Source organism: Papaver somniferum, unplaced genomic scaffold (genome assembly GCF_003573695.1).
Source record: "Papaver somniferum cultivar HN1 unplaced genomic scaffold, ASM357369v1 unplaced-scaffold_31, whole genome shotgun sequence".
Classification (NCBI taxonomy): Eukaryota; Viridiplantae; Streptophyta; class Magnoliopsida; order Ranunculales; family Papaveraceae; genus Papaver; species Papaver somniferum.
Genome location: NW_020642151.1, coordinates 1,055,850 through 1,127,938, shown reverse-complemented (window position 1 = coordinate 1,127,938; position 72,089 = coordinate 1,055,850). Strand labels below are relative to the sequence as shown.

General features: G+C 36.2%; 1 protein-coding gene, 1 long non-coding RNA gene and 3 pseudogenes across 2 annotated transcripts; 4 read left to right on the top strand and 1 right to left on the bottom strand.

Moving 5' to 3' along the window:
* The first annotated feature begins 4,555 nt into the window (after nt 1-4,555).
* On the top strand, nt 4,556-20,589 carry LOC113341764 (annotated as a pseudogene).
* LOC113341806 lies at nt 9,003-12,541 on the bottom strand (annotated as a pseudogene).
* A 22,965-nt stretch (nt 20,590-43,554) lies between the features above and the next one.
* LOC113341777 lies at nt 43,555-50,442 on the top strand (annotated as a pseudogene).
* Nucleotides 50,443-52,140: 1,698 nt separating this feature from the next.
* Nucleotides 52,141-52,896, top strand: LOC113341762 (protein DOG1-like 3). The gene has a single exon (XM_026586518.1). The coding sequence runs from the start codon at nt 52,141-52,143 to the stop codon at nt 52,894-52,896; it is 756 nt and encodes a 251-aa protein (XP_026442303.1).
* A 6,183-nt stretch (nt 52,897-59,079) lies between these two features.
* On the top strand, nt 59,080-60,533 carry LOC113341717. The gene is made up of 2 exons (XR_003356104.1): nt 59,080-60,084; nt 60,233-60,533. It is a non-coding gene; the product is annotated as an uncharacterized LOC113341717 (long non-coding RNA).
* The last annotated feature ends 11,556 nt before the right edge of the window (nt 60,534-72,089 follow it).

The following is a 72,089-nucleotide window of genomic DNA, read 5'->3' as shown; positions in this document are numbered from 1 at the left end:
CTAACCGTTTCCCATTGGGCCAAGAAAAACCCAGCCTGAAAGCCATCAGGCCCAGGAGAATTCCAACTCGGCATACTCCTTAAAACACTGAAAACTTCCTCTTATGTCGGCATCGCAATTGATGCACTGTTTTCTTGATTGGTAATGATTGTGTTAATAATATCAAAGGTATTTTCTGAGAAAACAGGGTTAGTTGTTGTAGTTATAGAAGAGAAATGTTTTGTATGGAGGTTTTGGAGGTCATTGTGGGAATGCAACCAGGCTCCATTCTCATCTCTCAAAGCAGAGATGCGGTTTCCAGATTTCCTTCTGTTTGCAAGAGTGTGAAAATACGCTGTGTTATTATCATCATCTTTTATCCAATTATCTCCGGACTTTTGGTGCCAGAAGTCAGCCTCAACTTTCCTCCAGTGATTCAACCTTAAGATAGTGTGATGTATCTTCTGAGATATGTCTTCACTATATGGTTGAGCTTGGATAAAATCAAGTTGGTATTTCAAGTGCCTAACATGAAAATTTATCCTTCCAAAAAATTCTTTGTTCCATTTAGACAGTTTACGTCTAGTTTGAGAGAGTTTTTGGGTAAGATCCAGATTATTTGATAGTTTCCATGCATTTGATGTTATGCCAGACACATTTGAATCCTTGAGCCAGCATCTATAAAATTTCCACACATTTCTAGGTTTAACAGAAATCGAATCGGTAAGTAACAACAGTGGACAATGATCAGAACCTAGGAAATAAAGATTAATAACTTTTGAATCTGGGTAATCCCTAATACAATTCAAGTTATGCAAGGCTAAGTCAATGCGTGCTCTTTTGTAACCTTTACCATTAACTCTATTTTTCCATGTGTGTTTGGATCCCGTAAAGCCCATATCCATCAGCCCTGCACTATCTATTATATGGCATATCCAATTACCCAGGGTATCTACACTAGTTGAAGCATCTTCCTGAGAAATATGTACATTGAGATCTCCTAGAATCACCCAAGATTGAAAAACATTTTCACTGAGATCTTTTAAAAAATCCCATTGTTGTTTTTTCATATCAGTTTGATTTGATCCGTAGACACATGAGAGCAGCCATTCTTGTTTTGGAGAGTCTGATGTAATCATAACATGTATCATGTTATCTTTACTACATATGATATCACAAGGAAACCCATATTTCCAAAGCAAAATCAACTCTCTAGACAAGCTAATAGAACTAACAAAATGTGAGTTTGAGTAATTTAGAAATTGTGTTAAAAATTTTGCTCTATTTTCCCCACATTTTGTTTCCATAAGGAATATGATATCAGGGTCTTGTACTCTAGTAATATCCATAAGATGCTCCCTAGTTTCTTTCCTAGCTAAACCTTGGACATTCCAAGACACTATCTTCATTGTAAAAGTAATTAAAGACCAATGAGATGATTCAGGATGAAAATTTAAAAAAAAGTGACAGTGATAGAGATAATTAAAAGATAGAACTCGAACTTGATTAAAAGCACTTGGTAAGTAAAAGAATCGAAAGGGAAGTACCTGTCCATCAGTGCATGAAGCTACTGCTCTACGTCTCTTGGAGTGGTTTTGCTCTGAAACGGTTCCATGGAGTGGTGGATGTGAATTAGGAGATGGAGGGAATTCATCCAGACTAACACGTTCATTACCAGAGCCTTCAACATTATAGCTAGATGAGTGATAGTTAGATAAGTTTTCATCAATTTGATTCACAAGGTCATGAAGTGGTTCCTTATAAAGGTTTTCTGGAAAACATGAAGCTGGATCTAAATTGCTAAGATTTTAGTCATCCAGTGATACATCAAAAACCCCCAAAGCCATATAAGATTTAAGAATCTCCAAATTAGTCCTGTATCCAACACCATGACCCATAGAGGAATTAAATGTTCTCAGGTTCAGGTCCACTCACTTTCAGATATGGTTCCTAGAATATTATTGTTTTCAAGATTGTGGTCCAAATTTGTGTAAGAAAACTTGGTATTACTGGGACCACCATCTTCAAGTCTTATTCTTTTACCCTGTCTATGACTCAATTGACCTGTCTGTTTGTTATTATTAGTAAAAACCTCTATCATACCTTGAGAGTTGCATCCAACAACTGTTACTGGATGAGAAGATGACAAAGGAATATTTCTGATACTGTTGTCCGCATCCTATTCTTTTAGAGTGACTGCATCTCTAGATATATCCACATTAAATTACGGCGGGAGATTGTTTTTTGGATTTGCATGCATGCTTGAAGAACCAACTACCATGGTCTGATCACCCATTACCTGAACAGAATCCCCTTGGTCATTATTGGAGAGTTGATCCAATGGTTCCACCGATACTTATTTTTTTGATCTGTTGTCCTTGTTAGTCCATGATGGTGGATCAAGGATTGATGCAGAAGAAAGATATCCTCTTTGTTGATAAAGTAAGAAGGATGCAATTGTTTCACACTCCATCTCTTTGTGATCAATTGTATAACAATATCCACAAAGATTGAAAGGCTGCTTCTGATAAAATAATCGGATCCACACTTCTTCTCCTGCTGCATTTTTAATCCAAAAACCCCTCCTAAGTGGATCACGGACATCTAATAAAACAAGTGCTTTTTGAACTTTTCCTTTTGGGACGACACAATCCGGTGGATCAAGTTCTCTCACCTCACCCATTGCAGAAACTATACCTTTCACAATGTTGGGGTATGCAAAACCTGGCTGCATGTTGTATATACGAAGCCACAAGAGTACTTTAGTTAAATCCACTAGACTTTTTGGAATCTTTGGGTTCCAAGGCTCCAGTACAAACAAATCACCTTCTAGAAACCAAGGCTTGAACTTGATAACAATATCATATTCATCTGCAATATGAAACTTTATCAGGTAGCAGTCATTTTCTTCTTTTTTGATAAAGATGTCTTTCCTTTTTGGACAAAGCTTTTTCAATTCTTTATCAAGTTCACTAATAGTGTATACTTTTGAACTGTAAACCTTTCCTAGTAGACTAAACTTAAACTGCACTGCTCCCTGTAAAAGATCTTCTGTTGAAATCTCAGGTTCCCTTAAAGCCCTCAATCTATCAGTTATCGAAGTACCTTCCATCTTATTTTGGACTTGAGCTATTTCTGTGTCCATTGAAAGAGAACAGCAGAAATAAGAAAAGAATTGGGAGGAGACAACGAGGTGAAGAGTTAGAATAAATAAACCATTGCCTCTTTTTCCAACTGTGAATGTATTATACTTGGAACGAAAGCTCTTAACACTCCATAAATAAAACTTGAAGATAATTAGAAAGCTGCAAACGTGTTTCGAGACCCTAAAGGAGACCCACGAGTAGATAATACCAAAGATAATTAAGACAACATGCAGATTTTTTAACCAAAGGGGTATTAATTGAAAGAACGCCTGGCTTGAGTTGATCAAAAGGTGGGCCATACGAACCGCGAGTGATGTGCTTGTATGAAAATTAGGCAAAACCACTCCAATTTTCAAGCAACTCTTTCGCATCGATACCAGTACTAGAAAGTGACAATTAAATCCATTAGAGATAGAATTAATAATGATAGGGAGAATAAAAAATATTAATTATGACATATAGAAGGAAAGAAAAGTGATCAAAAGCTGGAAATTCGAGTTTGATGAAGACGAGTCACGCCGATTCATTTACTGAGTAGTCCCCGATTCGTTTAAGTGTGTATAAAGATACACCTCTGAGCGTCAGATCGTGTTTTTCGCTTTTCAAATAATACACATGAGAGCTGCTGGAATTCTTCTCCAAAGATGTTTACCAGGAGTAGAAATGCGGTGGCGATTCCATACAGTCATCATAAACCATGTTCCCATCTAATTACCTACCCTATAAATTGGGTCCCTAGACTGTACTTCCAGAAATTTTCCGCTAGACCCTATTCAGATCGAATAACTTAACTGAGAACCTTTGCAACCCTAGCTTAAATGAGCGTGCATGTTTGGTAGTTCTCGGGGCAGACAACCACATAGCATATCGGCTAATGAAGTTATGACCGCAACATGGCTACAAATAATTTTCTATGGAAAGCTGTACGTGTTATACACGCATTTATGGTCACACACGTGACTCATAACCGTGAAAAGTACGTTTTTCCCGGCCATTTTTCAAATTTAATTAGGTGCAAACTACTAGTAATATTTTAATCTACAAAATCAAATCTTAATGAGACATGAGATTTGATTGTGTAGGGCACGTTCTGAACCCGCAAATCTGAAATACAGCCATGAGGAAATCGTACATGTCAACCAAAACTGCTCTACTGTATTTTTTTAACAAACCTAATCTTTTGTTGGTGCAGTCGATGGATATGTGTATCTAATAATGGAGATACAGGATGATATCACAAATCACACAACTAGCAGACTTTATGATCTGTATTCAACTAGGGTGGGTGTACTCCTAGGTGGTTTCCCGCATACGAAGTGCCAAGTTTTTTATTAAGAGTGAAAAGAGAGATAAAACGGAGCAATACTAATTGGTCTCTTTACTCTGTTTTTGTTCCTGTTTTGTGAGTGTCTAAAATGAAAAGAGAAACAATGAGTGATTCTAAGACTGAAACACCTTTCGCTAAAGCTGGTTTCCTTAGTACATTATCCTTTTGGTGGTTAAATCCGTTGATAAGAAAAGGAAAACACAAACATCTTGAAGATGATGATATACCCAAGTTAAGAAATTCAGATAGAGCAAGCGCTTGTTACATGTCATTCATGCAACAACAACAGCAGCAACAACAACAATCAATTTTGTGGGCAATTATTCATTGTTATTGGAAAGAGATCGTCATATCGGGTTTATGCGCATTACTCAAGACCATCACTCTATCTTCTGGTCCATTGTTTCTGAGTGCTTTCATTAAAGTTGCAGACGGTAAAGAAGATTTTAAATATGAAGGTTATGTTTTAGCTACACTATTGTTGTTCTCCAAATTGTTAGAATCATTATCGCAACGGCAATGGTATTTTCGTAGTAGAATAACGGGTATTCGGGTAAGATTATTACTCTCAGCAGCTATCTATAAGAAGCAATTGAAACTTTCTAGTTCTGCAAAAACAGCGAATTCAGCGAGTGAGATAATTAGTTATGTCACGGTTGATGCATATAGAATTGGTGAGTTTCCTTACTGGTTCCATCAGATATGGGCACTGGTCCTCCAAATTTGTCTAAGCTTAGCGACTCTTGTTTATACTGTGGGTCTTGCGACGCTTGCGGCTTTATTTGTCATAGTATTTACTGTGTTAGTGAACATTCCTCTAGGGAAACTACATACTAAATATCAGAGAAAGCTTATGGGGGTACGAGATAGGAATGATATGTGAAGCTTTGATGAACATGAAAATCTTGAAGTTGTATGCTTTGGAAATTCATTTCAAAAATGTCATCGAAAAATTGAGAAGTGAGGAATACAAATGGTTGTCACGTATGCTGTGTCAGAAAGCTTTCAGCGGTTTATTCTTTTGGGCATCACCTATCATGGTGGCTGCTGCCACCTTTTGGGCTTGTTACTTTCTCAAGGTTCCTTTGAATCCTAGTAATGTGATCACGTTTATAGCAACGTTACGTATTGTGCAAGACCCTATTAGATTCATTCCTGATGCTATTGGAATTGTAATTCAAGCAAAAGTTTCATTTGAAAGGATCGAAACCTTTCTTGTAGCACCGGAATTGGAGAGTGAGAAGGTCAGGAACAAGGGAAGTAATAAAGAGCAACTTAAGCATTCCATATTTATCGAATCGGGTAATTTCTCATGGGAAGAGAGTCCTTTAAAATACACTTCGAGAAATACAAATTTAGAGGTTAAACCTGGTGACAAAATGGCTATATGTGGAGAGGTTGGCGCAGGTAAATCAACACTTCTAGCAGCAATTCTTGGGGAGGTGCCGAACATAAAAGGAAAGGCAAGTCCTTATCCCACGGGAACCTCATTTATTTCATTTTTTTATAACAATAAGTTCAAACCTTAAGGTGTCGAATTTCCAAATTCATTGCGTAGATTCAAGTTTATGGAATGTTTCTCAAACGGCATGGATACAGTCAGGAAGTATACAAGAAAATATTTTATTTGGGTGCACCTTGGATAAGAAAAGGTACCGAGACGTATTAGTAAAGTGTTCACTGCTTAAGGATCTTGAAATGCTACCTTATGGCGATCTCACTGAAATAGGAGAACGAGGAATTAACCTGAGTGGTGGTCAGAAGCAACGTATTCAACTAGCTCGCGCGCTTTATCAGGATGCTGATATATATCTCTTGGACGATCCATTCAGTGCCGTTGACGCCCATACTGCTACAAGCTTATTTAATGTACGGGAGATCATAAATCTCTTTCTGCTGCAAATTATTTTGCTCGTTCTGTATTTTTATCCTCTTGATGATTGCTAAATTGATTTCCGCAGGAATGTGTTATGGGAGCTCTTTCAGGAAAGACGGTGTTACTTGTGACTCACCAAGTTGATTTTCTTCCTGCATTCGATTGTATTCTGGTCAGTTCGAAACTAAAATCCCATGAAACTGCTACCTAGTTTATGAACCTTTTCTTAGTATAAACTAGATCACAATAATGAATCTTACGTCTTTCTTCGCTATATGACTGAAAGTTTGTTGAATTCTACCGTCTTATTTGCTTGATAGCTGTTGTCAGACGGGGAGATGCATGAACATGCATCTCCATACAATGCGCTACTAGCCTCAAGTTCTGTATTTTATGACCTTTTCAATGCACATAAAGATACAACTGGATGTGAAACGCTCACGAAGGTTGATTACCCCCAAAGAAATGGAGTTTCTGCTACAGATGCCGGTAACATTTATAGAGACAAGGAGATTCAAGATCCTGCAGGACATCAGTTGATTAAGAAAGAAGAAAAAGAAACTGGAAACACCGGCTGGAAGCCGTACCTGCAATATCTGCATCAAAAGAAAGGCTTCTTTTACTTATCTTTAGCAACTCTTCCACAGCTCTTTTTTTTTGGTGGCCAAATACTACAAAACTATTGGATGGCTTCTAACCTTCAGAACTCTGGTGTCAGCAAATTGCGGCTAGTAGTAGTGTACTTGGCAATTGGATGCATCTCGATATTCTTTTTACTTGTTAGAAGTCTTTTCGTGGTCCCTTTGACAATGCATTCATCGAAGTCTTTATTCTCTCAATTACTGGACTCTCTTTTCCGTGCACCAATTTCTTTTTATGAGTCGACTCCTCTGGGAAGATTACTAAGCCGGGTAAGTGTACTCAGTACTTGTTATAGCAGTAAATGAATAATAGATTTTTTATTCAGAATTGACCAAGGCTAACATTTCTTTTGTAGGTCTCCTCGGATCTAAGTATAGTAGATATCGATCTCGCATACAACCTCATATTTGTTATCATGATTACTGTTAATACTTACATTACTCTTGGAGTACTGATTGTCATTACCTGGCAACTCGTGTTTGTTTGCATACCGATGGTACTCTCGGTGATATACTTACAGGTAAAGTACAAAGGTTTTTATTACTACTTGTAGTATTTGTACATTCGTCCTCTTTGAATAAAATTCTCTCTTCTGATCAAAAGGGTGAAGTACAAAGGTTTTCTTCCTAAGTAATCCTGTAAGGAATAAATGGATGATTTGAAAATGTACTTCTACTCAACAGCGATATTATTCCGCTTCTGCAAAGGAGTTCACGCGAATCAGTGGAACAACCAATTCGATGGTAGCAAATCATCTTGGGGAGTCCATAGCAGGAGCAATGACAATTAGAGCTTTTCAAAACGAAGAGCGATTCTTTCTTCGAAATCTCGAGCTCATTGAAAAAAATGCTAGCCCTTCTTTTTACATTTATTCTGCAAATGAGTGGTTCATTCAACGTTTGGAAACACTATCGGTCATTGTTCTTTGTTCCTCAGCCCTACTACTGGTTTTGCTTCCTCGGGGAACTTTTAGTTCAGGTAAGAATATAATGAAACTCTATCAATCATGTTCCTTTGGATTGACCAAACGGAATTTATGATTACCAACTTTATGATATGGCAGGGGTCGTTGGAATGGCGTTGTCATATGGTCTCTCATTGAATATGTCTCTTGTATTCTCAACTCAAAACCAGTGTACATTAGCAAATAACATCATTTCACTGGAAAGGCTAAGCCAGTACATGAACATTCCTGGTGAAGCTCCAGAAGTCATAGAAGGAAATCGGCCAGTACCAAGTTGGCCTTCTGTGGGAAGAGTTGAGCTGCAAAATTTAAAGGTAAACTATGCCAAGTTTGTATATAACTGTGCTAGAGTCTTGTTTGAAGAAGATTAATATACTAAGATATTTGATGATTCGAACAGATACGTTATAGGGCTGATACTCCACTTGTTCTTCAAGGGATTACTTGCACATTTGAAGGAGGCCACAAGATTGGAATTGTTGGCAGAACTGGTAGTGGGAAGACAACTCTGATAAGTGCTTTCACTACAAGAAAACTTGGTTTGAGCAACCAAAATCTTAGCAAGAGCCCAAAATTTTGGTCGCTTTAACAGTCAAGCAACCAAAATTCCGACTACCATAAGTTTTAGCGGTTGCTAACCTGTTACCGCTACTTACGTTAGTAGCTATTTACGTCAAGCGACCACAGACTAGCAAGTCAAAATAAATTTTGGTCGGTCAAACCTGTCTCAGCAACCAAGTTTAGAATCACCAAATCAGAAGAGATCACGAGCATGTAGCTAGCTTAGCTCATTGGTTGGACAGTTTACTAATCATCCTGCATAAGGGTTCGAAAAAAACAATGAATTTAATCCAATAGATATACACCCAATCGTAATTCAAATTCTCCCCTAAACAATTGTTCGTGTCAAGTTACACTTAATCCAACTTACAGCTGAATTCAATCGACACTTATGTTCAAAATCCGAGAAACACTAATAAAAACTCAAAATTCACACTTGTACAAGTCATTTATTCTATCACTCAACACACTGCCAGATTTGTGTAGATAATGACTTGCTTGCAAGCATTATTGCTTCTCCCCACTTTCTTCTCCTCCAACAGCTTTTTGTAGCTCCGTTTGAAACTGCTCATATTAATGCAAAACAGAACGACAAGGGTCATTACGCATACATCAAGTTAAAATATGAAAATAAATAAATAACAGAAGCAGAAATAAGAACTAGAAGAGAGTGACAGACCTCAAGTTGGTCGGAAGGCTTTTTTTAAGCTCTCGCTGCAATTGAATTACTTCTGATTCAGGTCCAGACCTTTAAGCAGAAATGAATACTAGTTATGCCTTGTGAGTATATACAGATTATGCAAGATGGTGACTATAGCAAGATTCGTAAAATGGGTATGCGCATATACTAGTGACAAGCAAGGTGCTGAGAAGACCGCAGGTTTTGCCAATCAAGAAAGAAAATAAAAAGAAAAAAAATGTCGGTCTGCAGAAATGATCTAGCAGAACCAATCTTCGAACTTTTGTAAAGACCCGACATTAGATTCATGGTTCACGGCAACTAGGTGAATACATAACACTTATGATTTAACTCCTTGTCTTGTTAAATAGGTTGTATTTTAAAGATGAATCAATATGAGTATTTGCCCTGAACTGAAGTTACACATGTTCTTATGAGTTCCCCGTTAGTCACCAAATTGATATTCCTGAATAACTAACCAAACAATCATTATGCAAGGTTAAAAGATATATGCATGACTTACTTCTTTGATGGCTTGATTTGTTTTTCAGGTGTTGCGTTCGTGTTTGTAAACTCTGAAATGAAGGACCTTTTATCTGCAGAATTATAAGAAAGCAGTGACTACTCATGAGGGACAAACTATGATAAAAAAAAACATAAAGGGGAATTGCCTAAGTAAATGTCAAGATAGGTGTAAAATTATCATGGCTATTGCTTCGAATGGCACAGGTCACATCAGCTTACATAGTACATGTACAAAGAAAGTACAAACTGATATACCTATATAAGAATTTGTACAATTCAATTGTATACTCTGAAGCACTCTAAATGGACATTTGTACACATCTCAAAGGTAGGACTTACATGGATATTGACTGAGATGAACCTAGCAGGTAATGCATGTGTAACTCAAACCCGTAAAACAGAAGTTTTCTTACCGTTCCAATGGAGGGCTTCTCCTTGATATCCTCTGTTAGAAGTAACCCACCAGCAGTTTCCTTCTCGGCCTCCTCAACCTGAACACGGTCATGTGTAAGAACCACTATTAAATAGGCAATCACTCAAATATGTAATCACAAATTATACTACAACCAAAATAATGCAACGAGTAACAATCTCAATCTAAAATATTGCCTGCTTAGGTAAAAGAAACCATGTTCACATGAACCCAATACTACTATGGTGCCTCATAGTGCAAGGTCCAACCATCCCCTGTAAAATTTACGTGCAATTGTTTTTCCAATTTATTACTCTCCCAAGACATTCTTTACTTATATCGACACCTTAAATTTCTCTAGATTTATGAAGAATCTGACTATGTAAAGTGGGAACAGACGTTAATTAACACGCGTTCTCTCAGGGGCTTAAAATCCTTGACATCTTAGGTCTCGAGAATACCAACAATGCCATCGTCATTCAATAAAAATGGCTTACTCCATTCAAGTCCACTTCAGTTCCGGCATATTTGGAGTAAATGATTTGAGCACCAGTCTACCAACAAATCAGCTTACAATTGTTAATGTCAATTCAAAACCATAGAGACACAGAAGATAAATACCCTTAGCTGAGTTAATCATTACCTTCACACTAACATCGACTTGGGCCTTTCCGACGGTCTTACCCTTCTCAATAGCAAGGATCTCACTTCCTTGTGGCTTAGTCTGAGCGTTAGAAGGCGACTGAATAGCACCTGTGGTCTTCTGCTCTGATGTCTTGGTTACAACAAGCACCTTGTCTACCAAGGGCTTGTGTCTCCCAACGGCTTGAGGGCAGTGTACAGTAAAAAAAATAGAGCAAGGTCAATTATAATAAAAAGATTCCAACTAGAAACAAGTGAGTAAAGGTAGGATCCCTGAAAAAACAGTTGACAGTCATGGTACTTCATTATCACATACAAATGAAGATGAACCGGCAACTGAATCCAATGGATTCGCATAGAAATGATATAGTTCACAAATGTTATCCCATACCTAAACAGGCTTCAAATAAACACATTGAGAAAAAAAATCTACCAAAGCATAATGCCTAATGGTGAGCATAAGAATGAGCCTTTTCTTTCACAAACCCTCTAATATCTCAATTATGACTCAAACAACATAAACGCTTGTCACTTGTCAGCATAATATTAGGCATCACAATCATCCTTCACTTTGACAAACTCTCTCGTATTGCAACAGAAAGCAAATCAGACTACTGTTACCCACATGGCTGCCTGACTGGAAAAACATAAGTCACATATTTGTTAAATAAAAATATCTTCTAATCAGAACCCAAAGCAGCGATTCATAAGACAATGACTAAGCAATCACAACCAAAAAATCAATACCCAAACGATTAAAATTCACAGGGATTTTAATTTGGGTAGTAACAAATTTGTAATACACAGAAAGCCCAATTTGTTAAGCTCAACTCCATCACTACCCACTTCTAAAAATCTCAAATTTCCCCTATTACATGAACAGACAATTCTAAAAACTCAACCCACATTTCAATTGAATGAAATCCCACTTTGAAGAAAATCAATTTTGTTCCTTAATTCAATGAAAGTCTATCTAAGAAAAGTAAAATAAACAAAGAAAACATCTAATAGAGAAAGATACAAGCCTGTATAAAAACTAAATAAAACGAGCACGCCCAAAGATATTTAAGTAAACAGATGAAATATCTAGCTTACTAAATCTTGATAAATTCTTGGTAAAAGAAACAATTTTCACTGAAAAAAATTGAATCAATCAATTGTCAACAGTAACCGGACAAAATCGAAGTAATAAATTGATTAAAACCCCAAAATTAAATGAACCGCTCAAGAAATCCAAAAATCAAACAAATCCCATACTGATAAAACCCTGGATCTGAACAATATATAGCATCAAAACTTTCTCAAGGGAATAAAAAGAGAACTCAGAACAAACCTAAAACTGTAACGGCCGCGTCATTCCCTTTCAATTTCTGAGAGAGAAACGAGGGATTCGAGTTCCTTTCAAACTGTGAACTAGAGATGTTACGGATTTGAGGTTTAATTCCGGAAACAAGTTTTAATTTTTGTTTTACTTCATAAGATATGTGATGGAATATTCTTACTTTAATGAAATAGATACAGAAAAGGCATTATCATGAAAGATAATATCCGATATCCGTTAAAGAATGCATATGCAGATTTTTTAAATTTTATTTGAATAATATATTTAGTTGTTAACTTGGTAATTTATGAAGACGTAGAAATAAAAATATTATGGAAGAACAAAAACATAACTAGTTTTAAGTCACCGGATTATTTGTTGCACATATTTCGGTAAGGCTAACTTGGTCATTTTCACAATTACCTGAATGTTTGTTGTGCCTTTTCTGGCAAGGGTGATTTGGTCATTTTTAAAGTAACCGATTATTTGTTGCACATATCTCGCAAGGGTAATTTGGTCATTTTTGAAAATGTATGATTATTTGTTTCACATTTTTCGGCAAGGGTGATTTGATCATTTTCACAATCATCGAACTATTTATTGCACATATTCCGGCAAGTGTAATTTGGCCATTTTCGAAGTCACCGAATTATTTGTTGTGTCCAACAAGGGTATAACAGTCAATTTTAAATAAATGACTGGCAAAGGGTAAAATGATCATTCTATAGATATTCCTTGGGAATTATGATGGAGACAGGCTCAAATTCGACGAATGAGGAGGGATTGATTCGATCCGATCGATCTAGAAAGAGTTTATCCGGCCAGGCGTGGCGTGACCTGTTCCTCATGGGAATTTCCAATGGAATTACGGTTTTCATTAACCATACAAAACCCAAGGAATCAAAGAAAAACCAAGTGAGCTCGAGTGATATATTGGATAGAAATTAGTAGATAATAAGTGAAATTGACCAAAGTCAACTAAAATTAAGTTAAAATTATAGATAACTGGAAAAAACGATGAAAAACGATTGAAAATGACCGATGCGACCAAAATTGGAAAGATAGACGAGTAACAATGAAAATCAAGTGAGGTCGAGTTTTATTTGATAAGATTAGTATATAAAAAATGAAATTGACTAAGGTTGATGGATATTCGGTTAAGATGATGGATAACAAGAGAAAACGATAGAATTTGAGAGAAATTGAGTGAGACGACCGACATACGAAAAAATTGACGGGTAACAAACTAAACTAAGTAAACCAGATGGAAATCCGGACTGAATTAATAGGTAAATACGAGTTCACATTGTAGTGAGCTGGAAGAAATTGGAAAAACAACCTTTTTAAATTGAGGCGATTGCGTCAAATTAAACAAGTGTAATCAGAATTCGATACTTCAATTGTAAATCTAAAATTTGATAGTTGAACTTAAGGAATTCAGATAAAACTTAAGGTATATGAATCTTAATTTGTAAATAAAATTTTGAGTTTCAATTTCTCTGCACAAAGTTTGTGACGTCAGAAGGTTGTTTTTCATCCTATATAAGGCGGTCGGCCGAAAATCATTAGGATTCTTTATAGGAAATTTGGACGGTGAATAATGCATAGTCATATGAATATACAATGTAATTTTTTGGGCAGCGGATATTTAATTTCGGGTTTTCATACGGATTAAGCGGATAAAATTGAGACCGAAGAAATAGAACTAAGCGCACAAAATTGACCGATATCGAGTCTTTCATAAGTTTCTGAGAAAAATTCTCCGAAACCTTAAACAAATCATTTTTTGGCAACTTCGAGAAAGAAAGTGGCTCCGAGTTCGAAACCTGGGAGGGAGTGGACTACTATAAGTCGGAAACTTTGTAAGAACGATGAATCCACCCATTTACAAGTAAGATTCCATCGAAAAATTCTCTGAAACCTTAAACAAACCATTTTATGGCAACTTCGAGAAAGAAAGTGGCTCCGAGTTCGAAACCTGGGAGGGAGTGGACTACTATAAGTCAGAAACTTTGTAAGAACGGTGAATTCACCCATTTACAAGTAAGATTCCATCGAAAAATTAGATGAAACCTTAAACAAACCATTTTCTGGTAACTTCGAGAAATAAACTCGCTCTGAGATATAATTCATTCCGCTAGTACTCGATTTCTCACCAGCATTGCTAAATCATGCTTATCTTGACTAATTATCCATGAACTCACTCCAAGTTAACTCAGTTTTACTGGTTGCTCGCCTGATTCCATCTAATCCATTCCACTAGTGCTCAGTTTCCCACCAACATTTCTAAATCATGCTTATCGACTAATTATCCACGAACTCACTTTTACTAGTTTGTTTGTCGTTATACAGAATTTGAAGTTCAAATCGATGCTGAGCTTCATATTTATCGATTTCGATGATGTGTCATGCTAAGTTTGAAGTCAGAATCCTCTCATAGCTTCGTGGTTCATAGATTGTATGCCATTATACCGAATTTGAAGTTAGAATTGACATCGAGCTTCATAATTATCGATTTTGATGATGTATCATCCTATGCTTGAAGTCAGAACCCTCTCAGAGCTTCTTGGTTCATAGTTTGTAAGTCGTTATACCGAATTAGAAGTTCGAATAGACACTGAGCTTCATATTTATCAATTTCGATGATGCATCGTGATAAATTTGAAGTCAGAATCCTCTCGGAGCTTCTTGGTTCATAGTTTGTATGTTGTTATACCACATTTGAATTTCGAATCAACACAAAGCTTCATATTTATCGATTTCGATGATGTATCATGCTAAGTTTGAAGTCAAAACCCCCCGGAGCTTCTTGGTTCACAGTTTTTATGTTGTTATACCAATTTGAAGTTCCAATCAACATTGAGCTTCATATTTTTAAATTTTGATGATGTATCCAGCCAAGTTTGAAGTCAGAAACATCCTGAATTTTGTGGTCCATCTCTAGTAATCTTATAACCTGAGCTTACCAGTGTGAACCAAAGCTACTTCATTACCTGTATGACTTGTCAAAATTACTTCATGACCTATGTGACTAGTCGAAATTCAAACCGGAAGCACTAAGAGAAAGCACAAAAACACAAAGAGAAAGCACAAAGAAACACACCAATTATCGAATTCATTTTTCATTTTCCCGATTCATTCTTATACATTTTTTGGATTTTTTTTATATCAGAACGTCGATAACAATGTCCTAAATTTATTAATATTTTTTTTGGATTTTTTTTCATGTCGAAGATTGATAATTAAAACGAAAATATGAGTTCGTATTAACACAAAGAGAAAGCACAAATAAAACACACTTTCCTTGATCCGTATGACACTCTTAACATAAATATATATCGTCCAAATATTTTCATAATCCGTATGACCCCATCCTACCACATCTTAGCCGTTCAAATTCTTTTAGATAAAAAGATTTTTTTTTCTCTCACTTATCTTCATTCACTCACTTTTCTCTCGTCTCTCATCTTCCCCTCCCTCAGAAAAAAAAAACCCTAACTCCAATTCTACATCTGAACAAACGAAACCAAATCTCACATCGATTAATTGATGATGAATGGATTGGAAATGAAGATTGAGATGCAGTCGCAGATATCGGTAGATAGGTGAAGAAATTCTTAGGTTCTAGTGAACACCCTAAATCTATCTCTCTGCCTCCTTTCTCTATCCCATCTCCATTTCCTCTTCTCCTGCATCTTTTGCTAAACTAGATCCCATTTCTCACACTAACAACTCACCCACCTACATGTCTTTCTCTCTCTTTCAACCCAACCAGTAATACGAAATCACTCTTTTTAACTCTCTTCAAACTTCAGTATCATCAAGAAAGTATGATTCGTTGTTATTTCGATGTTTACTGAGATCCATCTTTATTTGTTGTTAAATAGTTAAACTTGTAACTGATTTTAACTCCAATGATGATCTGAGGATTTAGAATTTTGAAGATTTTTTTCCCTCCTTTTTCAGCTAAGGATTTGTTTTTTAGCTAGGGATTTGTTTTAAAATTGTTGATGGGTAATTCGTTTTTCGAGATTAGGTTGAAATTTTAGGGGTTTATTTGATTTTAATTGGTTTTGGTTTTTGATTGAGTTGAAATTAGGGATTTCTTGTATCTGATTTGGTTGTGAACTGTGGAAATTACAGCGAGAATGGTGATATGCTAGTGTTGTTGGTTTGATAATCAGATTGGATTGACAGTGTTGATGCTGGTGCTGTGGCTTTGTAATAAACGGGAAGGACCAGATGGGTAATTACAGATTTCAAGTTTTTGCCATTGAAATACAAGGAAGAATCTGTGGGTCGATCTGCTTGTGCTGGTACTGAATGTGAGAATACAGGAAGATTGAAAAGATATGGATTTGTAAGTATTTTTTTCATCTTCTGTTGTGGGTTTATGTTACTTATTCATAATCTTAATCAATACTGACACTTGTGATTGATTTTCTGGTTTTAGGTTACTTTTAGTGATCCTGAAGCTGTAACTAGGGCTTGTTTGGATCCAAGTCTTGTTATTGATGGTAGGAGAGCTAATTGCAATTTGGCTTCGCAACCGGCTTCAGCAATCTCCGCAACCAGTCGATATAATTCTTCAAGACCCTTGTTGTGATTTTTGTTTTTCTTAATTTTCAGTTTCAATTCCCTTGGAAATGACTTATTACCCTTGAGTTTGGGGATTTATTATTTTGTTTCTTGTACTGATTATGATTGTTTCTTTTTCATTCTTTTCTGTCTAGGATTAGGGATGAAATTGTTATTGCAGGAATGGGTGAATATGAATGACTGAATGTGTGTGTGTTCGATTATGATTTGTCCCATGATATTGCAAGAGACAGTGAACTGTGATCTGAGATGGAGTAATGGTGGTAATGGTCTCAAACAGTGACCATAAAGAGAGGTTGAGATTCAGAATTGGCAAGATGGAGCTGTGAATGGATTATGTAGATATGTGCAGTAAGTTGGAGATGCATCTGTTTCCTTTTATTTTGCATCTCATAAGCTGATGAGGTATCAAATTCAGGCATCTGTACAACGTAGAATCCGACAAAGTATTGCAGATGAGGTATCAATTTAGTAACTTTAGGATTTACAATTACCTAATATGCCAGATCGGGTTTGCTTTCATCTTAAATTTTCTTTTTGTTTTGGTTTCAGTTGTAGAAAAAGATGATGATGATGAATTTCAAGAGAAACTTTGTTCATGATTTTGGTAGGCCATGTAAGCTCTTTACCAAATTAGTAAACTTTTGTGCTATAAGCTCGTTAAACGGACCTGAAGCATTAACATTGTGTTTAATTTCTTTCAGGAGAATGAGCAGAGTGCCCTATTTGCTACGATGGTTTGCAGTTCTGCTACAAAGAGAATTATTACTGCAAAATACCATTCTTCAGATCAGCTTAACATTGGTCATATTGATGACAGTGGCATCTATACTAGACATTTATCCACTTTTGCCCTTAATGGTAATAAGATGCACTTGAACTAATCTTAAGATATTGTTGGTATGATGGCAATGTTTTCATTCTTCCTAAGACTTTGATTAGCAGATGTTGCAATATTTAACTTGAATCCGTTTGGAGATGGTCGCAAAAACTTTATCTTTTTAGGCAATAAAATGAAACTGCAAAGAAAAAATGAGATAGTGCAGATATAATAGACACATGCCTTTTCACTTGGTTAAGTTCTCTTCAACTTGTAACAGACTCACAGACATGCCACTTATTTGGGCACTGACTCTTACCCCTTAGAATTGTCTCATGCATATCTTCTAGGAGATTTAAATTTGTATAAGAATGATGGACGCACAAACTTTCAGTAACATTTTCAACCTGTTTGTATGATAACAAACTTTTGAGCAACTCGGGAAGATAGAATTATTGCGCGTAGTTTTCCATTTTCAGGATCCATTAATTCTTTTTTTCGTTGATGTTTTAAATGCCTGCATGCTTTTGTGTTGTCAAACTATGATTTGTTATGAACTATTTTTTGTTTCCAGATTTTGGGTTCTTTGATGATACATGGAAACCTAATTTAGGGTAGTATTTGATCAATTTATCTTTTGCTTTTTTACTCTAGTTACTGCATTTTGAATGAAAATTCTGCTTATTCTATTACTGTAGTTTTGTTTTGTTGTCTTTTCTTCATTTTCTTCATAGTAGGTACATAAGCTTGAATTTTGATTTAGTTGCTTGTTTTTACAACTTGTATGCAGAAAGAGATGAACCAGATCAGTGAGCAGGTTCGCCGAGGAGAAGTCAACTACACACCTGAGGAAATATATGCAATGGTTGTTGATCCACGTCGTATAGGGGCTAAGCGTACTCGTAAGTCAAAAGTTGCTGCCCGCTTCAGTTTAAATGAGAAAAATGAAGCACAAATGGTTGCTCTCCAAGAACAGTTGGACTCTGAAAAGAAGAAAGTTGCGAAGCAATACAAAGAAATCTCAAAGCTTCAAAAGAGGGAGCGTAATCTCAGAGAGTACTTGAATGATGTTTTGCAGACGCTTGGTTGTCAACCTGTGCCAGATGATTCAGAAGATGAGTCCCAAGATGAAGGTGAACATGAAGTTGATGATCGATTTACTTGGGATGATGTGCAAGAAGATGAAAATGGCTATGCTAGGGACGATGATGATTTGCAAGAAGATGAGAACAATTATGTTGGGGACGATGATGATTTGCAGGCAGATGGATGTGCTAATGATAATTAGGAGAATGAATTGTCAGGGGAGGATGAATAGGATGAATGTTGAATGTGCAGTTTTATGTTGGTGAACATACAGGTCCATTTCCTTCACTGGCTCCTTTTGTTACTTTTTTGTGTGGACCTGTATGGTTCTTGTTCTTTTCGGGGATGGTTTGCAAACAATTTGGTTAACTCGATGGTTTTTGTTTTTTTGTAACAAGTTAATTTGCTTGGGTGGGGATACTGATACCACATGTAATTAAGGAATGGTTTTAATTAATTGGAAGTGGATAATTATAATTATGAAATCTTAATTAGTAATTACCTTCAGTATTAATTTTTAAAGTTTTCGGATTTCTAAACCAGGAGTACAAAAATTTGGTTTAAGCAACCAAGTTCAGGCCATGTATAGGTATTTTAAATGCTCTTGGGTTGCTTGGTCTAGCTATGAAGCAATCAGAATTTATTTTAATTTCTCAATGGGTACTTGGTCTAGCTAAGAAGCGATCGGTATTTCACTCTCTAATTTTGGTTGGTCTATCTATGAAGCGATCGACGTTTCACTTGCTCAAGTATGGTTGGTCTAACTCTAAAACGATGGTTATTTTGCTTGTTCTAATCAGGTCGGTCTAGATATGAAGCGATGATTATTTTGCTTGCTCTAGGCGAGTCGGTCTAGCTATGTAGCGATGATTATTTTTCTTGCTCTAGGTGAGTCGGTCTAGCTATGAAGCAATGAACAAAGGAGACGCTACATGATAGTTGGTTGATTATTAAAGCAATTGCCTAGCTGCTCTAGACCTATAGAGATCCCACCTTTTGCAACTTAAGAGCGAGAGCCAAATTAAGTCGCTCTAAGGGTTAGAGCGATTCAATATGGGCTTTTCCAACCAAAACTGCCAGGTTGCTTAATCCAGTTTTTCTTGTAGTGTTTGTTTCGAATAGTAGAAGCATTCGAAGGGAAAATTGTCATAGACGGCATTGACATCTCAACAATTGGACTCCATGATCTAAGAATGCGGTTGGGGATTATACCTCAAGATCCCACTCTTTTTAAAGGAACTGTGAGATACAATTTGGATCCACTGTCTCAACATAGTGACCAGGAAATTTGGGAGGTATGTGCTTTTTTTATAGTACCTTGAAGAATTGCACATTTTACTGATCAGCTTTGTCGCTAGCTAATCTTCTGGTATTTCATAAATGTGTACAGGTTCTCGGGAAATGTCAGCTTCGAGATACTGTACAAGAGAAAAAAGAAGGTTTAAGTAGTCTAGGTACGCAATTGTTAGTACCATCATCAGCTCTCTCTTTTACTCTACCCCTTTCTCTTATATGTAACTTTTGATATATTACAGTTGAACAAGATGGTGGAAACTGGAGCTTGGGACAACGGAAACTATTTTGCTTGGGTCGAGCTCTTTTGAGGAGAAGTCAGATATTGGTGCTTGATGAAGCTACTGCTTCAATTTTCAATGCAACAGATTCTATACTTCAAAGAACCATACGCATCGAGTTTAAGAGTTGCACAGTTATCACAGTAGCTCATAGGATACCAACCGTGATGGATAGTACAATGGTGCTTGCGTTGAGTGATGGTGAGGTTTATATATACTGATATACATACTATTTTCATATTGGAAACCAGAAGCTTAGAATTCATTACAGTTCTTGTGTTATTATTCAGTAGTCTAACAAAAGTGTATTCTCTTAATATATGCAGGAAAGATAGTGGAATACGATGAACCAAAGAAATTGATGAACGAAGAGGGATTGTTATTTGGGGAACTTGTAAAGGAATACTGGTCACACATCAACTCTGCTGATACATAATTAAATGTTAGTTACCCGTCATAATAATTAGTTACTCATACAAACATCAGTGACTGTTGCTTTATGCTCTATGGGCGGGGGTTATTCCTCACTCTTTTGTATGTTGGTCCTTTAGGTAGAGGATATCAACCAACAGTTGCTATTGTTGCTTTATCTCACCTATTCTGCAGTTCAGCTAGGATTCGATTCCCATAGGGATCCCCTTGGCCTCTACTGTATAATATTCTTGCCTTCTTCAAGATTTTTTTTATGTTGTGTTATGACAAATAAAAAAAAAGAAAAAAACTGCTATAACAAATGGTTCAAGCTAGCACAATCAATCAAGATATGAAACAGAAAATGATATCAAACTAACAAGCACACATACATATACAAGGATTCTGGGGAGGAGCCAAGATCTCTAAAATGGGGGTGCAAAATTTTGCGTTGGGGTACAATTTTCATTTTTAGGGGGTGCAAAGAAGAAAAATTAGGCTGGTAGATAGTTGAGCTGAAACTGGGCCTAAATTAGGCTTTTGAGCCGGCTAGGACCTGAGAGTACAAGTGCACACTCTTATAATGGGCTTGCTCCGTCCCTGCAAGAACTTATAGTGGTTCGATCAAAATGATCTACGTCCACTTGAGAAGAGGACAAAATTATTTTCAATATGTATTAAACAAGATTCCAAGGGATCAATCAAACCACCCTTTTGAGCAGCAGTTCCAGTTTTGCCTCCCTCTCTTAGGCGCAATACTGTATGTTTTTGTCTCTTCCCTTAACCATTTTCCATATTTTTTGATAGGGGAACTTAGGCGCAGGCCCAGAATTTTTTTTCTTCTTACCGCCAGGCCCAGAATTACTTTTCCCTACAGTCACACCCAACATTATTTAAAATTATTAAAAACGTGCAGAGTTCCTCAATTATCCTCAGCGGTTCTGGGAAGTTTTATTAACTCCCAAAAACGGTCGGAACCATTTCTTTTCTCTTCTTCTCATTTTTTCTTCATCCGTTCTTCTCATTTTTTCTTCATCCGGTTTTCTATTCCTATTCCTCCATAAACACTGTAACGGATGATTGATTATTGAAGTTGATCAAACCCTAAAAATCAATTTCAAACTCTAAAAAACCTTAACCCTAGAATTCAGTAGAACCAAAATGGATGAAACACTGACAAAAACACGTCTTCAGAAATCAAAAAAGAAGAAATTAGGTACTAAAACTAGTTTAATCGATCTTATTCTTGCATGCATTCGGTACATTTGATTTTATTTGATTTTCGATTTTAATTTTTGTTCTTGATGCTTCAGATGAAAAAGGAAAAATGAAGTCGAAGAAACAGAAAAACCCGGTGAGATTTATCATTAGCTTCATCTGTTAGTGTTTGATTTTGTTTTTTTTGAATTTATTTTTTTTAATCTTAAATTTTGTTACAATAATAGCCGATGATGAACCAGAAAAAAAGAGTAAACCTAAAAAGAAAACTGTTTCATCCTGAATACCCATAATTTTTTTGAGTTATCACTTTATTCTTCTTCGATTTTAACATAATTTTCTCCTCAATGTGATTTTATCTACTGATGTTGAAGATGAACAAGAAGAAATTGATAGTGTCGAAATACTGAAGGAGATGCAAATCAAGGCAAAGAAAGCAAAGAAAGCTGCACCAAAGGAAGTATTGGGTGATGATACAGATAATGAGGATGATAATACAAATGATGCCGAATATGGTAAGATTTGCTTTGAATCTAATAAGCAATGTGTTGTATATAAACAAGGTGCGTTGAATTCCTTCATGTTCCTGTTATGCATCAGTTAATAAACTTCTCTTATCATTTAAATGCATATTAAGTTAAGAAGGGTTGTGTTTTTAAATGAATAATAAGTTATGAACCTTAACAAATCAATGCATGACATATTATTCAGTTCCAATATTAAATGCATGACTAGTTATGCATTGTTTAGACTTGTTGCATCACAGGTTATGCATATAAAAAAATGTTGTTATATTTGTTATGCATTCCTTTGTTGTTCTAAAATATTAAATGCATGACTAGTTATGCATTGTTTAGACTTGCTGCATCACGGGTTATGCATATAAAAAAACGTTGTTATATTTGTTATGCATTCCTTTGTTGTTCTAAAATAGCAGTTCTAAAATGCATTTTTTTTGTTCTTTTTTTACGCAGTTAAACCTAAAACCAAATCTGCAGTTCAAGGAGGTACTTATAGAGCAGGTTTCCTTAGGGTAGGTCACTTGTTTAGTAAGATAAAAGACAGAGGTGGTTTGAATCCGTTGCAGGCTAACATGATGAATGTGTGTGTGTTTGGAAAGTTCTATAACTGGTTATATGCTGCAAACATGTCATACTTGGATGGTAAGAGCAACAAGCTGATGGATGAAGTCTTTCTATCATATGACCATGAAGATTTGAATCAACATTCATTCAAGTTGTCTGAAAACAAGTTCATAGCTTCAACGTCTAGTGAGCTTGTTGTTACATTTTTGATTCCAAGAATTGAAGGAGACATAGGAAATGATATTCTGACTTCGAAGGCAGAGATAGAGCTGACTCAGTCACATCCCCTCGTCAAGAAATTCCCATTCAAAACAAAGCCAGGATTTATCAGCAAAGATCCCAAAGCACGGGTAACAAAGGTGTGGATAGATGATATTGAAAGGCTGGTGTTGGAAAAACTTGATAAGAAAGGTCATGAAGAGGAAGTTGTCTGCCTTATCTGCCTTTACATGCTAGTCGCCTTGTTCTTTTGTCGTTCAAGTGGAGACAATTTAGATGTCTCGTATGTTGGTTTGGTTAAGGATTTGGAAACCATGGACTCTGTCTGTTTTCCTGATCTTGTTCATGAACACCTGATGGAGAGCATCAAGAATGTCAAAAGAAACAATCTTCATATGGAATTGCAGTGGTTGCACTATATATTCTCTTGTGAGTTAGTTTTTTTTTTACTTTCATAACATCTTTCAATAAATATTACTTTCTTGGATACAAAATATCTTATTAGTTATTATTTTTTGCAGCTTTGGTTGGCTGAGCATTCTAACATAGATGAGATATCATCAGACATCGTCAAGGTCATTTCCAATGCTACACCGAGAGCTGCAAAGTGGGACTTGGAAGAAAGGAAGAAAGCAATGCTCAAGAAGAATATTACGTTCTTAAAGGTACCTGTTTGTGAACATTTCATGATTTATAATTGACCTTCATGCATCTATGATTGTATCTCTAAATTCCTTAAAAATGAATGCATAATAAGTTATGTTAGCAAAAAATGATAACTGCATAATAAGTTATGCACCTTAATAAATCAATGCATAACATGTTATGCAGCCCAATATATGAATGCATGACCGGTTATGCATTTTTCAATATTGAAAAGGAGTTAAGCAGGGTTGTGTTTTTAAATGCATAATAAGTTATGCACCTTAACAAAAATCAATGCATGACATATTATTCAGTTCCAATATTAAATGCATGACTAGTTATGCATTTTTTAGATTAGCTGCATCACAGGTTATGCATATAAAAAATGTTGTTATATTTGTTATGCATTCCTTTGATGAGTGTCATTAATCATGTTGCAGTATAATGAGAAATTTAGAGATGAGTACAGTGCAATGGAGATGGAATTCTGTGAACCAAGAAAACCAAGAAAAAGGAAAGAGATATATGATCTCGTCGCAATGAATCTTGAAGAGAACAGGGACAAGTATGAAGAAGCATTTCTGGATGCGATTAAGATCATTGAACAAGAAACGTGTCCCCCGATTGTGCTGAAGCAAGGTTGCAGATCATTGAAGCAAAGCTGATTTGAAAGACATGAAGCAGACTCAGGAGAGGAATAGACAGAGTGGAGTAGACTTCAATGAAAAGTTGTATAATTACGTGAAGGAATTGCTCGTTGATTGTGGCAACATAGAAGTGCAGGAGGAGTCGTCAGGTGGACCTAGTGTCAATGTATCATCAGCTGAGCCAAGAGACCCACTGAGCCAAAACTTGCCAAGGAATGAGACTCTTGTTGAACTGGTATCTTCAACTGAACCACCTACACAAGAATCAGTTCCAGAAGTTATCAGACTCGATAGCCAAGACCAAACGGCTAGTCAAGGTATCCAGTCTTCACCTTTCAAGTTCATGGACATGGAAAAAGCTGTTAATCTCTCCAGCGACGACAAGGAAACAGAAACTCAAGTGGAATTGGAGACAACACCAAATATAGCAACAACACAAGAAAGACTTGAAGCACAGGAAAGAGACTTTTTGGCCGGTGGTGATGATGACATTCTTCCAGAAACTCAGAAGAAAGCAGAAGAATATGTGGTGCCCACATTTAATCTGCATTTATCACAACCTGCTGCTGCAATTAAAGATGATGCTGGTGGACCACAAGAGCAAGCTGAAAATCTGCAACAACCCGCTGTTGAGATACCACAACATCAAACTGAAGAACCACAACAACCAGAAGAGCCAGTGGCTGAAAAGCCACAACAAGTAGCTGTTGAGATGGTTGTTGATGCAGAGAAGGAGATGGTGGTTGAGAATCCTTTAACTCCTGGTGCCACACAAGATGCTGAAAAAGAAAAAGGCTATAATGAAGATGCTGAGATGGAGACCGTTTCAAAAAACCTGGTACCTAAAATATACATCTTTTATTATGGTATTTTTATTAATGTCAAATCAACTATGTACTACTTATTATTTTTAATCAACTATAAACTGTTTACTATATTGTTGTTTTGTTGTTTAATCAACTATTTACTTAATTTCATAATAAACTGTTTATATCTAACACATTTTGGTTACATGAATCTCTAGGAAGAAGACGTAGGAGGGGAGTTTGTACCAAGAACAGAATTTTTGAAGAGGTCACCATTGAAGAAAAAGTCAGTATTGAAGCGAAAAGCAAACAAGGCAGAAGAGGATGGGAAGCAACCAGGAAGCAAGGTAAGAAGAATCAAGGAAAGGACAACATGGAATCAAAGGACAACCAGTGTACTACTCAAAGATTGTGAGCTAGGGAAGCAGAAGAAGCAAAAAGACAAGCCTGATGAGAATAAAGTTGAAGAAGAAAATCCCCGTACGTCTGCTGGCTTGCCGTTCAGAAAATTACCTCCGCTGGAAACAATGGAATGCTTTCAAGATTACAAGGATACAATAGAACCAGCCATGATGGAAGTACTGGAGACATACTTTGAGAATGCCAACAGCCTGTAAGTACATCAAAATTACCTTTATGCTTGTTTGCATAATATGTCATGCAGCTCCCAATGTTTAATGCATGGTTAGTTATGCATTGTTTAAAATATCTACATCACATGTTATGCAGCTCCAATGTTTAATGCATGTTCAGTTATGCAAAAAATGTTGTTATATTTATTATGCTTGTTTAAGAAATCAATGCATTACAGGTTATGCTTCTTATGAAATAAATGCATAACAAGTTATGCTTAAAAAAAAACCATGCATAACACAACCCTCTAGTTTATGGTTCTGCCGCATGTCATGTACTTGAATAAAACATCTCACCAATTGTGTCTTATGTCATCTGCAGAAATTCGGCTTGGAGTATCAGAGAAGGAGAAGACCCGTACTTGTGGGATATTCGGATTCACGGAGATATAATAAGGCAGCTAATGAACAACGAATACTTAGAAGACCAAGTAGTACGCTACTACAGTTATAGGTTGTTCAAGAAGCGGGAAAATGAAAAGATGGCTGATAGTGTTGAACATAGGTATGCGGAGTCTGCATTCATGACGCCAGATGCTTGGGTAAGTCAAGAAAATAAAATCATTTTGCTACATAACAAGTCATTCCTGCATATTATCTTATGCCCATATAATTACTTCAGCATAAAATGTTATGCAACTAGATTGAACTGCATAACAAGTTATTCAGCATTGTTTTCTACACCTGTTGTGCACCCTTTCAATTGCATCCACTAACTTTTTTTTCCTAAAAAATATTTCTTTTGCAGTTCTTTGTTAAAACAAAGGAGAAAGATGGGATTGCCAAATTTGTTGGAGAATTCATCTTGAATCTCCCTATTGAAGTTGAGAGAATGTTCATTCCAATGAACTATATGACAAAGGAAAACCCTGCTGGTACACATTGGACATTGTTAGAGTATGACTTTTCAGAGGGTGAGTGGAACTACTATAACAGTGTTGAAGGCTATAAATCTAACTGCAAGAAACAAGCTCTCATAATGGCAAAGGCTTGTATGCCGTATTTGATCCAAAGATATGATGAACTGAATCTATCACCACAAATCGTGGATATAAAGCGGGAACCGCTTGTATACAAGGATATTTTTACCAAGATTGTTCCTGAACAAGGTCATCACCCCGACTGCCTCATATTTGTATGCTATTATATGAAGATGAGCATGAAGTCTCAAGTCAGGGACAAATGGCTGAAGTTGGGAAAGGAAGATGCAGTAGAAAAAGCCAACAAGAAAAGAGTAAGTCTGGTATTGAAAATGCTGACGGATCTTAGAAACAGTTGGGCGATAGATGCCAATGAAGACATCTGGGATGATATTGCGCGTCAATGTGATGAAGCTGAGCGTCAAATGTGAAGCTGTGCATAATAGAAAGGCTCAAACATAACTTTGTTTTAACAACCTGTGTGTTGTTGGTAGGTTGAGAAATTTAACTTGGGAGTGAAAACTAATGGGAAAGTAGTTAGTAGTTCTTGTCAGAACAACTTATGTTATCTTGTCGATGTTTATATATATATTTATTATATATCAATGCTGGTTTCAGTGCTTCTATTTGCTGCAATCTTATTTCATTTAACTGTACTATGATATAAATCTTACAAGGAAAATGAAGGAACAACAGGTTACATATAAACATCTAAATAACAAGTTATGCAACAAAATAAACCTGAATAACATGTTATTCCTAATAAAATAAATGTGCATGACTTGTTATGCAGACGCATGACTTGTTATGCAGATGCAGATGCATGAAGGAACCATATTTGCATGAGTCATTATGACGCCATCTTTAAAAGAATAAATGCAAAACATATCGTGCATCGTCGAAAAACAATGCATAAGAGATTATGCATCTTCAAAACAATAACGCATAATACGTTATGCATCATAAAAACTAATGCATAACAAGTTATGCATCATCAGAAACTAAAGCATAATCCATTATGCATTTAAGAATAAAAATGAAACATTATCGGATAGAAGCAGAAAAACACACAGTGAAAAAAAAAGTATTTTTCATAAAACCAATACAAAAAAGAAACTAAGTAAAGAAAAAGTACTTGTTCATAAAAACTAATACAGAAACTAATGAAAGAAAAATGAATAAGGTTCAAACATAAAAGTAATAGTCTGAAGAAACAAACAAGATAATTGCTCTTCTTTAACTTCCCTTAGGCTGTTTCGGCGGCTTCGGAGGCTTCTTATAACAGGTAGGATTCGTACATGTTTGCTTGTTATGATGACCAAGCTCAAAACAATTACCACAGCGAATAGCTCTCCTGGGCGGCTTCTCATATCTGCTCAAATGCCTATTAGCTTGTGGTCTCCCTGGCGGCCTCCTAACATCAGGTATATCGATAATATCATTACCTTCATAAACTTCGGACCTGTTATAGTTCGGAATAGGATGAATTTCATGACTGTAGGCATTATTGAAGTATGAAGTAGTGAAATAAGGTTCAACAAAATCATATGGATTAGAACCAGACATTGTTATCGATGCGAAAGCATGCACACATGGAAACCCATAGACGCGCCACCTCTGACAGGTACATGTCCTTGCCTCAAGGTTAACACTATGAGAACTGTCCCCTCCTTCCACTTCATAAACATGAGTATCGGACTGTATAACCAGCCAGGTTAAACCCCCATCAACAAGAGCCTTCATCTTATTTTCATTCTTCGGTGTGAGAATTGTTATGAAACTATTACCCGTATTCCGCCTTTCTGACATCATACTCATCACATCCTTCCTTATCTGATCCAGAAGAGCATTTGCAGGGAGCTTCTTGTGTACCTTCATCCAACTATTGAAGGATTCAGCAAGAGTAGAAGATTTCCTACCATACCTACAACCCTGGAAAAAGGTACTTGACCACTTCTCTTGAGGGATATCTTCAATATAGTCGGCAACCCAACCACAACCAAGACCCCTAATAGTAGCGATGGCAGTTTGGAAACCTTCGCGACTAAGAGCATAAGCAGCAGCTTGAAATGAATCAATAACTACACCATACCTTTCGTCAGATGCATTAATAGGTAAGTTCATCTTTAATCCTTCTGCACGATCAGATAAAAATGTGATTGGCCTTTGATCATGATCAAGAACATTACTCAAATTCCTCATGAACCATTCCCAGTTATCATTATCTTCACCAGGTACCAGGGCCATGGCTAGTGGGAAGAAGCCTGCACAGAAAAAAAAATATAAAATCAAGTCAGCGTCTACATGAAGTATGTGCAGCTAAAAAAATGCATAATGGCTCATGCATCTAAACTAAATAATGCATAAGACATTATGCATATAAAACAGAAAATGATGCATAACCAGAAAAGTGAAAACAAATAATGCATAATGTCTTATGTATCTAAACTAAATGATGGAAGAATTACAACCAACTTCGACAAGTAAATCAAAGCTCTTCTGACCTTTACAGTGGCAACGAGATACAAAACATTGAAGCAGAATATCAGAATCAACTCGCACAAACTTGCTTCCATCATTAAAGGAAAATCTGACATGATGCGGTAATAAACGAGTCCAGTTCTGGCAAACGGTTGTCTTCAAAGACTCCAAAGTTGTGTTGACATCAACAGGATGTGCTAAGAATTCACTGAAGTAGTGAATTACAGCTAGTGCACTACCAACAGGCATTTTCACCCTGCAAAGCACAAAAGAGAAAAAACCAAACATATCTATCCTGCATATTGCTTCACAAAAATTCTTACTCAAAATTAAAATATCAAATCAACAACAGCAAACAATCTACATTAACCATAATCAGATGAGAAATCAACAGGATATCAAAATCAATAACAGATAACAGATCAAAAATAAGAATGGAAAAACAAATCAAATAAAAAATCCAACAGAACAGAAGCAAAACCTAGTAAATTGGTATGTCATGGAATCGAAACAAAAAAATTTAATCGAAAAGATCTACATTGATGTTAACAAATTCAAATCCAAAAAAATAAACAAAAATTCAAAAACAAGCTTAAAAGATCTAAAAAACGATTCGAAAAACTAAATTAAGCTTCGGAAACCTAAAATAATAGATCCTAATCTTACAGAAACTAAAACATAGAATCGAATCAAGATTAAACAAAAATCAGAATCAAGATTGGAATAAAAACGAACGAACCTGAAGCTTTTCTGAGTAAATTGAATCTCTCTCGGTAATCAAGGAAAAGTGAGGCTAAAGCTTGCTGAGTAAATTGAATCAATCTCTCGATAATCAATCTCTCGAAAATAAACAGGATATACTGAAACTGAAAGTGAGACTAAACTGGGAAATAAAAAAGAAAATAAACGAATTTTGAAAACTCTGGGCCTGCAAATAATTTGTTGGCTGCTTTTGGGTGCGCTCGTGAGATTTTGTGAGGGTGGGTTTCACAGTAGGAAAATGTGTAAGAATGGGTCTCCCTGTAGTTTTCACTACTTTATATACATTGTTCCCAAGTAATATCTAGGGTTCCACTAAAATGGGCATCCACATTATAAACTGCCGTCTATAACAAATAATAGAGATTTTAGAATCCTTGAAAATGTGTGGTGTCATCTAGTGTGGATATCATGCTATCACACATAAATAAGGGACGAACCCAAGCCTTATATACTATGGGTTAAAAATAATTGTTCAGACTATAAGTCCACTCTTTAAACCTATTCCCATCAAAAATTTCCGTTTTTCCTTACGAATTGGTACCCACAATCCACTGACATTGCAAAAAATTCATGCCTATTTTCACCAATATTCTAAATCAAGCGAGGTCAATTCAACCACACATTGGTCTGCAAACAAATTTTTATCTGATCTCATTTAACCAAACGCACAAGAGAATATATATTGGTCTTGTCCTGACACTACACAATTTTCCGGGATTACAAACGGTTTCACGCAGTTGCAAAAGATACTTGCAACAGCAGACAACTGTTGCGAAAGGTGGCGTTGTATTTTTTTGCTGCGAATTTTTTTTGCAACGATTTTTGTTTCAGCCAACTGTTTTTTCTTGACTTTGCAAATGTTTCGGCCGCGGCGAACAAATTTAGTAACATCTGGCTGCTGTAGCTATATTCTTATCGCAACAGCTTCAAGCAGTTGCGAAATTTAGAACCAAAAATACCTAGAAAGGACAATCTTAGCCAGACCCGATTTTGTTATTCTGGTTCTAAATTTAGCAACAGTTGCTGGCCGTTGCTAAGTTTTTGCAACATAAAAAAAGTCAAAACAATTTGACGTTGACCTAGTCAAGAGTTCCCTGCAACATTTTCAAATTCAGGCCAAACCCAGGCCAAATAATACTGAGAGACACACTGAGTGCGCAGTGAACAACAAATTCTTCCATTTGAACAATATATTTACGTCAATAACATACAATCAATACCCAATGAAGTTCATTTCTAAATTCAGGCCAAATCCAGAATGAATACCACTGAGAGAACATTGAGTGCCACATTGAACAAAAAGTCTTCCATTTTAACAATATATTCAGTCCAATAACATACAACCAATACCCAATGAAGTTCAGCTTCTAAATAATGAGAAGATGATAACTTTTAGGAGACATTTCTTAAGTTTTTGAAGAATGATATGCACAGCCAAAAGGTATAAAATTTCAATATATTTCTCAAGTTCAGTTATGATTTCACATGAGTTCAAATTCTAGAGAATTACAGGGATGATATAAGCTAGCATATATAAGTTCTAATTTTATGTTTTCAGTATAATAAATACCTGTCAGCAGGGAATATGAATCACTCCTTCCACTGCGTTATTGGTTCTGCATCAAAAGAGCTTTTATTTAAGACGGCTGCATATCACCATCTTCCCATCACATCTTGTTTTACCAGAGCTATGAGAAAGATCTCCGAAGTACTAGAAAGCTCGTAATGTATAACCTGTATATAAAGAGATGATATTACTAAACAAGAGAAAAAATATAAATTATTGGTGATTCGCAAGGGGCTCGGGATTATATACTTGTAGACTGCACATTATATGCTCAGATGGCAAAAAGGAACTAAAAAACAGAAGGAAATTGGGTACTGTCCAACAGGTAATTACCATATATAGATACATTATGCAGAAGTTACATATCGAAGAAAGATAGGAACTTAGTGTCTAATCTAAACACCACAACACACAGTTTACTAATGAAATACATTTTGGATAACCACGGAATATCTTTGCACATGTGTACTGAGAGGACACCCACAATGGGCATAGCACCTCCAGTAATACTCACTTATGCTGGATCAAGTCTACTTTTGTTGCTGCAATACAAAACTTGAGATCCAAAAGCCCGTGGAGGAGTGCACATAATTACCTCGATTAGGATCAAAAGAATTATAAATAGCTTTGCATATAGGTATTCAGGTATAGAAAGATTATGTATGAAATTAACACACTTGTGTTACCATAAGTTTTTTCGTAAACATCAATTTCATCAAGTCTACTTATGCTGAATCAAGTCTAATTTTGTTGTTGCAATACAAAACTTGAGATCCAAAAGCCTATGGAGGAGTGCACATAATTACCTCGATTAGGATCAAAAGAATTATAAACATCTTTGCATATATAGGTATTTAGGTATAGAAATATTATGTATGAAATTAACACACTTGTGTTACTATAAGTTTTTTTTCGTAAACATCAATTTCATCAAGTTCAAGACCTGCTCGTAACAGGTGTCGTCCTCAGGGTTCTGTTATCGAGCTCTTTACTGTATTTGTGTGCATTCCTTAAAATAAAGACACGGGCTTAAATGACAGAAATTAGATTTCGCTATGTAATGTCCATAACTAACTCAGAACAATCACTAAAAATTAAGACATGTGAGACGTGCTCAGTCTAAACTCTAAAGTATCTCAATATGAATTATCTAACCTCAACTTTTATAGATCCATGTAGTGGTAGTTGCCAAAACGCAATCAATTAAAGCCAAAAACTCTTCTAACCAAAAGCAATGAGTGAAAGCCACTCATGACATCATCAACCAAAAACATATCAAAGAACAAAATTACAATAAATTAACAAATCTGGAAGGAGTTTTATTAATTTCATTTGAGATCAGGACCATCAGGTTATCATTCCTCCAAATTTTGGTCTAGATAATTACAAATTTTTACTAAATACTGAGAAATGAAAGAGCACTGAATATAATAGAGAATAAGTTAAAAGTATATGATATTCTACTTACAAAGATTGCAAGAAAATCAAATACTTAATACATTCAGATGAATATATTAGTGAAAGAAATCTGTATCACTTCAGACCAAGTATTTCTTAAAGCAATATATATCCCTCCTGCAGCTGGTTGTACAATCATTACAAATAATCACAAAAGCATAAATAAATGTAATGCTTGGCAATGGAAAAGAAAAAGGTTATCTTGTTCTATTTAACTAAGTTATTACTGATATAAGGAGCAACACTACACCGTTTCAGTCACTGCATATTATAGTTCAGCTGCATACACAAATTCTCCATCAATATCCTTTAACCCATTCATTCACTACAGCATCCATTCTTAACACCTTAGCCATACAATCTCCATACCTTCTTCTATGTAGCATCCAGGACTGAACAACTCCAACTGCATCTGACCCTGCACCTACAACTTAATCTTCAGCTACAACCAAACCAGTTGCAATATCTTCCCGCATTTCTGAATTAATCACAAACCAAAACCACCAACAATAACTGCTTCATCCCTGTCCTAGCATTCATCTGACCCTTCCACTTATCTCAAATCCAAATCCATCTCAAGAAAACCATTTAAACAGTTGTTTCGATTCTTCCCGAGTCTCTTGAACATAACCACCACAAACAGCTCTTGATTTGCATACTCGAGTTCAAACTAAAATCAAACTAAAACCCATTTTCTATTCAGTTGTTCATTACCACCAAATCATAGCTCTTCATGAATCTGCTGCAATTTCTCCATTCAACCATCTTCTTTCTTCATAAACCCATTTCTTCTTCATATTCAGATCTAAAATCAACTGATTCGAGAACCCATCAATATATTGTTTCATTACTTCTTCTTCTCAGCATTAAATATCTCTTCTTCATCTATTTCATCTCAAAATCACCCAAATCAGCTTCCTGTCAAACACAACACCCATTCAATCTTAGTGAAACAAAAAAAAAAAATCCTTAAAAATCCATAAACCCTAGATACAAGTAAAAAAAATATCTATCAAATCCCTAGATCCGTATTCATAAATAATTTAAAATCAGAATCAAATTAACCAACCTCATACGAAGTATGCGAGAACAAGTTTCACCCATTTATAATTATTAACCATCAATCACGAAATCAAAAACAAATTAGATAAATCTGATGCAAAAAAAATCAAAACTAAAATAAATCTGCTAGTTACATTTGTTGGTAGATTTAGAAAGAGAGAAAGGAGGATTTTAAGTCAAACAATTGACCAACGATGTTGAAGAAGAAGAGAGTAAAAAATTGCAAGAGTATGAGTACGGGGAGGGGGAGGAGCAGGAGGAGAAGGAGGAGGAGGGAGTTGTTTATAGAATGGAAAGAGAAAATGGGACAGAAGGATAGAAACTAGGGTTATAACGTGTTACTTTTGCACACGGTTGGTTCGCACGCCTGCAATTCAGGTGTTACCTTGCATACGGTTGGTTCACACGCCTGTTTTTGTCAACCGTTGCGAATTACAACCTGGCCAAAAATTTCGCAACGGCTGAATGCAATTACAAATTTCGCAACTTCTATAAACAGTTCTGTTGCGAATTCGCAACTGCGTAAGAGCTGTTGCAAATTTTAATTGTTATTCCAGAAAAATGGTGTGGTGTGAGAGGAATGTTTTCAAACTCAATTTTGATGCACCCTGGATTTGTTGAATTAAATAATGCTCGTTTTGGATCTTTGTTACGAAACCACATAGGAACCTTTTAAGGAGCGTGCAGTGGAGTTTGCAGAACTACATCAGCAGAAGAAGCAGAAGTTGTACCTGCCCTGCAATAAGCAGTGATCTGGGATAAAAGAAACAATATAAAGAATCTGATTATAGAATAAGACTGCTTATCAGTTATCAGCAAATATCCAAAAGGCAAAAATGAATCAATCAGGTGGCAATGCAAACTTATCTTTGATGTAGCTTACACTACGGAAAACAATATAATATCTTTTTTTGGCATTCAATTTGTAGACAAAAGTTCAAATGAAGCAGTAGACTTGATGGCCAAAAAAGGAAGACAGTCAAATGCTTTAGGGTAGTGGGAGGAGTCTTCTCCCTTGTTTTTAATTCCCATATAGAATAACTTTCGATTATCTCAAGTCTCTTAACGTACTCAGACAGAACAATGTTGTAATAAACTCAGAAGAAACCAATCTCTCATATTCGGTCATCACGAGACCCACCTCTCCCGGGAACATCTAAAATGAAACTAAATCACATGATTAGTTCATCCGTATTCTGCTATATACATATCTTATTTTTACAAAAACAAGCGAGGTCCATAAACTGAAAAGACGAGGGTACCCAAATATACCTCAATCTAAAACTTTTCCACCTATAAGTCCTTTCTCCGAAAGTGATTGTCTATGGACTGAGTCAAGACAATACAACTAATCGGTTAACACTTCGTGTGATCTTCTATGGATACGAGATCGAGACAATACGACAACAAGATAACTTGTGTGATTGACTATGGATACAAGATGGAGACAATAAAACAACGAAGTATGATTACTTGATAATAGGTTAAGACTTAACCAAACACTATTGGATTGCTATCAAGTAATTAGGAATTAACGTTTGTGTATTTTACTTCTAATTATATAAAACAATTATAATTGTGGAAATACAAAAGTAAAAGACACAACAAGAATTTGTTATCGAGGAAACCGCAAATGCAGAAAAACCCCGGGACCTTGTCCAGAATTGAATACTCTCAGAATTAAGCCGCTATACAAAATCTAAACCAACTTCCTATATTTGAGACCAAGCAACTAAACCTATAGTTCACCTAGTACCATCAGTATCCATGCGCCTCCAACTTGTAATAAGTCACGCAGTTGGAACAATTCCTTTAGTTCGTATTCCAAACAGTAAAGGAACAACAAATATGTTCGGTAACAACTACAAATATATTCAAACAACGTGATATGAGTTTGACAAAGACTCTTCTGTTTATTCCATAAACTCCTTTGTCGGGTTCTAGATCAATATAATAACAACTACCAAAGTAATTGTTTAGACTATGAAAATCAATAATAGGATCTATCAAGATGCTAAATACTGAATGCCGATCTACGCAACTAATCAATCCAATTTACCAAAAGATAAATCGATTATAGTTGGATCTCAACCGATCAAGTTTTGTGCACACCAAAGATTATGAGCCCAATAAGAAATCTTCTTTTTCTTCAAATCTTCTTTGATATTCAATAAACACCCGCACACAACACAACTTGAATCTCCTGTGATCAATCACACACATGAAGGAGTCTGTTAACAATGGATTATCACAAGATCTCTTTAGATCTACAAACATTTCTAAAGATCCCCGTAGACACTTCGATATAGTTTGAATGAATCCTATATAAGAAGAGAAGACTACCAAGCATAAACAAACTAGGTGCAATCAAAGTTCAACAACCGTTAGTCAATCAAATCAATCCAAAACTAATAATATACTTCAATTATATAGTTTTCCACCAACGGTACTCGTAGAGCCTCTCAATCCCAAAGAAGTCTTTTAAACGAGCGGTCGTAAGAGATTTCACCTAATTAGGGTACTTTCCTCTCCGAATATACGGCTCCACCAGTAACAACACAACTAGGTAGTTTTGCTAGCTCTTAGCATTAGTTTGCTCAAAATGCAAACTTCAATATTTATAGACAAAGGAAGTTTGGACACCAAAAAATTTCCAAAACCGAATTATTCTTAAGATATGCAATAAATGCTCAAAATCGATTTTCATAATTCCTAAAACTCTGTCCAAATATTGACCGAAATATCACCAGAAAATCTCCAATTAGTAAATGCACATTACTAGTTTTTAATCTCCAGAGATATGCATTTAATTGCTGGAAATTAAAAGCATATAAAACTAAAAACCTTAATTAAAAGATTCTCAATTTATTTCGATCCGGGATTCTCCTTTAATTATTAACGAGTATCTTTGAACAATAATAGATAAGAATTATTGCACGTGTTCAAACTATGTCGACATCTTTTCTTTGTAAATCCTTTTTCATATTTACAATCTTGAACCGTTTTGCCACACTTCCAAACAAATCTAGAATTGGTTCATCTGATTTCCAAGAACTATATGTGATTGATTAATATCAATTATCAAATCACTAATCATGGGTTTAACGGTTTTACCAAACACAAGTTTAAGTTCTACTCCATGTGGGTACTAGGATCGGTTACACTAGTTTCCAAAAATTGGTTAATTAAGTACCAGGATCGGTTACCACATTCTTATGGTATTTACTTGTGATCGGTTGCACAAGTCATATGATCGGTTATACCAATTACTAAAACTTGTTAACCTCTTACAAGGATCGATTACACATACTTGTGATCGGTCACACCTCTTACTAGGATTGGTTACCCAATGTCTATAGTTGGTCACACCAATTACAAAATATCGATCATACCATCTCAGGTGATTACTTAAGATCGGTTTCACTAATAAAAGTCATATCAATACAAAAGTCGGGAACTATGAATAGTTTTACCAAGATACATAATAAATTATGAACGTTTATACTAACCACACATATTGGTAATCCAAAGATTTGCAATGAATAACAACACTAATAAGCCTAGCGATTTCCCTTTAGATTCACAAAACAAGTTTATGAATGCACTTCCTTTAAACGAATGTAAACATTGTTTCTTGGATTGAAATCTTCACCTTTACCCATACACATAATCACAATAACATTCATACGATTATGTCGATGTCTTATATACGAAGTTCAAAAGATAAGCGTTATACTTCGTATTATAATTCCTTAATACTATGTCTAACTAGAGTATAATCATTCACAGCTTCGCAGTTATGTCTTCAATATATCACGGCTTGAAAGATACGTTAGGAATGAAACAGTTCAATTCAAAATATTACTAACCTCAAGAGGAAGGATGATGTCGTCGATGTAGATCTTTACTTCTTCGCATTCTTCAAGTCTTCGAGTAATACTTGTATGTCTCATATCCTAATAACTTTCTAGTTAACCTATACGAAGTTGACTCTAGCATATAATCAAGCGACTCTTAAAATGAGTTTTAGTTCACTAAAATATGAAAACCAACCTTGACATACGTGGTGGGTTCAACCGAGCGATGCTCTAACATAAACCTCACATGCGCCCCCAGACTCCAAATTTTCATCTTAATTCTCTATGTTTATTTTTGTTTCCAGACCCGGTAACTTTTGTAGAAGATATTTGTATCGCTAGTTTGGGGCCTAGTGTGATTATTAGGGGCCTATGACTACAAGACAAAAAAAAATTGTTTTGAAGTAAAATGGATAACCACTTATCCAACTATTTTACTTAATGGAAAAATTATCTCTGATTAATTAGTGTTAATTAGGATGATTAAGTGATGTTTAATCAAGTTAACCCAGAAGTCAACTACCATTAATCCATCATCAAAACTTGAATTTTTTTTTTTAATTTTATTAAAGAATATCGACCAATAATCGGTTTATGTTAGTGCAGTAATAGACCAATTCTGGGTCTGAGTTTTTTTTTTCAATTGAAGAGGAAAATCCAGAATCAGTTTTTGTCAATGCTCGCATAAACCGAATACGACAATCGGTTTTTAGTGATACCCACATAATCTGATTATTCTACTCTCGGAAACAAAATATTCTTTACATTGTTTAGGAAATTAGCACATTACATATACAAGAAAATTCAGTATGTGAATTCTTGAATGTGGCACATCAATACATTGTCAATGAACCGCCGAGCACGACGACACAACACCAAAAATTCCTTATGGTGCGTGAATGAACTTCTTTTCTCCATAAATAATTCTCTATAGGATGTTGAATCGTTCCGGCTGTAATTGAATGAATTATTATGGGCTAAGCAGTTAAGAATTCAAAGGGTACACAATCGGTTTTTATGGACATCAACATTGACCGATTATGGTTGAAATTTCTCGTACCGGAAAATACATGTAGGACGATCGGATTTTGTGGGCATGAACATAAACCGTTTCTACACGCAATCGTTTCACACGTACATTAACATAATCTGATTCTGATAAACCCAGAAAAATTTGATTTCAAGATTGTCAATTTTTTAGCAATTGCATGTTACTAGAACCTAGTTTAGAGGGTTGTGTTGATGAAAAAGTACCTGATTCAATCCATTTCCTCCTCTTGTGCGATTAAAGATGGTTCGTCTTCCTCAATCGTATTCTTCGGGTTTTTTCGAATTGCTTGACCAAATCCGGGATCTTGCGAACTAGGAGAATTTCTGTTAGTAGCTTGCTTCGCTCGTTTCGACATTTTATAGAAGGAAAAAAAAAGATTAATCGTTTTTGGATCGTCGATAATCGACGATGTTTTGGTTTCAAAAAATAAGAGGGAGAAGAAGAGAAGAAGAATCGGTTTACAGGGGATCAAAATGAATCTGATTTTGGTTTTAGGCTTTATTATTAAGAGTTAATTGGGTAAATTGGTAGTATCAATATATAATAGAGGGTAAATTGATAGTTTAAGAAAATTTAGACACCCTTGTAATTTCCTATTGGGTAGATGAAGTAATCTATAGACCCCAAATAATGTGCCTAGGCCCCAAACTATCCTGCATATTTTGGCTACGCATGCTAAATATTAGAGAAATTGGGTCAATTGCACAAATATTTTTAAAACATGGTTCTAATGGACGAGTAAAAATTAGTATGGGTGAAATGGACAGCAAAAAAATAGCAAAGATGAAACTGGATTCATCCTGGCTTAAACTTAAAACATAGCGAGGGTGAAACTGGATTGGAGTTGGCAAACAAGCTGAAACCCGCGGATTAACCCGTACCCGGCCCGTGAAAACCCGAGCCCGGCTTGGCTTGGTCCTAAACAAGTCGGGCGCGGGTTGGAGAAATAGCGGCTTGTGAGAAAACGGGTTTATCCGTCCCGGCCCGTAAACCCGCGGGTTAAACCCGTCAACCCGTCTACAACACCTAATTAATAAGTTATATTTAATCCCTACCGTCAGATTATTCTAGGGTTAATCTTATCCATACGTTAAAGGTATAGAAGGATAAACCTAAACCTAAATGAAGAGATATCATTCTCTTTTCTTCTCTCTTTTCTTCTTCTACTCCTTCTCTTCTCCTCCGTTCTTCGGCAGCCGAATCTTCAAATTTGGATACGTAATCTTCAAAGCAATTCATAGTTTCATACCCTTCACCTTCTTGACGTGTTTTTGATCATATTTACAGAAGCTCTTTGCCATTAAATGGTCGATATTTACAGAAGCCCCTTTAATCTAGTAATCGATTTGTTAGATGAAACAAGGATTTGTTGGCTATTGATCATATAGAATTGGTAAGTCTCTCTCTGTTCTATTTCAATTTTCAAAGATTATTCTTCTTGAATAGATTTTGATTGCCTTGATTTTGAATCTGAAATTGATTTTGAATCTGAGTTCGATTTTGATTGCCTTAAACTGTATTGTATCAGATTTGCTTTCTTTTCAAGGTAAGATTTACTTCTGTTTTTCCAATTCTAACGTATTGTATTTTCATATGTGCGTGATATTTGATCAACATTTGCATGTAAAATACTGGATTCATAGATCTACGTTCTTTGCATCTACAGTTTTATATGTTAATAAATTGTTTAGATGTAATCTGCCAGCAACATGTTGAATATGGGTTTGATTTATTATCTGTACAGAATTCATGGAATTGCTTAGGCATCCAATGAGGTGCAGCAGATTTATGATGTTAATGACAGTGGTCGGTGTATTATCAATAAGCCTACAACAGTCACATTATGTAGTTGGGATTCGATTTGTGGTTGAAAAGGAAGAATGTTTATCTCATTCTATGCCATATGAAGGCGACACGGTTCAAGTTTCTTATGTTGTGATCAAAGCTGATGTCCCATGGAATTCCGGTTTAGAAGACGATGTCGATCTTATTGTAATTTTTGTTTACATATTCTTTTTCTGTTGGACTTGTTGAGCAATTTCAGCTAGTGTCATTTGTGCCACATTTGGTTCTGAATTTATTTGGCATGTATATACTTATTAAAAATGGAAGTTTCCTTGTCGCTGACTTATTATCATTCCCCCTTTCTTGCTTTCTTTTACAGTCAGGTGGGACAGACCTTCGACGTTCTGCCAGGAAGAGGAAGCGTTTACAGTCAGTTAAGGAGTCATTCACTAGGAAGCGTTTACAGTCAGTTATGAAGCGTGAACCTTTTTAATAAATTCTTGGCTTGTTTTGACCCCTTAATTAGTGATGGTGTATGACATTGTTTTCCATTTTTTAGTTTCTTTCATATGGTGGTGTTGTACTGATGTTCTTCTTTTCATTCTCCTTCCGCAATTGTTGTTGTTGCTACTGAAGTAGAGATTGTAGCAGTGTGTAATGTCTTGATCTTGAATGTGCGAGTGCAGTGAATGAGTTAGATGAATGTTAGTTTGCAGGGAAAGTGCTTTAGATGGCCTGAATGTGGCCGAAAATAAACCAGGAAACTGAGGAAACTCTGTCAAATCGGTTTCTGGCGAGTTGACTCACCATAAACGGGTTAACCCGTGAACCCGCAGGTTTAACCCGTTACGGGTGCGGGTTGAAGAAATGACCACCCGTGAAGAATATCAACCCGCAGGTTTTGACCCGTGTTAACCCGAACCCGTGTAACCCGTAACAAGCCAGCCCCGGCCCGCCCGTTTGCCAGCTCTAAACTGGATGCATCCTGATGTAAATCAAAAATAAGAAAAAGTATTTGAAAATGGGTAGGATGAAACTGTTTACATCCTGACTATTTTTACATTCTCGTCCATTTAAACATTATCAAATTTTACATGTCTTTTTCACCCATAAATTGTTGTTATTGGATTAATTGACCAATTTTGTGTAATATTACTTCCTCCGATTCAAAATAATGGGTTGGTTTCATGTACAATTTACACATAAAATCAGCCAATTATTTAAAAAGAAGAAATTTTTTTTAACCTTACTTGGGATACATTGATACATTGTATTCCACCAAAATTTCAAGCAGATAAATTTAATATTTGGAGTGAGAATCCGGTTAACTTGATATTAGATGGCTTCACTAATTTTGTACTAAATGTTTCTAACTATTTAGTTCTTTTTAATAATTTTCTAATTTACAAAAGAAAGAAAAACTCTTAGAAAGAATTAGAAGACTTATAGTAGAAAATGGCCTTTGAATAAGGCAGTAGCTGTCACCCAAAGTATGGTTAGCATTTGATATCACTTGCTTTGAAGTTGCCATTCTAGTTTCTGCCGTTTCAGCTAAATAAATTACTTTCTCCTCTTCTTCTTTTTTCAGCCTAATGGACCACAAATGTGAGCTTAACAAGATAAGTGCCTTAGCTTCCAATGTCGAGCCTCTGAAGATAAGATCTGCTCCATCATCAAAAGCATCCAGGTGGAAAGCTGAAGCTCCATCATATACGAATTTTAAATCTTTCGTTACTCCACCTTTTTTTTTTACATGAATGAACTTTTCAAGAGATGATGCAAGTGTCAGAGATCTGGACTAACCCAAGTTTTTTTTTTTTTTTTTACCTATTCTTGATAGAACGAGAAAATGTTACTAGTCAGAAGAATGTATAAGATCTCCCGGAAGTAGAAAATTACAAATTACATAATCCAAACTAATCTCACTCAGAAAATAATCAAGCAAGGCGTAAGATAAGGTGAATTCAAGAGGGGTCATAATTAACTAACAAGTATACAGTACTGATTTTTTCTTTGATAGCTCAACCACATTACATTTTTAAGTAGTTTCCGTGGTCAAATGAACAAGTACCCCTTTAAGAATATTATCATCAACTTACAAGTAAATGGGGTTTTTTAATGTTCTAGCCAACAACACGTAACAACACCGATCAATAAATGTTGATTTAACCAGACGTACTACACACCACATTAAATGTCGAAATTACGTATAACGCTATTACCTAACTAGAAACTTGGTACTGTTGATTGTTTTAATAATCTGTCGAGTCATAAGTAGACCCACTCTACTAGACCTTGCCTCTGTGAACAGGTTCAGTCTCATGACCCCGATTACGTACATCTACTGGCATGTCAAAAGAAATGAAAAAAAAAAACGGAAGGATTTGTGAGAAATCTTATCTTCTTTGCATAAAAAGATAAACGGGATACTCCATTGTGCATGTGCTAGACAGTAAGTTTTCACAAGAATTTGGACGCGAAAGAAAGCTCATAATTTCTGTGAAAAATGGAGTGAACCGTTTTGTAATATGTTTTTTCTGTCTCTCTGATGCCATGGCGGCATGGCCTAGTCGTCATATTTTTTCTCCATACCTCTAAATAAATTCCTCTTATGAGAATGCTATCAATGCGATATCTTGTTGCCATACTTCCTTTTCACCGGTACATCAAATGATGAGTAGGAAACTTAATTAATTACGTGCAAAAAATAAAAACAAAAATACTATAGTAGAACAATATTATGGACCACATGATCCATGACTTTTGTTCTTCATTGTTGTCTTCAAATTAAAAGCTAGTTCTTCTTCTTTTCATTTCACTAATATAATCTTGCTAGCTAGGTAGCTAAAACTTCTCATGAGTTTTCCTTTCTCAAAAGAGTTAGTTTTGCTAGTACTACTACTGTAGCCAGAAAGATCCATATTGCTGTGATGGCAATGATATGATTTTCGTGGTTGAAATCTAACGACCCTTCCAATCATCTATCTTCTTCGCGTACAACTTTGTCTATCTATCTATATCTATATTGTTGTCTTATTTTGTAAATAGTGTTAATCATACGAAGATGATGAAAGAAAAAACTTCAGATGTTGGTGATGATAATCCGAAGAAAAAAGAAGTAGATTCAGTTCCATATTACAAGCTATTCTCATATGCAGATCGATATGATATGTTGATGATGTTGGTATGGACGATCTCTTCTGTGGCAAGTGGTCTGGGTATGCCAGTCTTGATGATCATGCTTGGACAGGTTATTGATTCTTTTGGAAGTGCTGGAAAGATCAATGAAGTGAACAAGGTATACCAAAAATCTTTTACTATAGGCCTTATTGTTGAATTTTTGTTTCTTCATTTTTTTGTTGATTCACCATTATTGGGTCTTATAAATTAATTAGTAAATAGTTCATCATTCTCCAAACAAAAGAGGAATGATTTTGAGGAATTAGGAAACAGGTGATACGACAAAAGAACAACAGGAAAAAAGCCAACACAAATTGTACTTTTTGTATTTTGCTTTGTTTTTTTTATTTATTTAAATTTAGGACAGCATATCAACACAATCTTTTATATATTTTATGAATTTTCCTTGTTGTGATGCTCAAATGATTTTTCTTGCTCAATGAAATTTGTTAAAAATAAAAGTTCCCAGTGAGGAATGAATGAACGTGAGAACTAGTTTGAGAATTCGTGAGACCACTTGCCTCAAGGGTAGATAGTTGATTGCCACACCCATAGTGGGCGGCAGTGTCATGTAATCGTTGACGTTTCATTCAGGGCTAATTGTCACCAGCTACAACAATTTTTTTTTAAAGATATTTAATGCTATTAATTTTTATTTTTTTTCATTCTATCGATCTTGACATAGCTTACAAAAAATAATCTAAAGAATGGATTTGTGTGGAAACTTTCTTGGTTTTAGGCTAAGATTCATTGCTGGATCTTGGAAATTAGCACATATAGTTCATTGTGTTGGAGGAGGGATCTTTAGATCAGTCAAAAGCAGTCAAAGACTTTGATACGATAAAGAAAGAGAAAAAGGGAAAAGCTGAAATAAATTTGTTTTTTTTTTCTTTTTTGCACCAACCTGGGGACACGAGGCTACTGCGATCTTTATGTTTGCATGTTTTTTCTTTTTCTTAGCAGAGAGAATTTTCCCTTCTTTTTCCTACTTTTGTTCTAGGAATGCATGCAAGTTGTTTGTTGAAATACCAAGCAGAATTCTCACTTCTTTTGGTTGTTGGGAACTGGAAGATTAGGCAGTTTGCACTAGTAGATAGTTGTAATTTTGGTTTTCTATGCTGCCCAGATGTCATATAATGCCATCTTGATCGGGACATATAACTGCTTAATTCATTGCAGGTTGCACTGAAGACTCTATACTTGGGAATTGCGATTGCTGTTGCGACATTCATGCGTAAGTGAATTTAATTGCATCAAAACTATTGGTATATGTTCCTTCTATGTGTTGTTTTAAGTAGCTGATAGTTAGACAACTTTCAGTTAGGCATCAATGTATAATGAATAGCTGAGTATTTTTCCAATTGATGATTTCATTCGTAGATCAGAAAAATTTAGTGATAGCATGTAAACCTGTCTATCTCTATTGCACTCTATTGTGCCTGCTCGACATTTTCATCATAAATCTTGCCGTTTCTACAAATGGACCACAAAAGTAAGCAATTTAAGAGCTGGTTTTTGTAGTGCTGTTTATTATGAAAGTAGGAATAGGAATTCTGCCTTCAATTTTCTTAGGAAAACACCTTGGATTTATACGAAAGTCATAATGTGTTTCTAGCATGAATGACATACAACTACTAGCACGAATAGGAATACATGCCTGTGGAAAATCATTGGTATACAAATTATTGAATTAATTGCTGGTTTGCCTCTCTTCGATGATATATGTTATGTCTTGTAGAGATGTCTTGCTGGATTATTACTGGAGAGAGACAAGCAAGAAGAATCAGGGTTGCATATCTACAATCTGTACTGAAACAAGATATTACATTCTTTGACAAGAAATCCACAACTGCAGAAGTCATTGTTAGTTTAACTTGTGACACCGTACTTGTTCAGGATGCCATTGGTGAAAAGGTTGGAAAATTCATACAACTCGCAACAACCTTTTTTGCTGCATTTACTGTTGCATTTACCAAAGGTTGGTCTCTCTCCCTTCTGGTGCTATCATGCATTCCACCCTAAAACTTACTGGCATCTTAGTGTCAAAATATTTATCAAAAGTTTCGCACGGAGGGCAAGCAGCAAACACCGAGGCTGCAGAAGTTGTGGCACAAACAATGGGAGCTATTCGAACGGTAAGCAAACATGTTTTTGGTTCTATAAATGAGTCCATATTCTAGACTCCCCCTCTTTACAAAATTAGATTGCCTTACGATGTTAACCCAGTAAACGAATCCTCCATGAAATTTTCCATGCTTGGGTTTACTATACTATGGGGCGAGTATTTTAGTTGACTATGCTCAATGAAAGTCGACTGGCTGTAAACATTTTCAAAGTTGTTTAGGAAAATCTACAATTAAACCTACATATGATGCAGTTATATACAGGGATTTTGTTCGCGTGCTTCCACAGGGGATACATTAACACTGTTGTTAAATTTGATTTTTGGATTCTTTGGTTCAGTGCTGCTAAATGATCTTAGCATTTTGACTTATAGGAAATTTTTTATATCGTTTCTGTTAGTTTATTTTTTCTAAATTTGGATGTAAATGCACAGGTAGCATCTTTTACAGGAGAAAAGGAGGCAATAGAAAAATACAACAAAATACTACCAAAAACATACACATTCATGACCAGACAAACACTTGCTTCCGGCATAGGATTTGGCGTAGCGATATCAGTCATGTACAGTTTTGAAGGACTTGCAATGTGGTATGGCTCTAGGTTGATTCTTGATAAAGGCTTCAATGGTGGAAATATCACCAGCATTATATTCAATCTCGCAATTGGTGGAATGTAGGTAACCTGTTATAGTTAATGATCCCGTAAAAGTTTTCTTTCTTTGCGAGTAATTGTTATATTCTTGCTAACTGGTTATTTCTTGATCAATAAAAAGTGCACTGGGCCAAGCATTTCCATGTTTGAGTATATTTATATCCGGAAAAGCTGCGAGTTATAAGATGTTTAAAGTAATCAACCGGAAACCTCTGATTGATATCTCAGAGACGAAAGGAATTATATTGGAAAACATCAAGGGTGATATAAATTTGAAAGAAATCTACTTCAGCTATCCGACAAGGCCCGATGTCCAAGTACTATCAGGTTTCTCATTATACGTTCCGAGTGGAAGCACTGCAGCTTTGGTTGGAAAGAGTGGAAGTGGAAAATCTACAGTACTTAGTTTGGTAGAGAGATTTTATGATCCCCAAGCTGGTGAAGTACTTATAGATGGTGTTAACCTGAAGGAATTACAACTTAAGTGGGTTAGGGAGAATGTTATTGGACTAGTAAGCCAAGAACCAACATTGTTCGCAACTACGATAAAAGAGAACATTATCTATGGAAAGGAAAAAGCAACCGAAGAAGAGATAAAGCGGGCAGTCACACTAGCCAATGCTGCAAACTTCATTGATAAGTTGCCTATGGTAATACTTAAATATGCATTCTTATATTTCAGTTCAGCATACACGAATGCTTGCTTATACTCGTATTTACAGGGACTTGAAACAATGATAAGTGGAACTAAGCTATCCGGAGGGCAAAAACAGAGGATTGCAATTGCAAGAGCCATCTTGAAGAACCCAAAGATCCTACTTCTTGATGAAGCCACGAGCGCCTTGGATGTTAAATCAGAGCAAATAGTGAAAGATGCTTTAGAACGTGTTATTTTGAATCGAACAACCATCATTGTTGCCCATCGGCTAACTACCATTAAGGATGCCAAAATCATAAATGTGGTACATCAAGGAAAAATAGTGGAGCAAGGTAAATAATAAAGTTTGAATACGAATTCATGTGTTTTTTTTGCCATTCTCCATGAACTTCCTAATTTACTCGATATATCTACATCTTTTAGGAAGTCATGCAGAACTAATCATGGATTTAAATGGAGCTTACTCCCAGTTAATCCGTCTACAAGAGGCTGCTGCAAATGATGAGTATATTCCACCTTTACACGAGATTGGTATCAACACTTCAGTCTTGCACCACGAATCCAATGATTTAGACGATAGCAAGAAAGAAGTAGTCGATCAACAAGATCAATTAGTGGAACATAAAGTATCTTTTAGTCAATTAGCTTACTTGAATAAGCCAGAGGTGGTAATTTTGTTCTTCGGATTATTTGCCGCAATGATAAAAGGTCTGATGGCACCTGCCTTAGGATTCTTACTCTCGAGAATAATTAAGATACTTTATGAGAAACCAGATGAACTTCGCAGAGATTCTAGGATATGGTCCTTCATGTTTGTGGCACTAGGTTGCATTGGTCTGATTATTATACCTCTGCAACATTACCTCATAGGAATTGCAGGTGCTAAACTAGTTCAACGGGTTAGATCTATGTGTATTGGAAAAATTGTGCACCAAGAAATGAGTTGGTTCGATGACCATACAAATTCAAGGTAATATAAGGAATTTCTTCATCAACAAAATCAGCTCTGGGTATAAATAACATTTACATTCAAATCTTGATGGCATTTTCAGTGGGGCAATAGAGTCATGGTTATCTAAAGATGCTTTGAGAGTTCAGAATCTTGTTGGAGATTCCTTGTCATTATGGGTTCAGAACATATCAACAATCACAGCAGCAATCATTATAGCACTTGTATCTAATTGGCAATTTACGCTTGTGCTTATTGCGTTGTTACCATTGTTTGCTTCAGAAGGATACGCACGTATGAAGTTTATACAAAGCTCACTGAATGGGGATGGAAAGGTAAGTGGTACATAATAACTTCATATAATTTGCATTAAAACAAATGATTGAGCATATATGTACCGAACCCATGAATCTGCCATGAAAAGTACTGCAAGGGAATATTAGCAGTTTCATATGCGCCTGTGCCTACAACATCGCTGATACCAATCAAACCATTGCAGTTTAATTTTTGTTGAATGATTTAAGTATCTGCTTCCTGCCTGGAGCACTTTGGACTGAAAACTTTCTGCATCTCTTGATTTCCAATTGTAATATGTTATGCATTTATATGCAGGTGAAGTACGAAGAAGCAAATCAAGTTGCATTCGGTGCTGTGGGAGGCATTCGAACTGTTGCATCCTTTAATGCAGAGGAGAAGGTTGCTAAACTCTATAATAGCAAATGCACGAATTCCATGAAACAGGGAAACCAACGCGGATTGATAAGTGGTGTTGGCCTTGGCATTGCTATTTTTATAATCTATCTTGGTGCTTCTATTTGTTTTTATGCGGGAGGCAATTTTGTGAGAGACAAGAAGGCGACATTTGAACAGATTTTCAGGGTAATTTTCTTTGATGAATTCCTGTTATTCTCATGTTAGATTGTTATATTGTATGATCATCTCTATTTCTGACACTTTACTTTCACAGGTCATCTTTGTTTTGTTCGTCTCAGTGGTGGACAGTTCAGAAACAACTGCCATGGTTCCTGATTTCAACAAAGCTAGGGACTCTGCTGCTTCCATTTTCAAAATTCTAGAAAGCACACCTAAGATTGATTCAAGCAGTAATACAGGTTTAACACTAGACAATGTGGAAGGCACTATTGATTTCCAAAATGTCAGCTTCAAATACCCGTCACGTCCTAATGTACCAATCTTCAAAGATTTCTGCTTGAACATCCCGTCTGGAAAGGTGATCTCCTCAGCATCACTCACTGTTCCACTATTGACTTTTCATGGAAGAAACATGCTCGTTGAAATTTTTTCCATTTATGATTTTGCTAATCTATTTTTTTTTTTTTGTTTTTTTTTGCAGATTGTTGCTCTTGTTGGAGAGAGTGGGTGTGGTAAATCTACTGTGATCAGCCTATTACAAAGATTTTACGATGTTGATTCTGGGCGTATAATGTTAGATGGAGTGGAAATTCAAAAGTTGAAGATTAATTGGTTGAGACAACAAATGGGATTAGTAAGTCAAGAGCCTGTATTATTCAATGACACAATCAAAGCTGATGTTGCCTATGGGCAACAAGGGAAAGTGTCCGAAGAAGAGATCATACTAGCTACCAAAGCATCTAATGCACATAACTTCATATCAGCATTGCCAGAAGGATATGATACATATGTTGGGGAGAAAGGCATTCAATTGTCAGGTGGCCAAAAACAACGCATTGCCATTGCAAGACCGATACTGAAAAATCCTAGGATTCTTTTACTAGACGAGGCTACAAGTGCATTGGATGCAGAATCAGAAGATATAGTACAAGAAGCATTTGAAAGAGTAATGAAAAACAGGACAACAATTGTTGTCGCTCACCGTTTGTCGAGCGTTAAAGGAGCAGATGTAATCGCTGTTGTGAAAAATTGCATAGTTGCTGAACAAGGAAAACATGAAGTACTTATCAGTAGAAAAGATGGAGTTTATGCATCACTTCATGATTTGAGTTCATAATTTTATTGATAACAATATACCGAAAGAGGAATTCTTTTAGTTAAAATTGTAAGATCAATCTAAAGAATGTGAAATATTTTATTTTTAGTTTTCATTTTGTAGAACAGTAATTGTAATATTTTTCCTGTCCTTCAGTGTGTGATACTTTCACCTATTTTTTTTTTTGTCCCTCCGAAAGAGATATTTAGGCAAGGCTTACATTTTCATGCTTGACTGAAATCTAAGACGCACAACCTTGAAAATGTTTTCACAAGCATTTAAAATTCAGTATGTACCATGACGGTGGACTTTAAAAAGGCCGTGACAATTACCACTGCTTCTATTCAAATATAGCGCACATAAAATACAAAATGAAAGCAAGAAGCTAACCGAAAACAGATTCTCATCAATATGGTATGAGAACGATGACTTATTTAGGTGGTGTGACCAGATACCCGTTTGCATCTTTGAAAAATTTCACAGGTCCTTGTAGTCTGGGAGATTTTTCTCTATCTCAGGAATTTGTTTGAAATTTATAATCCAAGCATGAAGTTTAGGGAATTTATGCGCTTCAAGGAGCTTAACTCCTGCTGCTTCTTCTGTTGCAACGAACGAATGAGCTATAACTGCAAATGCCAAGTCAACGGCATTAATCTTATCACCGCCAAAAAACTTACTACCACCTACAATTCCACTTTTTGCAGACAGAATTACCCTTAAATTCTAGATAACCCTAACTTTTGTTAGTTTAGAAACAGATAACTACGACCACGCATGGCGTTATTCTATTTGTCCCTCATGCCCCATCCATATTTACCCCTATCAAATATTTTCTCCACCTTTTATAAGAAAGAAAAAAAATAGAGAGAAAAATATGCTTAATTGCCATCAACATTATGGTAGCTTCCACCTAAATGGATTTAAAAGCTCCTCTCCACCATCTTTTAAAAATTGGGAAATTTTTATAGTGTTTTCGGCTAAAAATATTTTGCAAATATTATACCAAACACTAATATGAAAAATAATTATCATATATATTTTTTGAGAGTGCTTTTTGAAAAATGAAAGCATACCAAACCTAGCCTTAATGTCCACATGTTACGCCTAAAGAGATGCACGCGTGAAGGCGTGTTGCATTGGATGAATAATTTAAAATCTGGCAGCTAATAAGCAGTTAATAACTCTACTCTTGTAAGCCGGTTGGTTAGTTATGCCCCTGAAATTCAATAGGAATCTTATTATATATCTGTATCTATGAAAGACATTGAAAATGTATCTAGTCCTATTACACCCATCGAAAAAGCCTTCAGTTTTCCCACTTACTTCAGTGCATCCCTGCCAACTTCACTTTGGTCCGGGTGATTCAACGCGCCAGCCAGAGGTAAATTTGTCTTATGTCATCGAAAGGAGCAAGTAAACATGCATGCACTGGACCACTGGTGTGAGGATGCTTATCACCAAAAGAATAAAAAAAACAAGTTAGAGGAAAATGATATACTAAACAAGGACAGTCGGTTGATTTCTTTTCTTCTCTAGCAGCTTGCTATAACATGGTTCGGTACAAATGTATCCACAACATAGCTTTCATGAAAGATCTCTTGACCAATTGGACAAAATTAAAGTGATCACTTAGTTCACTTCGCTTCCTATATCTCTAACATACAGCCAAACCAGCAATCACATGTATGCCTACAGCGATTCTCTTGTGTAATTGAAACCCTTGTCTGTATTACTTTATATATAGATATAGATAGATAAAACATAATCTTTTCAGAAAAAGAAAAAAAAGATAGATAAAACATACACTTACTGCCTCATCCGTACTCCATCAACTTTTCTGGCAGTTCATGATGGAAAGCTCATCGGATCAAGTTGATCAATTCCTTGCATGCTATCGGAACTGGATGATCGAACAACAACAACTTCTTGAAGAGCTCCTACAAGTGCACAACCAAAACCCAAACGACGAGAAAGAACTTCGTTGTGTCATCGAAAAACTTATCAAACACTTTCAAGACTATACTAATAGAAGAGCGCAACTTGCAATAGACGAAGCTTCATCCTTTCTCGCACCTACGTGGTGTACTTCCTTTGAGAATGCTTACCTATGGTTCGGGGGTTGCAGACCCTCGTTAATGATTCAACTCGTTTACTCGCTCTGTGGTTCTCAACTTGAGTCACAACTCAGTGAGTACTTAGAAGGAGTGAGAAGAAGCAACATAGGGGAGTTATCAGCAGATCAACTCATTCTTGTTAGTGAGTTACAGTGTAGAACAATTCTGGAAGAAGAACGAATTTCAAAGAACATGGATAGTTTACAAGAGAATATAGCTGATTATTGTCCACTCGCTAAGCTTGCTAACAACTCAAACGATTCAGAAACTGATGATCAGTCCCATATTGGGCAAGTGGAACAGGCTTTAGATTCACATTCTAAAGATCTGGATAGCATATTAGTTGACTCAGATAAGTTGAGGATGAATACTTTGAAAGAACTTATAAGCATCTTCACACCATTACAAGCGGTGGAACTACTGATTGCGGGAAAGAAACTTCATCTTAACATGCATCAGCTAGAAGGGCCAAGAGAGGAATCACATCCCTAGCATGGAAGAACATATATAATGGAGAAGGCTAGCTAGGCATATAGTGTGTGTAAAGGTAGGTACGTATTTGTATGCATAAGCATCGTGTATGTCAGATATATATATACAATGTGACCTTTCGCGTTTGAAAGAAAGCCATTAGGCCTTCTGCCACTGCACTGCAACTCGTAATTTTGGCTGTGTATGCATAAAATTTGGCCTTTCGTTTAAAAGAAAGTGAACAAGAAATCCTCCGAGATAGAAGAGCAAACAAGAAACAAACTGACAATATAAAAAGCGGGAAAAAAGAAAAGATAAAAAAAATAAAGGTTTTTCTTTTACAGAACAGGCTAATTAACCAAATCCTTTCTTTTTATGGGAAAAAAAATAGCATCGCATGATTTTTTGCATAGAGCAGATGGGAGGAAGAGTGATGAAAATATATTCATTTGTTACTATTTGTACGTGTAGTTATTATATTGTTAATACTGGTAGAGGTGTAAATTGGGCTGTGCCACCACGAGCAAAGCACCGCACGTGAAAATCTGTGCCCAGCTCACTCCAGCACATGATTTAGCACAACACGGCCCAACATGTTAGTTAGGCCTGTCAATGGATACCGATTTTCCGTTAGCCGACACCGATAGTCCGTTAGCCGTTACTGCTACCATCCGACATAGCGATAAACGGATATCCGATACCGATAAGCTAACGGATAATCCCTTCTTAACGTAACGGTAGTGGAACCGTGTATTTCCGTTAGGTTTAGTTCCGTTATCCGCTAACGTGCGTATTGCGCGTGTAAATTCTTATACATTATGTTTGGTTTATCTCATTCTTCATCTTCACTTCAGTTTTATCGACACAACAGAGAACTCAGAGAGAAAAAGAGAGAAACTAGGGATGTTGAATCAAGAATCGTCTTCTCTGCCTTAGAAATCATCATATTCTCTGTGTGATTACTGATTAGAAACTAGGGTTCTCTTCTTCAATTTCCTTTGAGTTTAATTTCAATCTTCAAAACGCAATTTTCAATTTAGGGTTTCTGAAATTAGGGTTCACAATTTCAGATTTGTGAAATTAATCATGTCCCAAAGTGAAAGAGGAGCATCAAACCATGTTGGGTCTTCACAAAGTCTCTCTTTTTCAGTTGCATCACATTTACCTGCTGCTATTGCTACTGCATCCAACCAAGTTCAAGCTTCTGGAGTGAATTCAACACCTGCTTCTATTACACCTGCAATTCGTCCTAGAGAAGAAGAAGAAGAAGATGTATAAGTAGATGAAGATCCAGTTATAGTGGAAGAGAAGAAAAAAATGCGCTCAGTAAGGTCTGATGTATGGGTTGATTTTGAAAGGAAGGTTGGAAAGAAGAAAGTAAAAGGTGGGAAGGAGGTTGGGGTACTGATAGCTGAATGCAAACACTGTCACAAGAGAATACCTGCTCCCAGTAACCAAGGAACCAGCCGCTTGCATTACCATGCCAAAATCTGCAAAGAAAAGCCTGACAATAAGAAAGGACAAAGCAAGATTACTTCTGTCAAAACAGGTAATGCTCAAACCAAGTTAGCAAATTGGAAGTTTGATCCTGTTGTTACTAGGACACTAGTTGCCAAAATGATTTCTAAACATGGTTATCCAATCACTATAGTTTAGCATCCTTATTTTAGAGAGTTTGTTAAGTCTTTGAATCCTACTGCTAAGCTTTACACTAGGAATACAGTTAGGGAAGACATCATGAGACTAACAACTGAGTTCAAACTGCAATTACAAGAACAATTTGAGAATATTACATCTAAATGTAGTTTAACAACAGATATGTGGTCATGTAAGCATACAAAGGATGGTTATTGTTGTGTGACACTGCATTACATAGATGAGGAGTGGAAACTGGTTAAGAAAACACTAGCATATACTTTAGTGCCATCACCACACTCTGGAGAGGTTCTATCATCTGTAGTGAAATCAGTGTGTCTAGAATGGAACATAGAAAATAAGCTTTTTGCTGTAGCTGCTGACAATGCTAGCTCCAACAATGTTATGATGGAACAGCTGAAAAAATGGCTTGATGTTATAGTTTTGAAAGTGGTAGTAAAAGTTCGTTGCTCGGACTTGTAAAGATTTAAAAATAAAAATATATACAAAAAATATTAACAGTATGGGCAAGAGTACTGGGACTAATGATTCGGCCAATCTTCATAAAATAGGGCTCAATGAATTATTCTCGACAATAATCGCTCAAAACATAAGTTATATGGACTCTTATTTTGCCAAAGTAGATTCTCAAAAAATTTCTTGTAAATGTTAAGCATGGAACATCAAATCACCTAAGCTAAGCATGACCCATCTAATCAAATAACACCCAATTTAATCAAATCATATTTCAATTAATTTTAATGCAAAAGTCTTAAAAAGAATTAATTGCATTACCCATGTATGAAGCTCGGTCTCCTCCGTTGTCCCAGTGTTGGGTTTAGCTCATCATGATAAAAACACACTCAAAATATTTATTTATTGCTCAAATGGTGTTTACAATGAAGAGAAAAGGAGAAAATGGTGTAAAACTATAATCTGCGACCCACAGTAAGCGTCACAAATGAACGATAAAAGAGAAGTGCTATTGTCGCTGTGGTTCTAAGACCCACACCTACGACCCACGCCTGTGAGTCTTTCTCACTGTTGATAAACCACTGCCCTTGCGAGTCCGTTATTCATGTTCTTCATCTTCATCACGAACAGCAGCAGCAGCAGAGAGAATTCATGATTCTTCCTCTGCAGCTTCCTCTCTTCTGCTCCCAACTCTCGACACCCTTTTCTATCACCTCAACAGCCTATTTATACTCGACAACAACCAAAATATTCTTGGTTTAATCCCACATATCTTTTCTTTATTATCACGGGAATAACCAAGATTTGTTTCCCTGTGAACTCTGATTATGCGTTAATAGAAGATATTTGGTGTTTTTATCTTGTAGGATTCGATATATATCCTTCTAGGTACAATATCTTCCCTCTTTACTCGAGTATCTTCCACATATATTCTTTCCAGGATGCTTCGGTCTCTGTTTAGCTTTGATCTTCTCTAACGGATTGTTCAGCCCAAGTTTTTCGATCCAATTCGTTGTACCAAGCCTGTTAGGCTATATTAGGCCCATCCCAATCATTTCCAGCGATTGAATCTCGCTCAAAGCCCACACAAGATCGAACCCTAAACTGCCAGTGAAGTGTGCATGGCATAAGATTTTCCCGCCATTTTTTATTTTTTTTTGAATCGTGAAGAAAGGGTGTCCCCCTAGCCACTGTTGGGTGTCCCTTTAGCAACTGGGGTGGAAACATCCTTTTTTTGGGGGGGGGGGGGGAAAGTAATTTTTCTGGGTTCCTCCGGGACATTTCTGGGGTGCTTCCGGCATACTTTCGGGGTACTTCCGGTTCACTGTTTACAGAGGTCCAAATGCCACATTTTCAGTCACTTTCGCCGCAAAACCCTTATTTTTCCAAAAACACCTACAAATAAATAAAATACCATAATAAGTACAAAAATGAGTACTAACAATATATACAATTGGGCGATATTAGACACATAAATGCGTCTATCACTTGGTAGCAAAGACTGTTTAGTTCTTAATGGGAATATGTTCCAAATGAGGTGTTGTAATCATATTGCGCTTAATTGTTGGGTGGGGAATGAGAGTAGATGCTCCATTTATAGATGCAGTTAGAGAGTGTGTAAAATATGTCAAGTCAAGTCAGGCTAGAAAAGAGAGATTTGAATGTGCAATTGCCCAAGTTAAGCTTCCTGCTTCAAGGTCTGTCAGTTTAGATGTGGATACCAGGTGGAACTCCACCTTTAAGATGCTAAAGGATGCAATTTTTTTGAGACAAGCTTTTGCTAGGCTAGCTGATTTGGATGATGACTTCAAGATACTACCAACCTCTAAGGAGTGGAAACAAGGAGTACACATATGTGAATGTTTGGAATTGTTTGATGCCCTTTCAACCAAATTTGCTGGGATTAAGTATCCCACAGCAAATTTGTATTATAATTGGGTTCAAGAAGTTAATAGATGCATTAAGCTATGGGAATCAAGTGAGCATGAGTATATCAGAGACATGTACAAGAATATGAGGATGAAATTTGATATCTACTGGAAAGAAAGTAACACTTTGATGGGAATTGGAGTTGTTTTGGATCCTAGGTACAAAGCTAAATGGGTGGAGTTTGTTATGAAGAGAGTATATGGTGTGGAACACTATAAAAGTCACTATAACAAATTTGAGCTTGAACTCGATGCTCTTTTCTGTGTTTATGAAACTAACACTACAGCTCCAGATTACTTTGATACTGGAATGCATTCAACTGCAATTGAGAGCTCTGCAGGTACAACAACATTATATGAATTTGGTTATGATGATTTCATTATGGAAAACAATATGTTTGAGGTTGAGAAGTCAGAATTGGAGACATACTTAGCAGAACCAGTTCTTCCTAAAGGCACAGCCACTGAAGAAATGAGGTTTGATATCTTAAGTTGGTAGAAGAATCATGCTCCTAAGTACCCAATTCTCTCAAGGATTGCAAGAGATGTATTGGAAGTTCCAGTGACAAGTGTAGCATCATAATCTATGTTTAGTATTGGTGGCAGAGTTCTCACATCTCACAGGAGTTCATTAGCTCGAGATCTTGTTGAAGCTTTGCTTTGTTTGGGTGATTGGCTTCCAGATCTCACTCTCAGTGACAGTGATAGTTGTGTTACAGGTACATCTTAATCTTTCTTTTTTTTTTTTGCAATTTATTGGCTTATTGCACTGACAATGACATTTGCCAGCTTAAAATGTCTAACACTTTTGATTTTTCTTTCAAAATGCAGAAGTTCAGGACTAAGGAGTAAGGTAAATGCATTTGCAGATGTTGTTGGCACTTGGGACTTGGCAGAGGAGAATCTGGAGATGGAGGAGGAATGCATTTGCAGTTGTTGACTCAAATGGAGATGGAGATGTCTTTTTTTTGCAAAAAAAACATGAAGATTATGAACTTGTTTTCTTGTGTGGCATGAACATCTGTATCTGTATGTCTTTTTTTGGTGTGGCATGGATTTAGAACCTGTTTTGTTGGATTTTAAAGCTGTTATGTGTACTTGTTCTTTGTTTTTAGCCTGTTTTGTGGTTGTCCGGTGACATACCGGATGGCAGCGGAAAATTATCCGTTATCCGGTAAGTCCAACGTAACGGTAACGTTTTTGAATTTCCTATTTCCGCCGGAAATGAACGGATAACGGATATCCGCTAACTTTTAATGGAAACGGCAGCGACAGAGCCTATTTCCGTTACCTTAGCATCCATTGACAGCCCTAATGTTAGTTTCATGGGCTGTGCTGGGTTAGCCTAATCGGCACCGTAGCACAGCACAGCACGCGGCACGGATAAGCACGTGGCCCAGCCCAGCACAACACGTTAAGAAAGCACGTCATAACGTGCATAAATACACCATATGACAAGGCATAATACTAGAGATATCAATGGGTTCGGGTCCTCCCTGGTATCACTAGACCCGGACCCGAATCCTACTTATAAAAGTCGGGTCCGGCTCCTAAATTCATGGACCCAGACCGGACCCGTTTAAAAACCCGGGTACCCGTCGGTTCCGGGTACCCATTGGGTATCACGAAAACTATAAAAAAGAATGTGAAAAACTCAATATATTTCTCTTTTTGGCTTGAATTACAATTATTTTTGTAAAAAAATATTATTGCTTCTTTATAAATGTATTAAATAAAGATTAAATGTAAGAAAAAAGATGAAAAAATAATGGATTATAAACAGATCTAGGTCTGATTTATTACCCGATAGACAACCATAATCTGTTTTTTTAAAGTTTACAAATCTAGGCCTCCATCCATGTTTCCATCCAAATCCGCCACTTTTATCAATTTCTCAGTCAATTTGGTCGATATCTCCTCAGATTAGACGAGACATTGACCGTGTGTACACATGTAATCATTTTCGTGTTTGATCTGGTATGCTAGTGTTAATCCCGGAAAGAATCAACGTGCTAGATTATATGGAATAGTCAGTCACCACGTGGCATAAACACAATTAATCTTCGAAGCTCATCTCGAAAATTATCAACGGCCAAAAATAAACTTCACTTGTAAAACATAATTTTTTTTAGCAGGGTGACATTAATTCGATCTTCCTCCTATCTTCTTTCTCACAAAGGCTTTCTTTGAGTCTTGTATTCATATCTAATTAGACTATTAGAGGATTCAGATTTATTGGGTTTGATAGCAAAATTTTGGTTTTCTATCTTGTTCTCCTTCTTTTCCATGTTGTCAACTTCAATAATTTCTTTAGGTACCTTCAATTTAGTCCATCAGCGAAGGGCAATTCACATAAGTTAAGCTAAACTCGATTCAATCTTCATCAAAACCTAGATTTGGATACCATTTAGCACTTGCAGCAAGATTCAACATGGAAACCTAAAATCGACATCAACTAAATCGGTTCTTGAAGAGGATTTGCAATATCAGCAAAATCAATTCATTCGAAAGATAAGTTTATTCTTTTACTGTATTTTCAATTCATTCGAAAAACTTGATTAATCGGTTTTGAATAGATCTGCAACTTATGAAAACTATTTATTAAGATTCTGAAAAACCTAAAAACCCATCCATTTTATTTGATTTAATTTGGGTACCAATTAAATTCATTTGTTGAGAAGAAATGAAATAAAGTAAATGCTCCAAGAATTCGGTGAATTGGGTACCAATTGATTTCATTGTGAAGGTGAATCTGAGGTTGTTCTCGCTATCTGGTGTTGTCTGTTTTGATAGAGTTTCTGGTAATTGTGGAATTGAAGCTGAAGTGGTGCAGATGGTTTTCTTATTGATGATTACGGGTATGAGATGATTTGAGCTCAATATCTGGTGTTGGTGGGGTTTCTTGAACTGAGACCTGAGATGGATGAGAACTTAGATTTGTTGGTTGTAGCACATCAGCAGCAAAATAAGGGTGTAACTATGAATTTAGATGGATTTTCCTTTGGACCTGGATTAGTCCAAAACATTTGGTGTCTTACTAATTTTGATGTTCCCGGTTGCCGTTGCTGCCACAAAAATTGGAAAGGCTGGAGCTGTAGATAAAGAACTCCAAAAGCTTAAGAATAAGCTGGAGATGATCGCGGCTGTAACATCGAATGCCGAAAAGAAGCAGGTGAATGACAAAGCCTGCTAATCTGGTTAAGATGTCTTGTGTTGTGTGATTGTGTCTGCCTGTTCAGTGGTGGAGCCTGGATACTTTTTGGGTACTAAACATTGCTTATTAAGCACCGTATTTCTTACCTTTATATTTTATCGTACAGGTATAAGCAAACACCAACCTAATCGAAGGGGGTGCCTACGATGTATGTTGCAGCAGGGAGGATATAGCTAATAAAGATATGTTTCTGGATTTATAGGTAGATTCATGGATAGCTCTTGCTAATGTGAGAGCCTTCCTGAACACTGTATTCTCCTTTTATGTTATTTCTGTATTATGGAATTTGCAGTCAACTTTCAGAGATTATACTAATAGGTGCTAAGGGAATTCCGTTACTAAATATTACTTCCTACCTGTAGCGAAACATTGCATCAACCATATTCTTATCAACCTATAACCTCAAAGTTGATATCTTTTGTAGTACGTAATGCATCTTAAAAGTTGATATCTTGTCAAAATTACTTTTTAGAATTGTGGAGTATACAGATATCAATCTATAAAAGTAATTGTTGAATATTGGCCCCTAGTTTGGATATCCACCTGACATAGTCCGAATTCTGTCTTTCCACACACTACTTGGACTGTTTAGGATATACGTTAAAGCAAGAGAAATGAATGGGAAACTTAAGGCTACTAGATGAGTTGGTTGACTAAGACTCACATATATTATCTTTTCATATAATCGTCGATATTATGTCAAGAAACATAAGACTAGTTACTGTTTTTCATTTTTTAATTCTTGATATCGATGAAATAGGCAGCCGTGCACTTTCTCTTCTTTTCTCAGAAGTAATACCTGGTTTTATCCTTTTTAACTGATGTGTGGTTCTGGTGGAACGGATATGGAGTAGAAGGAGATGGCTGCTGAGAAAATGGGAATTGCAGTTGCAGTTTTTCAGTTGCAGCTTAAGAGAAGGTTGGTGTTGTTACCGCAATGGTTGATGATACACAATACTGAAATGAAATTGGTTGCTGCATTGAGCTGGTGAAGGAATGAACAATGTGGATGAATGCTTAGGTTTGCAGGGGTGCCGTTGTTCGGGAGAAATTTGTTTTGATGAATTTTTGAAGATGAGAATGACAGAGAAAAGGTAGCGGAGATGCTGATACATCCGTCAGCAAGGTTTCCAGAGTTTGTGATGTCAAGAATAAATGGTGGTTGCTTAATAGAAAATTCGTGACAGAAGTGACGTCAAGAATAAATGGTGGTTGCTTAATAGAAAATTCGTGACAGAATTTTGAAGCCAATTCGTGAGTGACATGTGTCAAACAGTGGTTGATGTGATGACGTGTATAAAATACGTGTGTTACACAGTCAGAACCGAGTCAATATGAAGACTCGGCGAGTTGAATGAGAACTCAGTGAGTTGGAAGGGTTTCAAGGACTGATAAGTCTTTTTATCCAACCCTAACGGAGACAAAAAGGAGGATAACTGCCGTTTAACGTTTTTTCATTGTAACGGTTAGGGGTGCACATACCCTACTCATATCCGCCAACCCTACCCGCCCGTGTTTTAACCGTATCCTATCCTACCCACTATTTGACGGGTAGGGTAACGGGTAAAGATTTTCTTAACCGCCGTTAGATGGGTAGGGTGACGGATAAAGCTCGAAATTACCCTACCCTATCCGCCTACCCGTCTAATACTGAAAAGATAAAGTAACCCTTGTATTGTTTTCTCCTCCTGCCTATTTTTTTGTTATTTTAAAACATAATAGGGGTAAATTACAAAGTAAATGGATTTTCTCTTTCGAACCATTTCATCGTTTTTCATTTGAACCATTTTTCTCTGTTTTCATTCGAAGTAGCGAAGTGGTGATTTTCTGCAGAAGAAGTGAAGTATGGGTTTTGAGGGTTTCGATCCGAAGATGTAAGTGTTTATAGATTTCAATTTGTGTTTTGATTTGGGTTTCGATCTGAGTAATCATCTCCGTTTTCATATGAGTAATCAGTTGAGTAATAAGATCTAGGAATTTAGTTGAGAAATTAACATGCATGTTAACTGATTGATGAATTTCTCGTAGAAATTTACTCAAACGTGGGATGGGGAAATGCATGTTAACTGATTGGTCAATTTGGGGAAATTTTATGATTAATTAGTTTTTTTTTTAGAATTCTTTTTAATGATTGTGTTTCTTGTATTGTTAATCGTTCACTGATTCACTTAGAAGAAAAAATTAAGGTGATAGACGAGATCTGTAGATTTTTGATTCGATGTTTTAGTTTGTTTGAGACAATTTGGATTCTGTAGTAAAACTAAATGATATCCTTTGTGGCTGTTAATAGAGTTTTATAGAATAGAATGAGATTTAGGTAGATTGTTGTTCAGAACTTCCAATTTAGAGTTTTAGTTTGTTAGATGAATGTGCAGTCCACCCAGATCTATGAAACAATTACAAATTTTAGATGATTTTGTTTGTCAAAGAAAACAGTGAGAAGGAGTGTCTCATGTTAGACAGAAATAAAGATTATAACATCAATTAGTTGAATGACGGAAGGCTTATTTTATCTTAAATTTTTGCGCAAAATGCTGCTACAAGTTTGTGCTATATCATCAACCTTTAGTTCCTGTAATTGTATCTAAAGGCCTCTTGGTTTGATTCCTCCTACAGGCCTCTTGCTAAATTTTGTTTACTTAATACTTGAAACCATTCACCTGAGTTTTATTTATGCTCTTATCATAAGACTCTTATGGGTTGTCAGTGCCAGTGCAGTTGAAAACACAACCAAAGCAAGAATTACATGAACAACAAAGATAGATGTAAATGTTGATTTCACTCACAAACTATGTGCTGCTTTGATGCTTCATCCCTTCAGGTTCCGTTATTCATTCTTCATCTTATTTTTATTGTTTTTATCTCAATCATTCTTATGTTATTGAAGATGAAATTTAAAAGACCTGATTGTGCATGATATTCCTTGGATGAAACAAAGATTGGTAAACAATTGGTTAGATGAAGTGAAAAAGGATTTTAATGAATTATTCACAGCTTATAAGGCAGAATATATAGGTGTAGGAAGTGTGTTAGCCTCGTCGGAGTCCGTAGGTGATACTGGTGGTAGTCCTAGTCACCAGAGTTGTAGTTCTAGTTCTACGTCACATAGAAAGAGAAGACATAAGGCCCATAGAGAAGAACGTAAAACCCAGTTATCTATAACGGAGGATGTTGACAAATCAGAGGTGGAAAGATACTTATCGGAACAGATTTACTCACCAACAAAAGACAACAAAAATGGTTCGAAGTTTGATATACTCACTTGGTGGAAAAGCAATGCTGCAAGATTTGATATTCTATCACTTATAGCAAGAGATATACTTGCTATTCCCGTCTCTTTAGTTGCAAGTGAATCTGCTTTCAGTACTGGAAAGCGAATACTTGGTCATTTCCGAAGTTCTTTAAAACCTCGAACTGTGGAAGCATTGATTCTCCTACAAAACTGGTTAAGGACACCGATTGATATGGATCCATCTACATTTGGAGCTGAAGAGAAGGAGGATGACGTCTTAGAGTCAGGTATACAACTTTCCTACATTTGGGTTTCCTTACTCTTTTGTTTGCTTTTCTTAATCTGTCTTCACTATGTTTGCGAAACGACTTAGTTGGCATTTTCTTTATCTGTCTGTATCCATTTGTGCTTCTTTATGGGAAGTACTGGTGGAATTTTGAATGTTGTTTAGAACATTCCATTTCTAGTCAAGGAACTTGCATGTTAAACGGTTGTAGCTACTTAGCAAACTGAAAGCACGAATGCTGTTTAGAACTTTATCCATTCTTAGCCAAAGAACTTGTTAAATGGTTGTAGCTACTCAGCAAGCTGAAGAATCTTTAAATGAGAGTAATTTGTGGATGTTGGTATTATTACTTGATGTTCGTATTATGACTGAATTATGTTGTGATATTACTTGATATTGTGACTGAACCAAAAGTCTGAACTTGTTGTGATATTGTATTCCATAGTAGGATGTTGTGATATCTCTCTTCTAACGGATACAAAACTTGTTGTGATATTACTTGATGTTGGTATTATGACTGAACTTTGAATCAAATCGTTCACTATTATGACTGAATCTAACAAGAGATAACTTGTATGCAGATTTATTTGGTGATCTTAGTACTTATTTCATCATCGTAGATGATGATTGAAGAAGAAGGTCAATATGAAGAGCTTTTGGTGATGATATTGTTATATGAAGAACAAGGTCACGTGAATAACATGGAATTGGGCTGGGATTCATCGTCTATTTCAAAAAGAATACAACTCTTTTCTTGAGAATAATTTTGTTTCTAGATTTTTTATGGTTATGCTTTTGTTTCTAAATTCATCGTTGGTCTATTAGTAGTACCATGGACCATCATTGCTGTGTTTCGCATGTCCATTGTTAGACATGTTTATACTTGTGGTTGAGGCTCTGTTGAGATGGCAGGAGCAGGCTTGAGCTGCTGCAATGGTAATGTTGGTGCTTGAAGTGGTTTCTGCCATTGGTTACAGGTAAGGAATTATGGAAGCATCTTAGATGGATCTGAAATGGGCACTGTAAAGAAGCAGCAGAAGATGGTGGTTACAAAAGGAGCTGAAATTTTGTATTGCAGGTGATATAGACGGTTATACCCGCCACCCTACCCTACCCGACCCGCCAGAGAATGGGTTGGGTAGGATCTTACCCGTTTAATGGCGGGTAGGGTGGCGGGTATAGGCCATATCTTACCCACCTTACCCGTTTTGCAGCCCTAGTAACGGTTAAAACCGGCCTATATTTGCAAAGTTCTAAAAAACGGGCCTATGGATGTAACCCTCAGAAAAAGGAGGCCTAGATCTGTTTTTCACCCAAAAATAATCCAAGCCGAAACCAATAAATCCTTATAATTTTTTTAAAAAGATGAATAAAAGTTAGAATAACCGGGTACCCGAAGGGTATTACCTATTTGGACCCGTTAAGATTTGGGTCCAATCGGGTCATTACCCTTCGGTTCCTATGTTGTAAAATTGTCCAACTTTAGGACCCAGAACCGGACCCGTTACTACATGATCCGGTTCCGGGTCCGGATAATGGGTACCCATCGACATCCCTACATAATACATCACATTTTTTGTATATTTCACAAAAGAGTCACTATTCGAGCTAGTTTTTGACGTTTTACGCTGGTTTATTTATAACAACACATATAATACCTTAATATTTTGAAAATATATTTCAATATCGTTGTTATACTGCCGTCACCTATATTTGACTAGAACATTAATTTACATGACAATAATCCAATTTTATATTTGATGGGCTATTTCTTTTTATTGAATAAACTTGTTATTTTACTTGAAATAATTTCAAATAATATGTTGTCTATTTAAAGTCTCGTGATAATGTCCGACTTAATGTATACATAAGTGATTTGAAATTGTTTATAGCACGTGTGCCAGCATGGCACATCACGGCACAACACGTTTATTCGTGTGATGTACCCGTGGGTTGTGTTGTGCCTAGCTTTTGACTAGTAAAGCACAATACGACACACCACTTTAATCATTGGCACAACACAACACGACACATGGCACATGAAGCACGCGATTTCGTGTGCCGGGTTGTGCCTAGACGACACGTTTTAAACCTCTAAATATAGGGTACTCTGAAAGGGCCATTTATTTATAATTGATATTGTTCTTTATTTCTGAACGAATGTGTAGGCGTTCCTTAATATGATATATACTCGCTGGCTCACCTAATAAAAGGGACGAATGTAACCGTTAATTATTCCGTTCCTAAAATTTTGTACAAGTTTGGTTGGGTTTGCTAGTTTGATGACCGCATCATGACTATGATGATTAGTAGTAAATGGAATTAGTTTTCAGGCTGTATTTAACACTTTCTCGGATAACATGTATGTTGGAATTTTGAATAGAAATATGAGTTAGTTAGTAGGAATGGATGTGTCCACTGGTAGGTTCGGAAACCTATAATAAAATACTGCAAGTACACAGCGTCTAACTAGTAGAACAATGACAAATACAGGTCGTTCCACGAGGAGTGTGAAATACTACTACTAATTAATATCAATAACCAATCAATCAACTTCAAGGATTTAGAAATTCACGGAATTATGATGGCAAAATAGTAAAGATGTAACCAATGATACGAAGGTGTTAGGGTTCCGGGAATCCGTTGTAGGTAAATTATTGCATTCAATCACAAAGGGTAATTTAACACCAAAGATATTTCATTTAACGATTGGTCGACAAGATTTATCAAAAAGATCGTTTGTTCTCGCCTTAAAGTAGAATTCCAAAGAACTAAGTATACATGGCATAAATAGTCAAGAGATATTCATAAGACGATTATTGCTAAGGTTCAATGAGTCCTTCCACCAATCTAACTATGGACTATACATGGCATAGAACATGAAAAATCTAGCTAGAAGTTAAATCATTGATAGAGAAACAAAACCATAATAATTTAGCTCATAACAAGAAAACCCTTGTCTCAAAAACACAAATAAATCAAACTACAAGTTCATCCTTTCACCCTAACATGGATTAATTGAACATAGCTTTCTCAAAAGCCATAAATCGATATAAATAACCCCTGGCTATTAAAATGGAAGAGAAAACAAAAATCGCAAACCCTTCTCTTCTGTTCTCGGTTGATATATCAGTTGGTGTTGCAAGGGTTTCGAGTGAGAGATCAAACATACAATTCCTAAGGCCCAGCCCAACCAGAGACTGCATACCACCAATGGCCCAAATCCAATTGCTTTATATTCTCTGGCCACACCACCAGTTTCGGTCTTCTCAGCTTCTGGCCGTTTAAGAACTTTCCCCCACCGACTGCACACGGCTTAACCACGGCAAGCCTTGTCTTCGAATTCCCAGATTAACCTCCAAAACCATGCAGTCCATCACCAGCACCAGCTTATTGTCTCATCACTGAACTCTACTTGTTTGAACACCAGATTCGGGTCCATCTGACCATCGACAACCACCAACTAGAGCTTCTTCGTCTGTAGTTATCGTCACCCACCGATCACAGCAGATTCAACTCAGCTACGGCACCAGCCGATAAGACCTTTGCTCCATCGACCATTGCAATCATCCGGAGTTCTTCTACACCTTCATAAACTCGTCATCGCAGTCACCCATTCGTTTGAAGTCTTCAAGTATTTCTGCCAATAAACGCCACTGTGGGATATCACCCATCACAAAGACCATTCATGTATATACGGACACCACTACCACCAACAGTTTGAACGACTACCATGTAACCTGAACAACATCATCATATTCTCCGTTCGCAACAACAGCCACATTGCTCGACATCTGCACCAACTATTTGTTCTTCTCGAGCCTTCATCCACTGATCACAACACTGCCAATTGATACAAGTCTCAACCAACTAAGCAATCACCCATACGGCAGCCATGCATGCAATGGTAACAGCATCGTTCAACACCTTGGAAACAGCCAGCACACACGTGGCTTCGACCTCTTGCTGTTGTGTTTATTTCCCAATCAAATGCCATTAAAAACCAAATATTTTCCCATATGAGACCTCTCCAAATCTTGTCCTTGTTGCTGATAATCACCACTACCTACGTTGCTGAATTGAGAAGGAAGTATGAACTCCATCGGCATACACCAAGAATTGTCTTCTACTGGTGAACCATTTGCTTTCTTTAATTATTATGTTAGGAGATGAGTGGTGTGAAAGTTGGACACGTTCTCACTTCTCTGTAGCTTCAGATGACTCACGTGCATGGCCTTTAGAAGATAACGCATGTCTCATATCTCATCATCAGTGGAGTTGACAAGCTTGAATTCATTTGTTTCACTGTCTTGTTCTCGAGACATGAGGTGGGATTGGTGTTTTGAACCGCAAACGCCATGTAGTTCTCCATTTAGGCGTTTTCTTTCCGGATGAATATATTTCTTTGTACTTTCTACAAAAGCACTAAAATAGTGTTATTAGTAAAAATTTTGAGTCCTAGCTCATATAAATATAGGTATAAAATATAGCATTTACGTGCTTATCATCCACTCACTTGAACCTTTTCAATAGGTAGTGTCTTATCCCAAGAGATGTGACTCTCCTATAAGGAATGTGACTCTTCATGAAAGGATTTAACCAAGAGTCACTTCTAAAACCGATATAAACCTACCCATTCTCCATTGTAAAAGTATGTGTTTTTAGAGTCATAAAACTAGTACTATAAATTTAAGAGTTTTCATGTGTCTTCAAGAGTTATAGAAGAGTTTTTTTTTTGATCGGTAAATAAGTAAATTTATTGAGACTTAAGCCACCAAAGAATACAAATACAAGGAATTAGTCACCAACCAAGGTAGGACAAGGAATCCACCTGGAGAAAAAAGAAAATCAAGCAACCAAAAGAAACCAAAAAGAAAACCTCTACAGTAAACACATAAATATATGCGAGGTGATTTTCTCATGGTGGTTCGAAAACCACCGTCTTCCAATTGATCATGAACTGCTTAAGAGAAATTTTCTGAAACTCAGGCTGCAGATACAACCAGTATGCAATGATATGCTTGATAGATTGGATGATCTTGGCTTTTGTCGAGGACTTGTTTTTGAAAGCTCTTCGGTTTCGTTCCTTCCAAAGGTTCCATAAAATAGCAGCGGGAAGGGCCTTGATGACAAGTGACTTTCTCGAGCTAGTAGAGGAGCAAGGCCATGTACTAAGAGCTGTGTGAATTGAATGAGGAAGAACCCAGTTCAGATGAAATTCAACCTTGAAGAAATTCCATATGTAAATAGCAGTCGAGCAGTGGAGAAGTAAGTGCCGTGAGGTTTCTTCATCGTTAATGCATAGGTAGCAGTGGTTTGCCCAGTCTCTCCATCTTCGTTTGATTAATTTGTCTTGAGTTAGCACTTTATTTTTCGTCGCAAGCCGAAGAAAGAAACTGACTTTAGCTGGCCACAATTTCGACCAGATTCTCTTTGGGTGAACGCACTCAGTTTGATTCTCTTCAACTATGTTTCTAGTAACCAGGCATTGATAACACTTCTTGACAGTGAACTCGCCAGCTTGATGACCATCTTTCCATAGTCTAACGTCTGCGGAGCTTGACGGAGTAACTCCATTGGTCTCGAGAAGGTGCAGCAAGGCTGCTATTTCAGAAATTACATTATCATGGACTCTCCTAGTGATGCCTAATTCCCATATCTCGGCATTGACGTTGTACATTTGACTGATGGTGTTATTTTTTGTAGCGCAAACTCCATAAACTGCAAGAAAACGCTGAAATAAGGGTTGATCTCCCACCCAAATGTCGATCCAAAAACTAATTCTAGTTCCATCGCCAAGCCTAAAGATACAGTTGGACTTAAAGAGTTCTGTGTACTTGTTGATGCCTTTCCATATGCTACATCCGTAAGGTTGCTTAGAGTACTTGGTGTGCCATTCTGAATGTTCTAGGCCATACTTTTCAGCGATAAGCTGCTTCCAAAGAGGATTGTTGTTGGTTCCCATCTTCCACAACCATTTCATGAGTAAAGCAATATTCATAAGATGTAAATCTTTAATGCCAAGACCCCCAAGGAGTTTCGGTTTCATCAAAATTTCCTTAGCCACGAGATGGTATTTCTTATCATCTGGACCTCCAACAATATAAAAGAGTTTGTGCTGCATATATTTGTGTTCGGTGTTCGGTGTTATCGAAGTGCTGCGAAAAACATCGAGGTATTGTTGAATGTTGGAGACATGTGCCGCTAAACCTGTAACAACATTATATACATGGCATCAAATGTCTTAATCAAAGATATTACTCGCCTCAATACACTCAAGTAAGTTTGTTTAAGTTCTGTGATTGATCATATTTTTCTATCCTTCTTTTCTTTTTTTGTTGTTGGTATTACGAAACGTAATATATGTTACAAAGAGTTGTAATGAATCGGTAAATATTACACGAGTCGTATTATTAGAAAATCGGTAACGAAGATATTTATCCAACAATGTATATAGCACGTAATACTTAAAATTATAGTTGTAGCTATGATTTCGAAATCAAAAAAAGATCCTTCAAGTGTTTATGATTCGTGGGTTTCTTGATGGAAATATCTTAATCCAATATGGATTTTAATTTATAGAGCTTTGGTGGTTGTTAATTTTTTATCATGACCATATCACTGTGTAAGACAAGTTATCAATGATGGTCTTATGATTTCTATTTCTACACTCAGTTATTATCTTTTAAGACTTTTACTATTATAAGGCTTCTCTTAAATGTTGCCCATGTTTTTATTAACCATAACCCATTTAAGATAAGTGTTTTATCTAACCAAACAGACCTTTAAAATTTTACACAAACAATTATAGATAATCGTTATACATAGCACAAAATATTAAGATGATCGTTAAAACCCTAAATCAATAGAAAAATTATTTATCTCATTTTTTATAATTAAGTTTATGTAAGATGTTTAACATGATTAATATTTTTGAAGAATAATCAATTACCCTCGATCGATTTTGGTGCAATCATAATTGAGAAAAAAATCATCTTAGAGATTGTGTTTATGGAGTTTTAGGAAAATGATCCTCGGAAAAGAATCAAACCCTAAGTTAATTTCATTTCGATTGATGTTTTTGTGGAAATTTTTGAGTGAAACAATTAGAATATGTAGTCCTATCAACTTTAAAATTATCATGATTAAGAAAAAAGAACATCATTTTAGAGAGAATTAGGATTTATGTTGTTTTTAGGGAAAAGTCAAAAATTAGGGTTTATAATCGTGTGAGAATTATATAAGAACGATTATAACCAATTTGGAATATAATGAAGTATGATTAAAAGATAAGTTAGGTCTTATTTTGATTTTGAGTAAGTAGAAGAATTTAAGTTAAAATGTTAGTCTAAATTAAGACGTGTTTGGATTTCATTTTAGCTTAAACTTTTTGGGTTATGGTTTATAAACGCATGGGCTATATTTAAAAGAAGCCTAATATAATCTCTTTATTTTTCTCTTACATTTTGTAGCTAAGTGTTATGTACCTAGGTTTCCCTGAGTATTATGTTGAGTGCCTTTATAATTTCTAGACATTGGTTCCCTTGCTGTGAGTGGATCCAGGCAGATGTTGCCATGTGTCTATCTCGGGATGGTCGATATTAGGGTACCTATTAATTGGTATTTATGATGTAATAGAGTGAGAGTTGGGTAAGCTTAATGAATGAACTTCTTACTATTTGAGGTTGCGTTCACCTGAACCAGATTTTTCTTCTCTAATTCGTCTCTCTTCATCTCCACTTTTCGTCTAATTCTTCCCTGCTCTTCCCTGATTCTTATCTAATTCCCGGATCTTAATACAAATTTGTACTAAGAATAGTACATTTGGCATCAGGGACATTTTATCCTTCAAACAATGGGTTCCAATAACTTTACAATCAAAGAATTATCAGATTTTCACAGACAAAATCAAAAGAAATTCATCGATCTGGACACTAAAGTAACAAGGGTGAGTCAACAAATAGATGAACAATCGACTAGTATGAAGGCCTACCAAGATCAGACGAACGACAGTTTGAAATTGTTGAACACTCAACAAGATCAGACGAATGACAATTTAAGATTACTAACCAGTCAAATAGCTGAACGGATTCAAGCTTATCGTTCTTCACAACAGAACCATGGAGATGCAGTAATTTTGGGCACACCTGGATTTACACTACCAGGAGGTAACAATCTATTTGGCCATAATTTTACAAGAGAAACATCTTATGTTGGACAACAACGTACTCCAAAGCTCGATTTTCCTAGATTTGATGGAGAAAATCCGCGTGGATGGGTTCAAAAGAGTGAAATGTATTTTCATATCCATAATACCGACGAAAATAAAAAGGTTAATGTGGCTTCCATCTACTTATAGGCTAAGGGTGATAAGTGGTTCCTTAATTTTCAAATTGGAAAAACTTTTTTTTATCATGGAGAGAACTAGCAGATGGTGTATGTGCT

Excerpts from the sequence above, each read along its gene's own strand:
- LOC113341762 (XM_026586518.1), top strand. The coding sequence starts at position 52,141 with ATGGAAAGCTCATCGGATCAAGTTGATCAATTCCTTGCATGCTATCGG.